This window comes from Anopheles stephensi, unplaced genomic scaffold (assembly GCF_013141755.1).
Source record: "Anopheles stephensi strain Indian unplaced genomic scaffold, UCI_ANSTEP_V1.0 ucontig428, whole genome shotgun sequence".
Taxonomy (NCBI): Eukaryota; Metazoa; Arthropoda; class Insecta; order Diptera; family Culicidae; genus Anopheles; species Anopheles stephensi.
In genome coordinates, this window is record NW_023405378.1 from 208,952 (window position 1) to 280,833 (window position 71,882).

Sequence of the window (71,882 nt, forward strand, 5' to 3'; positions counted from 1 at the left end):
GCGAATCCATCGACATTTACATGTTAAAAAAAATCGAAACAAATAGGAAAAAATACATGTGAAATAGAAAAAAGTACATGTGTGTGTGTGTGTGTGTGTGTGTGTGTGTGTGTGTGTGTGTGTGTGTGTGTGTGTGTGTGTGTGTGTGTGTGTGTGTGTGTGTGTGTGTGTGTGTGTGTGTGTGCCGTGCCGTGCCGTGCCGTGCCGTGCCGTTGTTTATTTATCCAAGCTTCTTCACCAGTCTCCGGCAGACCGGGCCCGGTTTATTGGTGTGGATGAAAAGGAAAACTGTTCTTGAAGTTCTTACCATACCAATGTGTACCGTCGTTTTTCCACGCTTCCCCGCACGCATCCGCAAAAATCGCATCGGCTTTTCTTCTCCGTTGCTACACTGTGAAAAGTTCGTCTTGAGCAGGGAACAGTCGGCGGTCGGCGATACGACTTGTTTGATTGGAGCTGACTTTGGATGGTTTTTGTTTGTGTATGCTAATGTTTGTCCGTTCCCACGGAATAATTCACGGAACCCGATCATCCTTCCTCGGCGAGACTACGGAACCGATCTCATTATTCGGGAGCAACATGCCTCTCGTGAGTTGAAGGAAGCTTTGGAAGAGGTTGATCACGACGTTCTGATGACCGAGCTCTGCGGACCGCGGATGAAGTGGACATTTAACCCGCCTGGGGCGCCTCACTTTGGCGGCTGCTGGGAGCGTTTGGTACGTTCCGTGAAGAAGGCACTGAATCAGTTCGTGTTCACCAAGCGCCCTACGGATGAAGTAATGCTGTCAACGTTCACGGAGATCGAACTCATCCTTAATTCGAGACCACTTACCTACGTGCCCCTGAACGACGAACTGGCTGACCCTATAACATCTAATCACTCTCCTCCTTGGGAGCTCTGATGGAAGCAAACCACCGGCAGTTTTCTGTGATAGCCCTGCTACAATCCGGTCGTCGTGGCGAATGGCGCAGCATTCAGCAGATTTATTCTGGAAGAAATGATTAGCAGAATACTTACCCACACTTACCCGACGAACCAAGTGGTTCGAACCAGTCAAGTTAGGCAAGCCACGGTACAAACGAGCAGTGGAACTTACGTTAGACCCGCGCACAAATTAGCAGTCTTAGATGTATCAGCTTAGTAGAAAACCGCATGGCAAGAGTCGAATACAGAATATAGAGAAAGTGAAAAACAGCAAACAAACAAACAAACAAACACACACCCACGAAGCAACTGACAGAAGATGGGAAGTGAAGCCACGGTTTGTACAATCGCGAAAGAGAGGTGTGTCATCACGAAGATCGGGTTTATAAAGTCGCTAAAGAGAGGTTGCGTCATCACGAAGAGCGAATTTTGCATTGAGGTGTTTATTATCGCCTAACAAACATATTTAACCGTGGCGCACTTGGGGGGACAATGTTGGAAAATTTATAGGGCTCCCAACGGTCTGTCAGTTGGGTCGGTCAAAAATTCAACCGCGTTTCAACACCGGTGTCTTCAGGAGAGCGTTCCAGCACTATATTGATTCCCGGACCACTTCCCGGACGAGTGGCGGGATCGGGAGCTGCAACAAACGGACAGTAGTTAAGAACGTGTGGCAGTATTTGGCTAAATTTGCGAAAGTGAACGGTATGTGCGCTCTTACCCGATGCCCAAATCCTTGTTTCGTACATCGTCAAACGACGGCTAGATGTTCCGTTCCTGTGCGTTCCTGCGACGGAGCAAAAAAAAAAAACATCACCGTGAGTATAATCAAGCACATCCGTTGGTGTCCGGAACACGTTGGTTGATGTTATTACCGTCATCGTTAGCGGAATGCGAAACTACTCACCCAACGTATGCACTGGACGTACCGCGCATTCAGCATCCAGAAGTATCGTCTAGCAGAAGAGCGTGTGAAACAACAAGTACAGCACACTGCCTCCCCGCCAGACCGGCAGACATCCACGCGCACGAAACACTCTCCACACTCTCGCGATGGCCACTTGCACGCATCTCAGGCAGTCCTGGATGCTGGAGAGACTCAGCACACGCGCGTTGGTAAGCCTGGCAGGATGTGCACAGCAAACACAAATCACTCGCGCGAGCTTTCTTTCGTGTATTCGGTAACTGGATCGAGCGGAGGTAACAGGCTGCCCCCGAATTCTGTCCGGGGGGCAGGCCGCCCGCCTGTGGTGTTTTCAACGCCGAAAGACGTCGAATTAACGTCGAGCATACACTTTCAAACACTGTGTGTAACGGGCGAATGCGAGGCCGGCACACGGAACACGAAACACTAAATTGAAAACATGAGAAACACGGCAAATCTCTGTTTGCCTACTAGACGACATTAGATAATGACAGTGTGAATTGAAAACACATCTCAGCACACATTGGAAACCATCCATAGGAATAATTAATAAGTAAAAGTCAGGCATGCGTTGAAACCATTATTTAGCAAGCTGAAGTGTGCAACAGACGCTTTTTCCACTGTGTCTCATCTCAGCACCATATTTCATCGAAAATGGCCAGCCGTAAGATCGGAAACCGTCGTAATGATACGTCGTTGCACCTGGAGCAACTGACGTGTGAACTGAAGAACAAACTGAACGAACTGCCACGAGTGAGCAACGTGACATCAGATGACAACGGACCGTGCACAGTGGCAGATTTAAGGGCTTGGGAATACAAGAATTTCGTTTTTATGCCGGACGACATGAAGCGTTTTTACCTGTCGACCGATGGGATGCACACGAGCTGGACTTACAATTATTCGAAGCGCGCAAAATTACGTGTAGGCCACCTCTACATACCTAAATTGACACACATCCAGAACCTCGAACTGAAAGGACCGGGAACTGTGTTCGAGCTCGACCGCATAGGTGACAGGGGTTTCGTTTTACTCGTGTACAAGACAAACGTTACAACCCGTCCGGAAATTTATTTGTTGGAAGTGGGATCGTGGAAGTGGACACTGTTGGCGGACTCCTTTACGACCTACTTACGCATGAGCATCGAGCATCTCGGGCTACCATGTTGGCAGTTAGCCTTTGCCAGCTGTCGCCTGCCAGGGTGGGCTGAACAGCTGTTTTTGGTGCTGGCTCCACATTTGCTGTTGGACTATGACGAAATGCTAGGAGCGAAGAGCGCGCCGGTATACCAACGAGCGCAGCACCCGCTCAATGTGCTAGATCCGGCTAGATTTTGGACCACGGTACGACGCATGCGCTCGGCACATAAATAGCCAACGACCAACGAGAACGAGAACGAGGTGGCCATTACGGAGGATTACTTTACCATTACGATAGACCATTACGCATTTAAAATAATCAATAAATAGCCACTGCACGGCCACTGTTTCAATTACATAGAAATGTAGTTTTATTTCTATCTAAAGCTAGCTTTGGTTTCCTTCCATTCGCATTCCCATTCCGCTTTCCAGGGACCAGCTTTGCCCGTGAACAACACAACACACATGGTTTGGTCTGATAATTGTACACAGTTTTGCGATTGTATCGAAGGATCGAATAAAATTGCTTCACAAACTTCACCAACCACCCCCAACCCAGAAGCGGGTTCCTTGACTGGGTTTTACTCGTAGTAGTATATGGGCACCTGGGCAATACGCAGTGCCGGACAGACAGCACTGCGCAACGAACACAACTTACACATCACGCACACACACACATACACACACATCATTTGTTTATTTACACCCACACAAATCATTACCTTGCACCGTTCGATATTCAGACATTGTGCGAGAAGCGACCGCGTTGCCGGGCCAGTATGAATGCGGTGCGTTTATAGTGCAGTGCTGGGTACGCGCGTGTTTGGCGCACTACTGTGAGGCGAAACTAACAACGACGCCGGTGATTCGCGATGCTGGGAAATGGTGCGCCAGTGGGAATGATGGCTTGTACAGCGCGCACAGCTGCCAGTACTGCTCGCCGCCTGAGAAGGGCCCGATCAACGCGGCCAGCTTTGTATGGGCGTGCGTCTATGCGGCAGTGCTGAAAATTCGTGATTTTTTCGCAACTACCCCCACGGGGGACTAAAACCGACGGCGGCGGTGGCAAAAGGAGTGGCAATGGGCGTGGTCTGGTTGTTTGTACAACGCGTACGTCGGTGCCATCACTGGTGCCGGTACAATAATATTACAATGTGCATGTTCATAGGCGACGACATAGTTTACCGTCGTCGTTGGTCTAAATAAACGCGTCCTCGAGGCGAAAAGGCGCGCACGCATTAAACGTCGGGTAAAAGGTTGGCCACACATTATGCTTAAGCGACTGGAAAACAGAAACTCCACATAAAAAAAAAAAAACAAAACGAAAGTTTCCAAAAGCTTTCCAAAATGTGCTCAGCTGGCTACATTCGGACCACAGACGATATAATCAGTTCGTGGCGTTTCGCGTAGGTGAGCTGCTTGAAAGCACTGATCCTAGTCAATGGCGCTGGATACCAACGAAGATGAACGTGGCTGACGATGGGACGAAATGGGCTAAGACGCCGGACCTATCGGCACAAGGGCGATGGTTTAGGGGACCGCCGTTTCTCTGGGAACCGGAAAATGCGTGGCCTGCACGCGTCGACCCCGAGAAAGATACGTCGGAAGAACTTCGAAAGATCGTCCATCACCACCAAATTACAGAACCGCTCATCGTTCTCGACCGGTGAATGAATGAATTATTGGCATGAACTTGCTACTCTTGCTCATGAGGTTCAATATATCAAGTGAATAAGGTGGATGAACATGATAATGTAGTTTATGAAGATGGAAAAACTAGTTCTAGAAATTTTCCTCTGGCTATTTGAAAAAAATAGTCGAACTCTTACGAGTAACAATATTTACTGCAGGAAGAAAACAGTGTTCCACGACATTTACTGTCTTTTGTGATACTCACATGATCAGGACTTTTTGAAATATTAATTGTTGTCTACAAAGAAAGCTTCCCAGTTTTTTTTTTCATCCACAAAACTTTACTCTCAATGGAACGTATTGTAACACCATCACCAGACAGTACAAAATGTATTTTTACCATATTTATTTAGTCCACAATCGCGCTGAAACTTTCACCAAATTTCACCTAACTGTCCCTTCCGAAACTAATAGCAGACCCTACCTTAGCAAATCCTTTCCCTTCCCTTCAACTTATCCCGAAGAATCTCATCAGGAAAAAAAAGAACGACGACGCCTGCTAAAAGACGCCAGGGCCTTACGGTTACGGGGCGCTGTAATAAATTCGCGTACACGGTAGGCAACAGGAACACACACGGCAAGGCACGGGCCAGACGGGTCAGGCAGTCGTCGTTGCGGGAGAACCTTCTTAGTGGTGGGCTAAAAATAAGCGGATCGCAATCGCAAACTTCTCTCCGGTTGTCCTCACTCCCTCCAAATGCGTCCCTTTCCTGTTCACCCGGCCCCAGATTGGATGGTGAAAAATACGAGGAAGGAAAGAAATTCGGTTTCCGTTCGAGTTTTTCAAGAATCAATTTCACCTTCCGCTGCCGTCACAGTCTAATGGATCTCCTCCTTCCCCGCGGGGCGGTTTCCGTTGGGGCCTTTGCAAATGGGAGGCTGTTTCGTGATTCGGTTCCCTTCAACGTTCGCCTTCACCTGCTGTATTGGTCTGCATCCGCATAAATCCGGTTCCGTGATACACTCCATCTCCCGAGCAGAAGAATAGCTCGGGCAGGCAGCATAGTAATAATCAAAATCTCGCTTAAAATTCTTTCGCTCTCTCTTTTCTCCTCTCGCTATTGCTGCTGCTGGCTTTTTTTCGCGCTCTCCATGTCCACAAAACATAAGCCAGTGGCGATGAGTGATTTGGGGAGTACTCCCCCAAGGGAGGAGTACGGAAGGCAAAGGAGACCAGTGAAAGGTGCTGGTCGATAATCTCTTACCTTACTGCCTGTTCGCTTTCCCATTGCTTTGACTCTGGCCGTAGAGTTTCGATCCACTAGCCAGACACAGCGATATTATTTATTTGAATTATGTTTCGGAAAACGTCTCTCAGCGTTGGTGTGGAAAATCGATCGAAATTTATCGATCGTTTCGGAAGGGGGGGGGGGGACTGTGGTGCTGGTTTTTTGGGGTTTCGATCGTTGAATCGATCACCCGTCTAGCGCTATCGAGGTCAGTTTACCACCATTTGTTTGAAAGGTTTTTCTTGGAGAGGGCCATAAAATTCTCATGCTTCGCCAAGACAGCAAAAGTTGAAGCGAGCTCGTATTGTTTGCCCTACCCCACACCAGGGAATGTGGCGAATCCATCGACATTTACATGTTAAAAAAAATCGAAACAAATAGGAAAAAATACATGTGAAATAGAAAAAAGTACATGTGTGTGTGTGTGTGTGTGTGTGTGTGTGTGTGTGTGTTTGTGTGTGTGTGTGTGTGTGTGTATGTGCCGTGCCGTGCCGTTGTTTATTTATCCAAGCTTCTTCGCCAGTCTCCGGCAGACCGGGCCCGGTTTATTGGTGTGGATGAAAAGGAAAACTGTTCTTGAAGTTCTTACCATACCAATGTGTACCGTCGTTTTTCCACGCTTCCCCGCACGCATCCGCAAAAATCGCATCGGCTTTTCTTCTCCGTTGCTACACTGTGAAAAGTTCGTCTTGAGCAGGGAACAGTCGGCGGTCGGCGATACGACTTGTTTGATTGGAGCTGACTTTGGATGGTTTTTGTTTGTGTATGCTAATGTTTGTCCGTTCCCACGGAATAATTCACGGAACCCGATCATCCTTCCTCGGCGAGACTACGGAACCGATCTCATTATTCGGGAGCAACATGCCTCTCGTGAGTTGAAGGAAGCTTTGGAAGAGGTTGATCACGACGTTCTGATGACCGAGCTTGGCGGCTGCTGGGAGCGTTTGGTACGTTCCGTGAAGAAGGCACTGAATCAGTTCGTGTTCACCAAGCGCCCTACGGATGAAGTAATGCTGTCAACGTTCACGGAGATCGAACTCATCCTTAATTCGAGACCACTTACCTACGTGCCCCTGAACGACGAACTGGCTGACCCTATAACATCTAATCACTCTCCTCCTTGGGAGCTCTGATGGAAGCAAACCACCGGCAGTTTTCTGTGATAGCCCTGCTACAATCCGGTCGTCGTGGCGAATGGCGCAGCATTCAGCAGATTTATTCTGGAAGAAATGGTTAGCAGAATACTTACCCACACTTACCCGACGAACCAAGTGGTTCGAACCAGTCAAGTTAGGCAAGCCACGGTACAAACGAGCAGTGGAACTTACGTTAGAACCGCGCACAAATTAGCAGTCTTAGATGTATCAGCTTAGTAGAAAACCGCATGGCAAGAGTCGAATACAGAATATAGAGAAAGTGAAAAACTGCAAACAAACAAACAAACAAACACACACCCACGAAGCAACTGACAGAAGATGGGAAGTGAAGCCACGGTTTGTACAATCGCGAAAGAGAGGTGTGTCATCACGAAGATCGGGTTTATAAAGTCGCTAAAGAGAGGTTGCGTCATCACGAAGAGCGAATTTTGCATTGAGGTGTTTATTATCGCCTAACAAACATATTTAACCGTGGCGCACTTGGGGGGACAATGTTGGAAACTTGATAGGGCTCCCAACGGTCTGTCAGTTGGGTCGGTCAAAAATTCAACCGCGTTTCAACACCGGTGTCTTCAGGAGAGCGTTCCAGCACTATATTGATTCCCGGACCACTTCCCGGACGAGTGGCGGGATCGGGAGCTGCAACAAACGGACAGTAGTTAAGAACGTGTGGCAGTATTTGGCTGAATTTGCGAAAGTGAACGGTATGTGCGCTCTTACCCGATGCCCAAATCCTTGTTTCGTACATCGTCAAACGACGGCTAGATGTTCCGTTCCTGTGCGTTCCTGCGACGGAGCAAAAAAAAAAACATCACCGTGAGTATAATCAAGCACATCCGTTGGTGTCCGGAACACTTTGGTTGATGTTATTACCGTCATCGTTAGCGGAATGCGAAACTACTCACCCAACGTATGCACTGGACGTACCGCGCATTCAGCATCCAGAAGTATCGTCTAGCAGAAGAGCGTGTGAAACAACAAGTACAGCACACTGCCTCCCCGCCAGACCGGCAGACATCCACGCGCACGAAACACTCTCCACACTCTCGCGATGGCCACTTGCACGCATCTCAGGCAGTCCTGGATGCTGGAGAGACTCAGCACACGCGCGTTGGTAAGCCTGGCAGGATGTGCACAGCAAACACAAATCACTCGCGCGAGCTTTCTTTCGTGTATTCGGTAACTGGATCGAGCGGAGGTAACAGGCTGCCCCCGAATTCTGTCCGGGGGGCAGGCCGCCCGCCTGTGGTGTTTTCAACGCCGAAAGACGTCGAATTAACGTCGAGCATACACTTTCAAACACTGTGTGTAACGGGCGAATGCGAGGCCGGCACACGGAACACGAAACACTAAATTGAAAACATGAGAAACACGGCAAATCTCTGTTTGCCTACTAGACGACATTAGATAATGACAGTGTGAATTGAAAACACATCTCAGCACACATTGGAAACCATCCATAGGAATAATTAATAAGTAAAAGTCAGGCATGCGTTGAAACCATTATTTAGCAAGCTGAAGTGTGCAACAGACGCTTTTTCCACTGTGTCTCATCTCAGCACCATATTTCATCGAAAATGGCCAGCCGTAAGATCGGAAACCGTCGTAATGATACGTCGTTGCACCTGGAGCAACTGACGTGTGAACTGAAGAACAAACTGAACGAACTGCCGCGAGTGAGCAACGTGACATCAGATGACAACGGACCATGCACAGTGGCAGATTTAAGGGCTTGGGAGTACAAGAATTTCGTTTTTATGCCGGACGACATGAAGCGTTTTTACCTGTCGACCGATGGGATGCACACGAGCTGGACTTACAATTATTCGAAGCGCGCAAAATTACGTGTAGGCCACCTCTACATACCTAAATTGACGCAAATCCAGAACCTCGAACTGAAAGGACCGGGAACTGTGTTCGAGCTCGACCGCATAGGTGACAGGGGTTTGTTTTACTGGTGTACAAGACAAATGTTACAACCCGTCCGGAAATTTATTTGTTGGAAGTGGGATCGTGGAAGTGGACACTGTTGGCGGACTCCTTTACGACCTACTTACGCATGAGCATCGAGCATCTCGGGCTACCATGTTGGCAGTTAGCCTTTGCCAGCTGTCGCCTGCCAGGGTGGGCTGAACAGCTGTTTTTGGTGCTGGCTCCACATTTGCTGTTGGACTATGACGAAATGCTAGGAGCGAAGAGCGCGCCGGTATACCAACGAGCGCAGCACCCGCTCAATGTGCTAGATCCGGCTAGATTTTGGACCACGGTACGACGCATGCGCTCGGCACATAAATAGCCAACGACCAACGAGAACGAGAACGAGGTGGCCATTACGGAGGATTACTTTACCATTACGATAGACCATTACGCATTTAAAATAATCAATAAATAGCCACTGCACGGCCACTGTTTCAATTACATAGAAATGTAGTTTTATTTCTATCTAAAGCTAGCTTTGGTTTCCTCCCATTCGCATTCCCATTCCGCATTCCAGGGACCAGCTTTGCCCGTGAACAACACAACACACATGGTTTGGTCTGATAATTGTACACAGTTTTGCGATTGTATCGAAGGATCGAATAAAATTGCTTCACACACTTCACCAACCACCATCCAGAAGCGGGTTCCTTGACTGTGTTAACCCGTAGCAGTATATGGGCACCTGGGCATGTGGGACAGCTATGGATGGAAGCGATTGAAGGAATGAATGCAATGCCCTCTGCGGACAGTAGTCCGGATTCGGAACCTTCGGCGAAAAGGGAAACTCGACTCCCGGGGGCCGCTAGGAAAACACACGAACCAAGTACATGTGTGTGTGTGTGTGTGTGTGTGTGTGTGTGTGTGTGTGTGTGTGTGTGTGTTTGTGTGTGTGTGTGTGTGTGTGTGTGTGTGTGTGTGTGTGTGTGTATGTGCCGTGCCGTGCCGTTGTTTATTTATCCAAGCTTCTTCGCCAGTCTCCGGCAGACCGGGCCCGGTTTATTGGTGTGGATGAAAAGGAAAACTGTTCTTGAAGTTCTTACCATACCAATGTGTACCGTCGTTTTTCCACGCTTCCCCGCACGCATCCGCAAAAATCGCATCGGCTTTCTTCTCCGTTGCTACACTGTGAAAAGTTCGTCTTGAGCAGGGAACAGTCGGCGGTCGGCGATACGACTTGTTTGATTGGAGCTGACTTTGGATGGTTTTTGTTTGTGTATGCTAATGTTTGTCCGTTCCCACGGAATAATTCACGGAACCCGATCATCCTTCCTCGGCGAGGACTACGGAACCGATCTCATTATTCGGGAGCAACATGCCTCTCGTGAGTTGAAGGAAGCTTTGGAAGAGGTTGATCACGACGTTCTGATGACCGAGCTTGGCGGCTGCTGGGAGCGTTTGGTACGTTCCGTGAAGAAGGCACTGAATCTGTTCGTGTTCACCAAGCGCCCTACGGATGAAGTAATGCTGTCAACGTTCACGGAGATCGAACTCATCCTTAATTCGAGACCACTTACCTACGTGCCCCTGAACGACGAACTGGCTGACCCTATAACATCTAATCACTCTCCTCCTTGGGAGCTCTGATGGAAGCAAACCACCGGCAGTTTTCTGTGATAGCCCTGCTACAATCCGGTCGTCGTGGCGAATGGCGCAGCATTCAGCAGATTTATTCTGGAAGAAATGGTTAGCAGAATACTTACCCACACTTACCCGACGAACCAAGTGGTTCGAAACCAGTCAAGTTAGGCAAGCCACGGTACAAACGAGCAGTGGAACTTACGTTAGAACCGCGCACAAATTAGCAGTCTTAGATGTATCAGCTTAGTAGAAAACCGCATGGCAAGAGTCGAATACAGAATATAGAGAAAGTGAAAAACTGCAAACAAACAAACAAACAAACACACACCCACGAAGCAACTGACAGAAGATGGGAAGTGAAGCCACGGTTTGTACAATCGCGAAAGAGAGGTGTGTCATCACGAAGATCGGGTTTATAAAGTCGCTAAAGAGAGGTTGCGTCATCACGAAGAGCGTATTTTGCATTGAGGTGTTTATTATAGCCTAACAAACATATTTAACCGTGGCGCACTTGGGGGGACAATGTTGGAAACTTGATAGGGTTCCCAACGGTCTGTCAGTTGGGTCGGTCAAAAATTCAACCGCGTTTCAACACCGGTGTCTTCAGGAGAGCGTTCCAGCACTATATTGATTCCCGGACCACTTCCCGGACGAGTGGCGGGATCGGGAGCTGCAACAAACGGACAGTAGTTAAGAACGTGTGGCAGTATTTGGCTGAATTTGCGAAAGTGAACGGTATGTGCGCTCTTACCCGATGCCCAAATCCTTGTTTCGTACATCGTCAAACGACGGCTAGATGTTCCGTTCCTGTGCGTTCCTGCGACGGAGCAAAAAAAAACATCACCGTGAGTATAATCAAGCACATCCGTTGGTGTCCGGAACACTTTGGTTGATGTTATTACCGTCATCGTTAGCGGAATGCGAAACTACTCACCCAACGTATGCACTGGACGTACCGCGCATTCAGCATCCAGAAGTATCGTCTAGCAGAAGAGCGTGTGAAACAACAAGTACAGCACACTGCCTCCCCGCCAGACCGGCAGACATCCACGCGCACGAAACACTCTCCATCACGCGATGGCCACTTGCACAGGCATCTCAGGCAGTCCTGGATGCTGGAGAGACTCAGCACACGCGCGTTGGTAAGCCTGGCAGGATGTGCACAGCAAACACAAATCACTCGCGCGAGCTTTCTTTCGTGTATTCGGTAACTGGATCGAGCGGAGGTAACAGGATGCCCCCGAATTCTGTCCGGGGGGCAGGCCGCCCGCCTGTGGTGTTTTCAACGCCGAAAGACGTCGAATTAACGTCGAGCATACACTTTCAAACACTGTGTGTAACGGGCGAATGCGAGGCCGGCACACGGAACACGAAACACTAAATTGAAAACATGAGAAACACGGCAAATCTCTGTTTGCCTACTAGACGACATTAGATAATGACAGTGTGAATTGAAAACACATCTCAGCACACATTGGAAACCATCCATAGGAATAATTAATAAGTAAAAGTCAGGCATGCGTTGAAACCATTATTTAGCAAGCTGAAGTGTGCAACAGACGCTTTTTCCACTGTGTCTCATCTCAGCACCATATTTCATCGAAAATGGCCAGCCGTAAGATCGGAAACCGTCGTAATGATACGTCGTTGCACCTGGAGCAACTGACGTGTGAACTGAAGAACAAACTGAACGAACTGCCGCGAGTGAGCAACGTGACATCAGATGACAACGGACCATGCACAGTGGCAGATTTAAGGGCTTGGGAGTACAAGAATTTCGTTTTTATGCCGGACGACATGAAGCGTTTTTACCTGTCGACCGATGGGATGCACACGAGCTGGACTTACAATTATTCGAAGCGCGCAAAATTACGTGTAGGCCACCTCTACATACCTAAATTGACGCAAATCCAGAACCTCGAACTGAAAGGACCGGGAACTGTGTTCGAGCTCGACCGCATAGGTGACAGGGGTTTTGTTTTACTGGTGTACAAGACAAATGTTACAACCCGTCCGGAAATTTATTTGTTGGAAGTGGGATCGTGGAAGTGGACACTGTTGGCGGACTCCTTTACGACCTACTTACGCATGAGCATCGAGCATCTTGGGCTACCATGTTGGCAGCTAGCCTTTGCCAGCTGTCGCCTGCCAGGGTGGGCTGAACAGCTGTTTTTGGTGCTGGCTCCACATTTGCTGTTGGACTATGACGAAATGCTAGGAGCGAAGAGCGCGCCGGTATACCAACGAGCGCAGCACCCGCTCAATGTGCTAGATCCGGCTAGATTTTGGACCACGGTACGACGCATGCGCTCGGCACATAAATAGCCAACGACCAACGAGAACGAGAACGAGGTGGCCATTACGGAGGATTACTTTACCATTACGATAGACCATTACGCATTTAAAATAATCAATAAATAGCCACTGCACGGCCACTGTTTCAATTACATAGAAATGTAGTTTTATTTCTATCTAAAGCTAGCTTTGGTTTCCTCCCATTCGCATTCCCATTCCGCATTCCAGGGACCAGCTTTGCCCGTGAACAACACAACACACATGGTTTGGTCTGATAATTGTACACAGTTTTGCGATTGTATCGAAGGATCGAATAAAATTGCTTCACAAACTTCACCAACCACCCCCAACCCAGAAGCGGGTTCCTTGACTGGGTTTTACCCGTAGCAGCAGTATATGGGCACCTGGGCAATACACAGTGCCGGACAGACAGCACTGCGCAACGAACACAACTTACACATCACGCACACACACACACACATCATTTGTTTATTTACACCCGTACAAATCATTACCTTGCACCGTTCGATATTCAGATATTGTGCGAGAAGCGACCGCGTTGCCGGGCCAGTATGAATGCGGTGCGTTTATAGTGCAGTGCTGGGTACGCGCGTGTTTGGCGCACTACTGTGAGGCGAAACTAACAACGACGCCGGTGATTCGCGATGCTGGGAAAAGGTGCGCCAGTGGGAATGATGGCTTGTACAGCGCGCACAGCTGCAAGTACTGCTCGCCGTCTGAGAAGGGCCCGATCAACGCGGCCAGCTTTGTATGGGCGTGCGTCTATGCGGCAGTGTTGAAAATTGGTGATTTTTTCACAACTACCCCCACGGGGGACTAAAAACGACGGCGGCGGTGGCAAAAGGAGTGCCAATGGGAGTGATCTGGTTGTTTGTACAACGCGTACGTCGGTGCCATCACTGGTGCCGGTACAATAATATTACAATGTGCATGTTCATAGGCGACGACATAGTTTAAAAAAAAAAATGATGACACTTAACGTCTGAAACCGTCGTCGTTGGTCTAAATAAACGCGTCCTCGAGGCGAAAAGGCGCGCACGCATTAAACGTCGGGTAAAAGGTCGGCCACACATTATGCTTAAGCGACTGGAAAACAGAAACTCCACATAAAAAAAAAAAAAAACAAAACGAAAGTTTCCAAAAGCTTTCCAAAATGTGCTCAGCTGGCTACATTCGGACCACAGACGATATAATCAGTTCGTGGCGTTTCGCGTAGGTGAGCTGCTTGAAAGCACTGATCCTAGTCAATGGCGCTGGATACCAACGAAGATGAACGTGGCTGACGATGGGACGAAATGAGCTAAGACGCCGGACCTATCGGCACAAGGGCGATGGTTTAGGGGACCGCCGTTTCTCTGTGAACCGGAAAATGCGTGGCCTGCACGCGTCGACCCCGAGAAAGATACGTCGGAAGAACTTCGAAAGATCGTCCATCACCACCAAATTACAGAACCGCTCATCGTTCTCGACCGGTGAATGAATGAATTATTGGCATGAACTTGCTACTCTTGCTCATGAGGTTCAATATATCAAGTGAATAAGGTGGATGAACATGATAATGTAGTTTATGAAGATGGAAAAACTAGTTCTAGAAATTTTCCTCTGGCTATTTGAAAAAAATAGTCGAACTCTTACGAGTAACAATATTTACTGCAGGAAGAAAACAGTGTTCCACGACATTTACTGTCTTTTGTGATACTCACATGATCAGGACTTTTTGAAATATTAATTGTTGTCTACAAAGAAAGCTTCCCAGTTTTTTTTTCATCCACAAAACTTTACTCTCAATGGAACGTATTGTAACACCATCACCAGACAGTACAAAATGTATTTTTACCATATTTATTTAGTCCACAATCGCGCTGAAACTTTCACCAAATTTCACCTAACTGTCCCTTCCGAAACTAATAGCAGACCCTACCTTAGCAAATCCTTTCCCTTCCCTTCAACTTATCCCGAAGAATCTCATCAGGAAAAAAAAGACCGACGACGCCTGCTAAAAGACGCCAGGGCCTTACGGTTACGGGGCGCTGTAATAAATTCGCGTACACGGTAGGCAACAGGAACACACACGGCAAGGCACGGGCCAGACGGGTCAGGCAGTCGTCGTTGCTAAAAATCGTCGTTGGGCTAAAAATAAGCGGATCGCAATCGCAAACTTCTCTCCGGTTGTCCTCACTCCCTCCAAATGCGTCCCTTTCCTGTTCACCCGGCCCCAGATTGGATGGTGAAAAATACGAGGAAGGAAAGAAATTCGGTTTCCGTTCGAGTTTTTCAAGAATCAATTTCACCTTCCGCTGCCGTCACAGTCTAATGGATCTCCTTCTTCCCCGCGGGGCGGTTTCCGTTGGGGCCTTTGCAAATGGGAGGCTGTTTCGTGATTCGGTTCCCTTCAACGTTCGCCTTCACCTGCTTTATTGGTCTGCATCCGCATAAATCCGGTTCCGTGATACACTCCATCTCCCGAGCAGAAGAATAGCTCGGGCAGGCAGCATAGTAATAATCAAAATCTCGCTTAAAATTCTTTCGCTCTTTCTTTTCTCCTCTCGCTATTGCTGCTGCTGGCTTTTTTCTCGCTCTCCATGTCCACAAAACATAAGCCAGTGGCGATGAGTGATTTGGGGAGTACTCCCCCAAGGGAGGAGTACGGAAGGCAAAGGAGACCAGTGAAAGGTGCTGGTCGATAATCTCTTACCTTACTGCCTGTTCGCTTTCCCATTGCTTTGACTCTGGCCGTAGAGTTTCGATCCACTAGCCAGACACAGCGATATTATTTATTTGAATTATGTTTCGGAAAACGTCTCTCGGCGTTGGTGTGGAAAATCGATCGAAATTTATCGATCGTTTCGGAAGGGGGAGGGGGGGGGGGACTGTGGTGCTGGTTTTTTGGGGTTTCGATCGTTGATTCGATCACCCGTCTAGCGCTATCGAGGTCAGTTTTCCACCATTTGTTTGAAAGGTTTTTCTTGGAGAGGGCCATTAAAATTCTCATGCTTCGCCAAGACAGCAAAAGTTGAAGCGAGCTCGTATTGTTTGCCCTACCCCACACCAGGGAATGTGGCGAATCCATCGACATTTACATGTTAAAAAAAATCGAAACAAATAGGAAAAAATACCCCCGCAAGCTAAACGGAAACAAATCCTTCGCAGAAACGGCGTGTGGGACAGCTATGGATGGAAGCGATTTGAAGGAATGAATGCAATGCCCTCTGCGGACAGTAGTCCGGATTCGGAACCTTCGGCGAAAAGGGAAACTCGACTCCCGGGGGCCGCTAGGAAAACACACGAACCAAGTACATGTGTGTGTGTGTGTGTGTGTGTGTGTGTGTGTGTGTGTGTGTGTGTGTGTGTGTGTGTGTGTGTGTGTGTGTGTGTGTGTGTGTGTGTGTGTGTGTGTGTGTGTGTGTGTGTGTGTGTGTGTGTGTGTGTGTGTGTGTGTGTGTATGTGCCGTGCCGTGCCGTTGTTTATTTATCCAAGCTTCTTCGCCAGTCTCCGGCAGACCGGGCCCGGTTTATTGGTGTGGATGAAAAGGAAAACTGTTCTTGAAGTTCTTACCATACCAATGTGTACCGTCGTTTTTCCACGCTTCCCCGCACGCATCCGCAAAAATCGCATCGGCTTTTCTTCTCCGTTGCTACACTGTGAAAAGTTCGTCTTGAGCAGGGAACAGTCGGCGGTCGGCGATACGACTTGTTTGATTGGAGCTGACTTTGGATGGTTTTTGTTTGTGTATGCTAATGTTTGTCCGTTCCCACGGAATAATTCACGGAACCCGATCATCCTTCCTCGGCGAGACTACGGAACCGATCTCATTATTCGGGAGCAACATGCCTCTCGTGAGTTGAAGGAAGCTTTGGAAGAGGTTGATCACGACGTTCTGATGACCGAGCTTGGCGGCTGCTGGGAGCGTTTGGTACGTTCCGTGAAGAAGGCACTGAATCTGTTCGTGTTCACCAAGCGCCCTACGGATGAAGTAATGCTGTCAACGTTCACGGAGATCGAACTCATCCTTAATTCGAGACCACTTACCTACGTGCCCCTGAACGACGAACTGGCTGACCCTATAACATCTAATCACTCTCCTCCTTGGGAGCTCTGATGGAAGCAAACCACCGGCAGTTTTCTGTGATAGCCCTGTGTTATGTCCTTGGGTGCGTTTCGGATAAACGGCTTGAACACTGATACGACACAACATGAAATACACTTTAAAACTTAAACGAACATTTATTACACGTTAAAACCCGCTTGCCCGACTTTGGCTGTTAACCCGTTGCTCGCTATCGACACACTGTCCCCGAGCGACGCAGGACACGTCAGCTGTTCGCTGTGACCCGCGTTGACCTCTCTTACGCACCTGACACGCACACCTCCGCATGTTGTCGCGCGACGCGAGCAACCCGGAGAGCCATGTCGTGCGACATCCATCTGCGTACGCAACATCTCCCCCTTCAAGATAGCTGATACCCGTTGAACCATCGCGGAACTCTTCTAATCCTCGAAGAGCGGCGAGGTGGAGGTACCGGCTCTGCTTCCTGATGATCACCGCTTCGTTGACATTCAGCAGGAGGCGGCGAGGATATCGTTTGCTGTTGTAATGGAATCTTCGACGCAGTTTGTAACGGCACTGTTTGTGATGACGATGAGTTAGCCGATATCCAAGTCGCAGATGATGATGGTGATGACGAAGACGAAGACGATGATGATGATGGCGATGACGAAGACGATGACGCAGACGATGATGGTGATGTCGAAGACGATGATGGTGATAACGAAGACGATGACAATGATGACGGTGATGACGAAGACGATGACAATGACGTAGACGATGATGACGATGACGAAGACGATGACACAGATGGTGATGACGATGACGAAGACGATGACACAGATGGTGATGACGATGACGATAAACTCCAGGAATCCAGCAGGACATCCAATGGTAAGCGATGATCGCTGTCCACCAACCCACGATCACGAGCGATAACCCTTCGACGCAACTGATTAACATGGCTTCTAAAAACTCGTTGGTTATCGCTTTTGACTAGATACATTACACTCCCACATCTTTTAACAACAACTGCCGGAACCCAGATCCACGTATTACGCCTATACACCTTTGCGTACACCATGTCGTTCGGTTCAAAACTTCTTGCGCGTTCAGCAGACTGTTGAGGCATCTTCGTCGGAGGGCGCAGCAGTTCGAAGCTTGTTCGCAGGACTCTTCCGAACATCTTTTCTGCCGGTGTTTTCCTGTCTTCTAGCTGCGCGTTTGGAGTCGTCCTGTATGTAAGGAGAAATATGTCTATGGCTTCCCGCAATGTGGTTCCTCCCTGCTTTATTTTCACCAGAGCTCTTTTAAATGTGTCGACAAATCGCTCAGCCTGCCCATTTGACTGAGGATGAAAAGCAGCTGTCCTTTTGTGATCCACCCCGTTCGCCTTGCAGAACTCTTGGAATGCTTCGCTGGTGAATTGAGTTCCGTTATCCGTGACCAAGGTGGTCGGCATTCCGAATCTAGCGAATAGACCACGCAGGATAGCAACCGTTGTCGACGTCGTGATACTTGTTGTTCTTATGATCTCCGGCCATTTAGTACAAGCGTCGACTACTATTAGGAAATAGTCCCCGTCGATAGGACCCGCATAGTCGATGTGTACTCTCTCCCACGGCAAAGTTGACTTGACCCATGGCACTGGGTTCTCATGTGGCGGCGACTTGGCTGCTGCTGCGCATGCTGAACAGGCACCAACGCATTCAGCTATCTCCTGATCCATGGACGGCCAATACACGTAACTGCGGGCAAGTGCCTTCATCCGTTGCACACCTGGATGCCCGCGATGGAACTGCTCCAAACATCTCTCCCGCAGCCTTCTCGGTATGACTAGTCTTTCTCCAAACAAAATACTTCCGTCTACCGTTGACAACGACTCTCTCCTGTGGTAGTAACGAGCCAACTCCTGTCCCAGAACTGAAAGCTGCGGCCACCCTCGTTGAATGTAGCGATAAACACTACGCAATACGCTGTCTGCTTGGGTGTGTGATACGACGTCCTGGAAGTTTAGCGGAAGCGAGCTTAATGAATTTACAGCGACCGATCGTACATCCTTTTCCAACTCAATGGTCGCTACGACGTATTCTTCTTCCGGCTGAGATCGCGTTCTGATGAGCCTAGACAGTAGATCAGCATTTCCAAAATTATCGGTGCGGATGTATTCGATATCAAAATCATAAAGTTGCAGAATAAGGGCAAAACGTTGTAATCTGTTTGCAGTATAAATGGGTATACCCTTTTTCGATCCAAAAATCTGCAAGAGTGGTCGGTGATCAGTCTGCAACTTAAAATGCCGGCCATACAACATTTTATGAAATTTTGTTACCGCGAAAATGATTGCAAGACCTTCGCGGTCTATCTGGCTGTAGTTCATCTCTGTCTCGGTGAGCGCTCTTGATGCGTGCTGAACCACTTTTACTGTACCGTCGCGGAATTTGTGGCTTATTGTGGCTCCTAAACCCACTGATGATGCATCAGCTGAGACGATGATGTCTGCTTTCGGGTCATAATGGGTGAGCAAAAGGTCTGATGAGAGTATCTCCTTGAATTTTTGAAAACTTTCTGCACATTGTTTCGTCCAACGAAACTGCTCGCCGTGCTTGAGGAGGCTATCCAATGGGTATCTGAGATCTCTCATTCTCGGCACAAACTTGCTGTAGTAGTTGATAGCTCCTACAAATGAACGTACTTCTGACGTGTTTACAGGTGGTGACATGTTAACAATTGCCTCGATCTTCTTTGGGTCTGGGCGTATGCCGTTTCCATCAATAATGTGCCCAAGATACCGGATCTGCTTCATGCCAAAAATGCATTTGTCTGCTCGTATCGTGAATCCGTACTCTCTAATGCGACTTAAAACCTCTCTAACATTTGCGTCGTGCTCTTCTTGTGTCAGACCACCGATGATTAAATCATCCATATAGCCACATACTTTGCTCATGCCCGCTAACATGGTATCAATCAGTTGCTGGAATACTGCAGGTGCTATTTTAATTCCAGGCGGGAGTCGATTGTACTGATAAAGGCCTCGATGAGTGTTTATGGTAAGCAATGGCCTAAACTTTTCTTCTACCTGCACCTGAGTAAAAGCATCCGTGAGGTCAATCGTTGTAAAAATCTTGCTATGTGCCAACTTGGTAAAAATATCTTCCGGGATGGGTAGTGGGTATTCATGCGGTTGCAAAGCCTGATTTAATCCAGTAGAATAATCTCCGCATATTCGAATCTTTCCATTTGCTTTTCTTACGATCACAACGGGCGCTGCCCAGTCAGCATAGTTAACCGGCGTAATTACTCCATTTGCTTCCAGCCTATCCAGTTCCTTTTCTACTATCTCTCTCATCGCATAGGCTACTGGTCTCTTCGGGCGGAATACGGGCCGAACTCCTTCCTTTAACCGTAACGGCACCTGTGCTTTCGTACACAACCCCGATTCGCCAAAACTTCCGGATACATTCTTTCAAAAACCGATGACGACGCTCTTGCTGCTGTTGTGACTACGTTGTTACAGAAAACGCTCATTGGAACAGACTCTAGCTCAAAAAGATCAATCACATCTGTCCCCAACAGCTGCACATCCACCATTGCCACACGAACAGTCGCCATTCGTTTCACGTTCCGGATCACGAGAGGTGCAGAAAATTCTCCTATCAGTTGGAACTGTGAGCCTGATGCTGTAAGCGCTTTCACTGTTGGATGCCTGAGCGGTGGCTTTCCTAGCTGCTGCCACGTATGCTGGCCTATGACGGTGATGTCTGATGCTGTATCCAACTGTAAACGCACTGGCTTTCCGTTCACTGAAACTGTGACGTATTTCCTTCTACTTGTCACAACGCATGCATTCACTCGAACCACTTTTACGGCTGATCTTCTGTAATTATTCTTTTGCTGGTACCCTCTGTTACGGCAAAAACCATCCTTATGTCCTATTCTGCCGCATTGCCTGCATTTGTGAGTTTTATATGCACACTCGCGTACCCAATGCTGCGTACCGCAAAGCCAGCATGGGTTTTTGGGCTTATCACCAGATGGACCTGAGCCATTTTGAAAGCGTGGTGCGCCATGCTCTTTCGGCGGCATATTTCGTTTTGACGGCCATTTTGTTAACGCTGCTACTCTTTTGTTCTCATCTGCTATCATTGTGCTGTCGGCGTGCACGTTAATAATCATCTGGCATTCCGACGCCAACTGTTCCAATGTGATTTCGCTGTTTTTCTCGATTCTGTTTAGCAGCCTGGTACGAAATTCAATGTCACGCTCACTTTTAAGACCACACACGAAAACTAATGCTTTTAGCTGGTTCTCCGACAACGCCTTCAGCTCAAAATCTTCACAAGCACGATTCACTCGACACGCGTAAGCCATTATATCTTCCGTACGAGCTTTTTCAATCCTTAAACATTTGTATCGCTTGCTCAGAACCGTCTCTTTTGGGCCAAAAAGCGTCTTTAGTTTACTCACTGTGTCTTTGAAAGAAAAATCGCGAGGATGCTGCGGGAGCACAAAATTCGAATACCGCTCATGCTCTGCTGTGCCCAACTTCCGCAAAAGCATTCTGACTTTCGCTGCGTCGTCAACGTGCGCTGCATCTTTAACAAAAAGCTCCTCGTATCTAGCATACCAAGCGGCGAACGTTTTGTGCTCATCTGGTTCGTACACATATTCTGTTACTGACCTTGCTATGAAGTTTTGAGTTGATTCCGCCGGTGCTTCGGCATTGTGGCTCGGTGGTGCATTTCGCCTCATGAGCTGCATCACTAGCTCCTGTTGCTGGGCCATCTGTTGCTGCATCAGCTGCATCATATGTAATAGCGCAGCGTTGTCGTTCGAGTCGGGGGCGGCATTAACTGGCTGAAAAATAGGAGCACCGTTGTAATTATTTGCTACACTTGGCGGTGCTTGCCTTGGATTAGAAAGACGCCTGGGATCTTCTTCTACGGTGAAATCCATATGGTTCGGTTCCATTTCGGTTTGGCGTTCTCAATGGCGGATTCTGCTTGGGACGCGGCGTCGCTTCGCTTCGATGAAATGCGATGGTGGCTCGAATTGATGCGTGTTGCTGGGTTTGGACGTTCCGTTTCCTCGTCGCCAGTTGTTATGTCCTTGGGTGCGTTTCGGATAAACGGCTTGAACACTGATACGACACAACATGAAATACACTTTAAAACTTAAACGAACATTTATTACACGTTAAAACCCGCTTGCCCGACTTTGGCTGTTAACCCGTTGCTCGCTATCGACACACTGTCCCCGAGCGACGCAGGACACGTCAGCTGTTCGCTGTGACCCGCGTTGACCTCTCTTACGCACCTGACACGCACACCCCGCATGACAGAGAGTAACTCATTTTGATGCCTCTCGCTACCCCTGACCCACACTTTCGAGCGATCGCGCAACTTACTCGCACTCCGCCATCCCACTTCATGCCTGAACGCTTCCACCAGTAGTGTGTTTGCCGAATTTTCTTCCTGAGCATAAGCTACCCTCACACTCCACCTCGATACTACCTTCCCTCTCTATTCCGGAACGCTCGTTCCGTTGAGGTGTTCGAAAAATTTCGCCTTGCGCTCGGCTCACACTCTCGCACTCTCACATAGTCCACCACTCTACGCTACTCCTGAATGCTCTCTCGTTCTATGTGTTGGAAATTCACACTTGTGATAGAATGTTTACCAACATTAGGAAAGAAACTATGGGCGGATAATTGGCGAAATTTGGTAAAATGAATAAAACTGTTGAAGTCAAGTTAAGAATATTAACGATCAAAATCAATGAATAAAATTTTATAGATTATTCCAAAATATGAAATAAACCGTTTGATTCGTTGTTGTCATCTACTTCTGACAGATATGAATTCAGAAAAAATCTGCACGAATTTTTATGACGGTTTATTCGAGCTATCCTATAGTGACATTTATGGTTGGCTCGCTTGCTTGAAGATCCATTTTGACAGATCGCAGGTAGATAAACAGTTTTCAACTTGGCTTGGCTTGGTGCGCATGAAAGTGGATTATAAAGCTTAAAATTTTATATTTTAAATACAAATATCATTCTTTTATAGTGTTTTTGGTGAAATAAACTTTAGCGTGTGGCTATTGAACGAGTTTAAGTGTATTCGCATGCGCGAAAGTGTTTGATCGTACTAGTGCAGTGAACCAAATAGTCGGTAGGTACCCAACCTAATGAAATTGTGTATAGTTTTTCACTAAAATGTTTCTATTTCTACTTGGTACAACCGTGAAGTGGAAAAAAGCAATGGCTTCGAAAAAAATGCGGACTGATGGAAGCTTGTTCAAAAAACGCCGTCAGTACATGGAACAGTTAGAACGTGAATGGCAAGCGGAGCAGCAAGCCAATCTTCCGGGGCCAAGCGTTGTATCCAGTGTACAAAGGCCGGAGCTGGATGCTAACACTACTGGTAAGCACGTGTAAATACTACATTAAATATGATAAAAATGACGTGTAATTTGTGTTTATTTTGCAGTTGAAACATTGCACGCTGCAACAGGTCAAAGCGTTTCGGGCAATCACACCGAGAAGATCACTATAAATTCTTCGGGAGGTGTAGCAGGTGATGAAAGAGGCGTTCAGTATAGTTCCGTGGATCAGGAAGCCGATATGGATTTCGACGTGCACGAGGACAACGATTGTCAGGACGATGTAGAAGATATATACATGGAGAGCGACACCACCTATAGTTTCTTCGATAACATAACGCTGGCAGAAGGGCTTCGTTATATTGCCGTCACGAAGAATTTATCGCGGTCAACCGTCAACATGATACTGGCCCTACTTCGAAGAAAACTAAATGTGTTGCTGCCAACGGATTCGCGCACCTTGCTGAAAACGCCTTCCCAAGTCGGTTTGGAAATTCAACCAATCTCGGGAGGGCAATATTGGTACAGGGGAATCGAAACAGCGTTAAGAAACTATTTTCAGTAAGTACACATAGGTTCACTTTGTCATAAGATTTAAGTTCTTTTTTATTAATATTTTCTTTTTTTCAGGGACAATATCCCACCTGTTAATCAATTATCCTTTCAGATTTCCATCGACGGATTACCGCTTCATAATAGTTCGGCAAGGCAACTATGGCCAATTCTTATGAAGGTTGAGGAACTGCCAGAAGCCCCGGTAATGTTAGTTGGGGCATATTGCGGATACACCAAGCCGGACAACATCGAGCAGTATTTGCGGCCACTCGTGACGGAAATAAATGAACTGCATGAGAGAGGTTTGATGTTCGGCGATAAAATGGTGCATACTAAACTACGCATGTTTGTCGCGGATTCACCTGCTCGCTGTTTTGTCAACGGTAAGTATTCAAATATGTGTTTAGCATGCGCACCTTATAATAATTTTGCAAGACAATATGGTAATATCGGCGATTATATTTCATTCTAGCTACCATTAGCTTCGTTGGAAAACATAGCTGCCTGAAATGTTCCTGCGTTGGAGTGCACGAAGCGAACAAGGTAATTTTTGTTGATGTGGATGCTGAGTTGCGTACAGATGAAGGGTTCAGGAACAGGGTAGATAGAGAGCACCATAAAAGTTGGCGATCACCGTTAGAAGATATTAGCTGTTTTGATTTGATCAAAGATTCAATTGTAGCAGAACGTTTACATTTATTAGATATCGGGGTAACAAAAAAGATAGCAAGAGGTTTAGTAGAGCACAATTTTTTTGATTTTGGAAGATGGACAGCCCAACAACACGAAAACGTGTCTGATTTTCTAATTTCAACACAGCTTCCGGTAGAAATCAATAGAAGATTACGGCACGTTAAGTTTATTAGGTATTGGAAGGCAACAGAATTCCGCACGTTTCTCCATTACGTTAGCATAATTGTGTTTAAAGATTTTATGTGGGAAGAGGCTTTTAATCATTTCCTGCTCTATTTCTCTGCAATAACCATTTTCTCCAGTACAAAACACCATCATCTTTGGGCGCTTGCTAAAAAGATGTTGTATAAATTTGTAAAAGATTTTGCCAATTTTTATGGTCGTAGTAACTTAACCAGTAATGTCCACAACCTTATACACATTTATGATGACGTTGATAGGTTTGGTCCCTTAGATAAAATTTCAGCTTATGTTTTTGAAAACCATTTGCAATTTATTAAACGTTGCATTAGATCAGGCAATAGATGTTTAGAGCAGGTTATAACGAGAGGTAGAGAGTTTGAAAATATTAAGAGGGCTTATCATATAATAACACCAACCTATCCTAAGTTGTTGGCTAACGGCTCCGGCTTGCAAGTAAGAGATGATTTTTGTCTTACGGCCAATTTTAAAAACCAATGGTTCCTTAGTCATGAAAACTGTATTGTACAGTTTTTAGAAGCTAAGGAATCAGCTTCATCATCATCATCGTCATCATCATCATCATCATCCTTTACAATAGTTGGTTTGCAATATGAATGCTGCGAAGAAATGTATAAAGTTTCGGTAGAGGGGGACACTACCTCTCCTGTCGAATTATCGTCCACTGCTTTATATATTTATAAAGTAAGAAATAACACTCCTCGCCGCAGAGTGGAGCTGCCCCATCAAACGATTAAATGCAAATTAGTTGCTATACGTTTACCATCCCAATCGCTTGCCCGCCGCCCTGTTCAACCAACAATTCCTTCGACTACTACGGTATTTTTCCCCCTCCTTCATACTTTTTAGTTTTTGTAGCAAGACTTTGATATTTTTAAACATGTAAATTAATGTTTTTACTTCTTTTTTAGAGCAAGGATATACAATATCTTGTGTACCGCATAGGTAAGCTGAATAAAGTAATAAGTATTTTAAATATATCTAATTCTTTCAATGTCTTTTTTCAGGTGGAACGTGGATAACAACGTTTAGAAAAATAGATTTTAATGTATAATATAGTTTGCTTGATTTAATAACTAACACGTAAATTAAGTAAGATTTAATTTACTAATCACATTAACCTCTCTTAGTTAATTGCAAACTTAAATCACATGATGATAACAGTGATTAGCTAAGAAAAAATAATAACGATAATGCACAGATTTCAGACAATAGCATGTTAATTGTGGGCTCTTCATGTTTTTCTAATCATTCCCACGTTACTTCATAGATTATGTATCCGTTCAATAGTCAAATCTGTGCATGGGAAAGAGGTGGGACATTTTTGTCATCATTTGATTTATCTTTTAGAATATTGATTTTAGAAATCTTTAAAACCTTTCACTGTTGTTCGTTTGAATTCGCATTACAATCGTACATGTAAAATGGTTAACCTCATCATTCATTTCAAATTAAAAACAAAATACATTCAACAATACTAAAAACATATTACACCCTAATATAAGAGCAATGGTGAAAGATTTTGGTTGGTATTAAATTTTATTACAAACACAAACAATATTTCATATCAACTCACGATTCAGTTTTAATTTAACTAAAATTCATAAAATTCAATTATAATTCATTAACAACTTAACATTAATTCATTTTAAAATTCATACTAGTACTTTGTAAATTCATTGTTGCTATTGTTACAACTAACATTAGATGTTTTCTTACTTAGTATTTTCTTTGTTGGCTTTTGAACGGTTACGTGCAATTGATTGTATTTTTTGTTTCATTGCAACGCGGCTTGCCGCATTTTTTAATTTCATTTTTATGAAATCAGAAACAATTTTAGCATCGATTACCTTTGGACTCGTAACAGAAGCAACTTCCTGAAACAGCCGTAAAATGTTGGTCTTATCATAAAACGGAATTTTTGGATTAGGCCGGCCATCCCCACTCCAACTGCATTTTGTCAAAAACATTTGACAAAACAATGCGTACAATAACTCGTGTAACCTCTGCTTGTAGAAGGTAACTAAAATTGCACTACACATTCGCGTTTTTACCTCGTCAAAAAACTCCGCACATGACAACTTTTCATTGAAACGCTTCATATCTTCTTCCGACGTTATTTTTTCCATTACAGATCCAGTATCGATGTTTGATGACGACGGCGCCGGTACTACCAAGTTATCAATAAGATGATCTAGTTGGCATTTCATAGTGACCACTGCACTCATTGTTTTGGATACGTTTTTCGTATTTTCATCCAACTTTAGCTGCATGTGGTTTAATGTCATCAAAATTCGGTCCAACTTTTCTTCGACAGACGCTGATCGATTAGCGGCTGGTTGTTCGCTACCCTGGTTTGCCATCGCTGCTGATTGTGCTACGGTTGAAATACTCGCTAATTATCATTTATTGTTCACACACGTTCGTTTTTCATAACTATTATACCTTTTCTAATAATTTCAGTAAAAATTTCACTGCTGGTTAAACGCTATCAATATTTTGTTTTGATCGACCAGCTGCTGTAAACATACTGAATAAAACATTTGATTGCATCGCAAATTGCTCCTTGCAACTAGGTTTCTAAGAATTGTTCTTTTATATCCATAACAGCTGTGCTTGGAGCGGGGAGCATCCAATACAGCGAAAGAAAAGAAAAAGAGAGCATTAGAATATGGTGAGAACGAGTGCTGAGTACGCTCGCCGCTCACGCCCGGTCACTCAAGAAGGCTGAAACTCGAATGACTTTCAGCCCGAGTTTCAGCTTGCATGTTGCGCGACATCCTGTCAAGCGGGACCTCCGCATGTTGTCGCGCGACGCGAGCAACCCGGAGAGCCATGTCGTGCGACATCCATCTGCGTACGCAACACCCTGCTACAATCCGGTCGTCGTGGCGAATGGCGCAGCATTCAGCAGATTTATTCTGGAAGAAATGGTTAGCAGAATACTTACCCACACTTACCCGACGAACCAAGTGGTTCGAACCAGTCAAGTTAGGCAAGCCACGGTACAAACGAGCAGTGGAACTTACGTTAGAACCGCGCACAAATTAGCAGTCTTAGATGTATCAGCTTAGTAGAAAACCGCATGGCAAGAGTCGAATACAGAATATAGAGAAAGTGAAAAACTGCAAACAAACAAACAAACAAACACACACCCACAAAGCAACTGACAGAAGATGGGAAGTGAAGCCACGGTTTGTACAATCGCGAAAGAGAGGTGTGTCATCACGAAGATCGGGTTTATAAAGTCGCTAAAGAGAGGTTGCGTCATCACGAAGAGCGTATTTTGCATTGAGGTGTTTATTATCGCCTAACAAACATATTTAACCGTGGCGCACTTGGGGGGACAATGTTGGAAACTTGATAGGGTTCCCAACGGTCTGTCAGTTGGGTCGGTCAAAAATTCAACCGCGTTTCAACACCGGTGTCTTCAGGAGAGCGTTCCAGCACTATATTGATTCCCGGACCACTTCCCGGACGAGTGGCGGGATCGGGAGCTGCAACAAACGGACAGTAGTTAAGAACGTGTGGCAGTATTTGGCTGAATTTGCGAAAGTGAACGGTATGTGCGCTCTTACCCGATGCCCAAATCCTTGTTTCGTACATCGTCAAACGACGGCTAGATGTTCCGTTCCTGTGCGTTCCTGCGACGGAGCAAAAAAAAACATCACCGTGAGTATAATCAAGCACATCCGTTGGTGTCCGGAACACTTTGGTTGATGTTATTACCGTCATCGTTAGCGGAATGCGAAACTACTCACCCAACGTATGCACTGGACGTACCGCGCATTCAGCATCCAGAAGTATCGTCTAGCAGAAGAGCGTGTGAAACAACAAGTACAGCACACTGCCTCCCCGCCAGACCGGCAGACATCCACGCGCACGAAACACTCTCCATCACGCGATGGCCACTTGCACAGGCATCTCAGGCAGTCCTGGATGCTGGAGAGACTCAGCACACGCGCGTTGGTAAGCCTGGCAGGATGTGCACAGCAAACACAAATCACTCGCGCGAGCTTTCTTTCGTGTATTCGGTAACTGGATCGAGCGGAGGTAACAGGATGCCCCCGAATTCTGTCCGGGGGGCAGGCCGCCCGCCTGTGGTGTTTTCAACGCCGAAAGACGTCGAATTAACGTCGAGCATACACTTTCAAACACTGTGTGTAACGGGCGAATGCGAGGCCGGCACACGGAACACGAAACACTAAATTGAAAACATGAGAAACACGGCAAATCTCTGTTTGCCTACTAGACGACATTAGATAATGACAGTGTGAATTGAAAACACATCTCAGCACACATTGGAAACCATCCATAGGAATAATTAATAAGTAAAAGTCAGGCATGCGTTGAAACCATTATTTAGCAAGCTGAAGTGTGCAACAGACGCTTTTTCCACTGTGTCTCATCTCAGCACCATATTTCATCGAAAATGGCCAGCCGTAAGATCGGAAACCGTCGTAATGATACGTCGTTGCACCTGGAGCAACTGACGTGTGAACTGAAGAACAAACTGAACGAACTGCCGCGAGTGAGCAACGTGACATCAGATGACAACGGACCATGCACAGTGGCAGATTTAAGGGCTTGGGAGTACAAGAATTTCGTTTTTATGCCGGACGACATGAAGCGTTTTTACCTGTCGACCGATGGGATGCACACGAGCTGGACTTACAATTATTCGAAGCGCGCAAAATTACGTGTAGGCCACCTCTACATACCTAAATTGACGCAAATCCAGAACCTCGAACTGAAAGGACCGGGAACTGTGTTCGAGCTCGACCGCATAGGTGACAGGGGTTTTGTTTTACTGGTGTACAAGACAAATGTTACAACCCGTCCGGAAATTTATTTGTTGGAAGTGGGATCGTGGAAGTGGACACTGTTGGCGGACTCCTTTACGACCTACTTACGCATGAGCATCGAGCATCTTGGGCTACCATGTTGGCAGCTAGCCTTTGCCAGCTGTCGCCTGCCAGGGTGGGCTGAACAGCTGTTTTTGGTGCTGGCTCCACATTTGCTGTTGGACTATGACGAAATGCTAGGAGCGAAGAGCGCGCCGGTATACCAACGAGCGCAGCACCCGCTCAATGTGCTAGATCCGGCTAGATTTTGGACCACGGTACGACGCATGCGCTCGGCACATAAATAGCCAACGACCAACGAGAACGAGAACGAGGTGGCCATTACGGAGGATTACTTTACCATTACGATAGACCATTACGCATTTAAAATAATCAATAAATAGCCACTGCACGGCCACTGTTTCAATTACATAGAAATGTAGTTTTATTTCTATCTAAAGCTAGCTTTGGTTTCCTCCCATTCGCATTCCCATTCCGCATTCCAGGGACCAGCTTTGCCCGTGAACAACACAACACACATGGTTTGGTCTGATAATTGTACACAGTTTTGCGATTGTATCGAAGGATCGAATAAAATTGCTTCACAAACTTCACCAACCACCCCCAACCCAGAAGCGGGTTCCTTGACTGGGTTTTACCCGTAGCAGCAGTATATGGGCACCTGGGCAATACACAGTGCCGGACAGACAGCACTGCGCAACGAACACAACTTACACATCACGCACACACACACACACATCATTTGTTTATTTACACCCGTACAAATCATTACCTTGCACCGTTCGATATTCAGATATTGTGCGAGAAGCGACCGCGTTGCCGGGCCAGTATGAATGCGGTGCGTTTATAGTGCAGTGCTGGGTACGCGCGTGTTTGGCGCACTACTGTGAGGCGAAACTAACAACGACGCCGGTGATTCGCGATGCTGGGAAAAGGTGCGCCAGTGGGAATGATGGCTTGTACAGCGCGCACAGCTGCCAGTACTGCTCGCCGCCTGAGAAGGGCCCGATCAACGCGGCCAGCTTTGTATGGGCGTGCGTCTATGCGGCAGTGCTGAAAATTGGTGATTTTTTCACAACTACCCCCACGGGGGACTAAAAACGACGGCGGCGGTGGCAAAAGGAGTGCCAATGGGAGTGATCTGGTTGTTTGTACAACGCGTACGTCGGTGCCATCACTGGTGCCGGTACAATAATATTACAATGTGCATGTTCATAGGCGACGACATAGTTTAAAAAAAAAAATGATGACACTTAACGTCTGAAACCGTCGTCGTTGGTCTAAATAAACGCGTCCTCGAGGCGAAAAGGCGCGCACGCATTAAACGTCGGGTAAAAGGTCGGCCACACATTATGCTTAAGCGACTGGAAAACAGAAACTCCACATAAAAAAAAAAAAAACAAAACGAAAGTTTCCAAAAGCTTTCCAAAATGTGCTCAGCTGGCTACATTCGGACCACAGACGATATAATCAGTTCGTGGCGTTTCGCGTAGGTGAGCTGCTTGAAAGCACTGATCCTAGTCAATGGCGCTGGATACCAACGAAGATGAACGTGGCTGACGATGGGACGAAATGAGCTAAGACGCCGGACCTATCGGCACAAGGGCGATGGTTTAGGGGACCGCCGTTTCTCTGTGAACCGGAAAATGCGTGGCCTGCACGCGTCGACCCCGAGAAAGATACGTCGGAAGAACTTCGAAAGATCGTCCATCACCACCAAATTACAGAACCGCTCATCGTTCTCGACCGGTGAATGAATGAATTATTGGCATGAACTTGCTACTCTTGCTCATGAGGTTCAATATATCAAGTGAATAAGGTGGATGAACATGATAATGTAGTTTATGAAGATGGAAAAACTAGTTCTAGAAATTTTCCTCTGGCTATTTGAAAAAAATAGTCGAACTCTTACGAGTAACAATATTTACTGCAGGAAGAAAACAGTGTTCCACGACATTTACTGTCTTTTGTGATACTCACATGATCAGGACTTTTTGAAATATTAATTGTTGTCTACAAAGAAAGCTTCCCAGTTTTTTTTTCATCCACAAAACTTTACTCTCAATGGAACGTATTGTAACACCATCACCAGACAGTACAAAATGTATTTTTACCATATTTATTTAGTCCACAATCGCGCTGAAACTTTCACCAAATTTCACCTAACTGTCCCTTCCGAAACTAATAGCAGACCCTACCTTAGCAAATCCTTTCCCTTCCCTTCAACTTATCCCGAAGAATCTCATCAGGAAAAAAAAGACCGACGACGCCTGCTAAAAGACGCCAGGGCCTTACGGTTACGGGGCGCTGTAATAAATTCGCGTACACGGTAGGCAACAGGAACACACACGGCAAGGCACGGGCCAGACGGGTCAGGCAGTCGTCGTTGCTAAAAATCGTCGTTGGGCTAAAAATAAGCGGATCGCAATCGCAAACTTCTCTCCGGTTGTCCTCACTCCCTCCAAATGCGTCCCTTTCCTGTTCACCCGGCCCCAGATTGGATGGTGAAAAATACGAGGAAGGAAAGAAATTCGGTTTCCGTTCGAGTTTTTCAAGAATCAATTTCACCTTCCGCTGCCGTCACAGTCTAATGGATCTCCTTCTTCCCCGCGGGGCGGTTTCCGTTGGGGCCTTTGCAAATGGGAGGCTGTTTCGTGATTCGGTTCCCTTCAACGTTCGCCTTCACCTGCTTTATTGGTCTGCATCCGCATAAATCCGGTTCCGTGATACACTCCATCTCCCGAGCAGAAGAATAGCTCGGGCAGGCAGCATAGTAATAATCAAAATCTCGCTTAAAATTCTTTCGCTCTTTCTTTTCTCCTCTCGCTATTGCTGCTGCTGGCTTTTTTCTCGCTCTCCATGTCCACAAAACATAAGCCAGTGGCGATGAGTGATTTGGGGAGTACTCCCCCAAGGGAGGAGTACGGAAGGCAAAGGAGACCAGTGAAAGGTGCTGGTCGATAATCTCTTACCTTACTGCCTGTTCGCTTTCCCATTGCTTTGACTCTGGCCGTAGAGTTTCGATCCACTAGCCAGACACAGCGATATTATTTATTTGAATTATGTTTCGGAAAACGTCTCTCGGCGTTGGTGTGGAAAATCGATCGAAATTTATCGATCGTTTCGGAAGGGGGGGGGGGGGGGGGACTGTGGTGCTGGTTTTTTGGGGTTTCGATCGTTGATTCGATCACCCGTCTAGCGCTATCGAGGTCAGTTTTCCACCATTTGTTTGAAAGGTTTTTCTTGGAGAGGGCCATTAAAATTCTCATGCTTCGCCAAGACAGCAAAAGTTGAAGCGAGCTCGTATTGTTTGCCCTACCCCACACCAGGGAATGTGGCGAATCCATCGACATTTACATGTTAAAAAAAATCGAAACAAATAGGAAAAAATACCCCCGCAAGCTAAACGGAAACAAATCCTTCGCAGAAACGGCGTGTGGGACAGCTATGGATGGAAGCGATTTGAAGGAATGAATGCAATGCCCTCTGCGGACAGTAGTCCGGATTCGGAACCTTCGGCGAAAAGGGAAACTCGACTCCCGGGGGCCGCTAGGAAAACACACGAACCAAGTACATGTGTGTGTGTGTGTGTGTGTGTGTGTGTGTGTGTGTGTGTGTGTGTGTGTTTGTGTGTGTGTGTGTGTGTGTGTGTGTGTGTGTGTATGTGCCGTGCCGTGCCGTTGTTTATTTATCCAAGCTTCTTCGCCAGTCTCCGGCAGACCGGGCCCGGTTTATTGGTGTGGATGAAAAGGAAAACTGTTCTTGAAGTTCTTACCATACCAATGTGTACCGTCGTTTTTCCACGCTTCCCCGCACGCATCCGCAAAAATCGCATCGGCTTTTCTTCTCCGTTGCTACACTGTGAAAAGTTCGTCTTGAGCAGGGAACAGTCGGCGGTCGGCGATACGACTTGTTTGATTGGAGCTGACTTTGGATGGTTTTTGTTTGTGTATGCTAATGTTTGTCCGTTCCCACGGAATAATTCACGGAACCCGATCATCCTTCCTCGGCGAGACTACGGAACCGATCTCATTATTCGGGAGCAACATGCCTCTCGTGAGTTGAAGGAAGCTTTGGAAGAGGTTGATCACGACGTTCTGATGACCGAGCTTGGCGGCTGCTGGGAGCGTTTGGTACGTTCCGTGAAGAAGGCACTGAATCTGTTCGTGTTCACCAAGCGCCCTACGGATGAAGTAATGCTGTCAACGTTCACGGAGATCGAACTCATCCTTAATTCGAGACCACTTACCTACGTGCCCCTGAACGACGAACTGGCTGACCCTATAACATCTAATCACTCTCCTCCTTGGGAGCTCTGATGGAAGCAAACCACCGGCAGTTTTCTGTGATAGCCCTGTGTTATGTCCTTGGGTGCGTTTCGGATAAACGGCTTGAACACTGATACGACACAACATGAAATACACTTTAAAACTTAAACGAACATTTATTACACGTTAAAACCCGCTTGCCCGACTTTAGCTGTTAACCCGTTGCTCGCTATCGACACACTGTCCCCGAGCGACGCAGGACACGTCAGCTGTTCGCTGTGACCCGCGTTGACCTCTCTTACGCACCTGACACGCACACCTCCGCATGTTGTCGCGCGACGCGAGCAACCCGGAGAGCCATGTCGTGCGACATCCATCTGCGTACGCAACATCTCCCCCTTCAAGATAGCTGATACCCGTTGAACCATCGCGGAACTCTTCTAATCCTCGAAGAGCGGCGAGGTGGAGGTACCGGCTCTGCTTCCTGATGATCACCGCTTCGTTGACATTCAGCAGGAGGCGGCGAGGATATCGTTTGCTGTTGTAATGGAATCTTCGACGCAGTTTGTAACGGCACTGTTTGTGATGACGATGAGTTAGCCGATATCCAAGTCGCAGATGATGATGGTGATGACGAAGACGAAGACGATGATGATGATGGCGATGACGAAGACGATGACGCAGACGATGATGGTGATGTCGAAGACGATGATGGTGATAACGAAGACGATGACAATGATGACGGTGATGACGAAGACGATGACAATGACGTAGACGATGATGACGATGACGAAGACGATGACACAGATGGTGATGACGATGACGAAGACGATGACACAGATGGTGATGACGATGACGATAAACTCCAGGAATCCAGCAGGACATCCAATGGTAAGCGATGATCGCTGTCCACCAACCCACGATCACGAGCGATAACCCTTCGACGCAACTGATTAACATGGCTTCTAAAAACTCGTTGGTTATCGCTTTTGACTAGATACATTACACTCCCACATCTTTTAACAACAACTGCCGGAACCCAGATCCACGTATTACGCCTATACACCTTTGCGTACACCATGTCGTTCGGTTCAAAACTTCTTGCGCGTTCAGCAGACTGTTGAGGCATCTTCGTCGGAGGGCGCAGCAGTTCGAAGCTTGTTCGCAGGACTCTTCCGAACATCTTTTCTGCCGGTGTTTTCCTGTCTTCTAGCTGCGCGTTTGGAGTCGTCCTGTATGTAAGGAGAAATATGTCTATGGCTTCCCGCAATGTGGTTCCTCCCTGCTTTATTTTCACCAGAGCTCTTTTAAATGTGTCGACAAATCGCTCAGCCTGCCCATTTGACTGAGGATGAAAAGCAGCTGTCCTTTTGTGATCCACCCCGTTCGCCTTGCAGAACTCTTGGAATGCTTCGCTGGTGAATTGAGTTCCGTTATCCGTGACCAAGGTGGTCGGCATTCCGAATCTAGCGAATAGACCACGCAGGATAGCAACCGTTGTCGACGTCGTGATACTTGTTGTTCTTATGATCTCCGGCCATTTAGTACAAGCGTCGACTACTATTAGGAAATAGTCCCCGTCGATAGGACCCGCATAGTCGATGTGTACTCTCTCCCACGGCAAAGTTGACTTGACCCATGGCACTGGGTTCTCATGTGGCGGCGACTTGGCTGCTGCTGCGCATGCTGAACAGGCACCAACGCATTCAGCTATCTCCTGATCCATGGACGGCCAATACACGTAACTGCGGGCAAGTGCCTTCATCCGTTGCACACCTGGATGCCCGCGATGGAACTGCTCCAAACATCTCTCCCGCAGCCTTCTCGGTATGACTAGTCTTTCTCCAAACAAAATACTTCCGTCTACCGTTGACAACGACTCTCTCCTGTGGTAGTAACGAGCCAACTCCTGTCCCAGAACTGAAAGCTGCGGCCACCCTCGTTGAATGTAGCGATAAACACTACGCAATACGCTGTCTGCTTGGGTGTGTGATACGACGTCCTGGAAGTTTAGCGGAAGCGAGCTTAATGAATTTACAGCGACCGATCGTACATCCTTTTCCAACTCAATGGTCGCTACGACGTATTCTTCTTCCGGCTGAGATCGCGTTCTGATGAGCCTAGACAGTAGATCAGCATTTCCAAAATTATCGGTGCGGATGTATTCGATATCAAAATCATAAAGTTGCAGAATAAGGGCAAAACGTTGTAATCTGTTTGCAGTATAAATGGGTATACCCTTTTTCGATCCAAAAATCTGCAAGAGTGGTCGGTGATCAGTCTGCAACTTAAAATGCCGGCCATACAACATTTTATGAAATTTTGTTACCGCGAAAATGATTGCAAGACCTTCGCGGTCTATCTGGCTGTAGTTCATCTCTGTCTCGGTGAGCGCTCTTGATGCGTGCTGAACCACTTTTACTGTACCGTCGCGGAATTTGTGGCTTATTGTGGCTCCTAAACCCACTGATGATGCATCAGCTGAGACGATGATGTCTGCTTTCGGGTCATAATGGGTGAGCAAAAGGTCTGATGAGAGTATCTCCTTGAATTTTTGAAAACTTTCTGCACATTGTTTCGTCCAACGAAACTGCTCGCCGTGCTTGAGGAGGCTATCCAATGGGTATCTGAGATCTCTCATTCTCGGCACAAACTTGCTGTAGTAGTTGATAGCTCCTACAAATGAACGTACTTCTGACGTGTTTACAGGTGGTGACATGTTAACAATTGCCTCGATCTTCTTTGGGTCTGGGCGTATGCCGTTTCCATCAATAATGTGCCCAAGATACCGGATCTGCTTCATGCCAAAAATGCATTTGTCTGCTCGTATCGTGAATCCGTACTCTCTAATGCGACTTAAAACCTCTCTAACATTTGCGTCGTGCTCTTCTTGTGTCAGACCACCGATGATTAAATCATCCATATAGCCACATACTTTGCTCATGCCCGCTAACATGGTATCAATCAGTTGCTGGAATACTGCAGGTGCTATTTTAATTCCAGGCGGGAGTCGATTGTACTGATAAAGGCCTCGATGAGTGTTTATGGTAAGCAATGGCCTAAACTTTTCTTCTACCTGCACCTGAGTAAAAGCATCCGTGAGGTCAATCGTTGTAAAAATCTTGCTATGTGCCAACTTGGTAAAAATATCTTCCGGGATGGGTAGTGGGTATTCATGCGGTTGCAAAGCCTGATTTAATCCAGTAGAATAATCTCCGCATATTCGAATCTTTCCATTTGCTTTTCTTACGATCACAACGGGCGCTGCCCAGTCAGCATAGTTAACCGGCGTAATTACTCCATTTGCTTCCAGCCTATCCAGTTCCTTTTCTACTATCTCTCTCATCGCATAGGCTACTGGTCTCTTCGGGCGGAATACGGGCCGAACTCCTTCCTTTAACCGTAACGGCACCTGTGCTTTCGTACACAACCCCGATTCGCCAAAACTTCCGGATACATTCTTTCAAAAACCGATGACGACGCTCTTGCTGCTGTTGTGACTACGTTGTTACAGAAAACGCTCATTGGAACAGACTCTAGCTCAAAAAGATCAATCACATCTGTCCCCAACAGCTGCACATCCACCATTGCCACACGAACAGTCGCCATTCGTTTCACGTTCCGGATCACGAGAGGTGCAGAAAATTCTCCTATCAGTTGGAACTGTGAGCCTGATGCTGTAAGCGCTTTCACTGTTGGATGCCTGAGCGGTGGCTTTCCTAGCTGCTGCCACGTATGCTGGCCTATGACGGTGATGTCTGATGCTGTATCCAACTGTAAACGCACTGGCTTTCCGTTCACTGAAACTGTGACGTATTTCCTTCTACTTGTCACAACGCATGCATTCACTCGAACCACTTTTACGGCTGATCTTCTGTAATTATTCTTTTGCTGGTACCCTCTGTTACGGCAAAAACCATCCTTATGTCCTATTCTGCCGCATTGCCTGCATTTGTGAGTTTTATATGCACACTCGCGTACCCAATGCTGCGTACCGCAAAGCCAGCATGGGTTTTTGGGCTTATCACCAGATGGACCTGAGCCATTTTGAAAGCGTGGTGCGCCATGCTCTTTCGGCGGCATATTTCGTTTTGACGGCCATTTTGTTAACGCTGCTACTCTTTTGTTCTCATCTGCTATCATTGTGCTGTCGGCGTGCACGTTAATAATCATCTGGCATTCCGACGCCAACTGTTCCAATGTGATTTCGCTGTTTTTCTCGATTCTGTTTAGCAGCCTGGTACGAAATTCAATGTCACGCTCACTTTTAAGACCACACACGAAAACTAATGCTTTTAGCTGGTTCTCCGACAACGCCTTCAGCTCAAAATCTTCACAAGCACGATTCACTCGACACGCGTAAGCCATTATATCTTCCGTACGAGCTTTTTCAATCCTTAAACATTTGTATCGCTTGCTCAGAACCGTCTCTTTTGGGCCAAAAAGCGTCTTTAGTTTACTCACTGTGTCTTTGAAAGAAAAATCGCGAGGATGCTGCGGGAGCACAAAATTCGAATACCGCTCATGCTCTGCTGTGCCCAACTTCCGCAAAAGCATTCTGACTTTCGCTGCGTCGTCAACGTGCGCTGCATCTTTAACAAAAAGCTCCTCGTATCTAGCATACCAAGCGGCGAACGTTTTGTGCTCATCTGGTTCGTACACATATTCTGTTACTGACCTTGCTATGAAGTTTTGAGTTGATTCCGCCGGTGCTTCGGCATTGTGGCTCGGTGGTGCATTTCGCCTCATGAGCTGCATCACTAGCTCCTGTTGCTGGGCCATCTGTTGCTGCATCAGCTGCATCATATGTAATAGCGCAGCGTTGTCGTTCGAGTCGGGGGCGGCATTAACTGGCTGAAAAATAGGAGCACCGTTGTAATTATTTGCTACACTTGGCGGTGCTTGCCTTGGATTAGAAAGACGCCTGGGATCTTCTTCTACGGTGAAATCCATATGGTTCGGTTCCATTTCGGTTTGGCGTTCTCAATGGCGGATTCTGCTTGGGACGCGGCGTCGCTTCGCTTCGATGAAATGCGATGGTGGCTCGAATTGATGCGTGTTGCTGGGTTTGGACGTTCCGTTTCCTCGTCGCCAGTTGTTATGTCCTTGGGTGCGTTTCGGATAAACGGCTTGAACACTGATACGACACAACATGAAATACACTTTAAAACTTAAACGAACATTTATTACACGTTAAAACCCGCTTGCCCGACTTTGGCTGTTAACCCGTTGCTCGCTATCGACACACTGTCCCCGAGCGACGCAGGACACGTCAGCTGTTCGCTGTGACCCGCGTTGACCTCTCTTACGCACCTGACACGCACACCTCCGCATGTTGTCGCGCGACGCGAGCAACCCGGAGAGCCATGTCGTGCGACATCCATCTGCGTACGCAACACCCTGCTACAATCCGGTCGTCGTGGCGAATGGCGCAGCATTCAGCAGATTTATTCTGGAAGAAATGGTTAGCAGAATACTTACCCACACTTACCCGACGAACCAAGTGGTTCGAACCAGTCAAGTTAGGCAAGCCACGGTACAAACGAGCAGTGGAACTTACGTTAGAACCGCGCACAAATTAGCAGTCTTAGATGTATCAGCTTAGTAGAAAACCGCATGGCAAGAGTCGAATACAGAATATAGAGAAAGTGAAAAACTGCAAACAAACAAACAAACAAACACACACCCACAAAGCAACTGACAGAAGATGGGAAGTGAAGCCACGGTTTGTACAATCGCGAAAGAGAGGTGTGTCATCACGAAGATCGGGTTTATAAAGTCGCTAAAGAGAGGTTGCGTCATCACGAAGAGCGTATTTTGCATTGAGGTGTTTATTATCGCCTAACAAACATATTTAACCGTGGCGCACTTGGGGGGACAATGTTGGAAACTTGATAGGGTTCCCAACGGTCTGTCAGTTGGGTCGGTCAAAAATTCAACCGCGTTTCAACACCGGTGTCTTCAGGAGAGCGTTCCAGCACTATATTGATTCCCGGACCACTTCCCGGACGAGTGGCGGGATCGGGAGCTGCAACAAACGGACAGTAGTTAAGAACGTGTGGCAGTATTTGGCTGAATTTGCGAAAGTGAACGGTATGTGCGCTCTTACCCGATGCCCAAATCCTTGTTTCGTACATCGTCAAACGACGGCTAGATGTTCCGTTCCTGTGCGTTCCTGCGACGGAGCAAAAAAAAACATCACCGTGAGTATAATCAAGCACATCCGTTGGTGTCCGGAACACTTTGGTTGATGTTATTACCGTCATCGTTAGCGGAATGCGAAACTACTCACCCAACGTATGCACTGGACGTACCGCGCATTCAGCATCCAGAAGTATCGTCTAGCAGAAGAGCGTGTGAAACAACAAGTACAGCACACTGCCTCCCCGCCAGACCGGCAGACATCCACGCGCACGAAACACTCTCCATCACGCGATGGCCACTTGCACAGGCATCTCAGGCAGTCCTGGATGCTGGAGAGACTCAGCACACGCGCGTTGGTAAGCCTGGCAGGATGTGCACAGCAAACACAAATCACTCGCGCGAGCTTTCTTTCGTGTATTCGGTAACTGGATCGAGCGGAGGTAACAGGATGCCCCCGAATTCTGTCCGGGGGGCAGGCCGCCCGCCTGTGGTGTTTTCAACGCCGAAAGACGTCGAATTAACGTCGAGCATACACTTTCAAACACTGTGTGTAACGGGCGAATGCGAGGCCGGCACACGGAACACGAAACACTAAATTGAAAACATGAGAAACACGGCAAATCTCTGTTTGCCTACTAGACGACATTAGATAATGACAGTGTGAATTGAAAACACATCTCAGCACACATTGGAAACCATCCATAGGAATAATTAATAAGTAAAAGTCAGGCATGCGTTGAAACCATTATTTAGCAAGCTGAAGTGTGCAACAGACGCTTTTTCCACTGTGTCTCATCTCAGCACCATATTTCATCGAAAATGGCCAGCCGTAAGATCGGAAACCGTCGTAATGATACGTCGTTGCACCTGGAGCAACTGACGTGTGAACTGAAGAACAAACTGAACGAACTGCCGCGAGTGAGCAACGTGACATCAGATGACAACGGACCATGCACAGTGGCAGATTTAAGGGCTTGGGAGTACAAGAATTTCGTTTTTATGCCGGACGACATGAAGCGTTTTTACCTGTCGACCGATGGGATGCACACGAGCTGGACTTACAATTATTCGAAGCGCGCAAAATTACGTGTAGGCCACCTCTACATACCTAAATTGACGCAAATCCAGAACCTCGAACTGAAAGGACCGGGAACTGTGTTCGAGCTCGACCGCATAGGTGACAGGGGTTTTGTTTTACTGGTGTACAAGACAAATGTTACAACCCGTCCGGAAATTTATTTGTTGGAAGTGGGATCGTGGAAGTGGACACTGTTGGCGGACTCCTTTACGACCTACTTACGCATGAGCATCGAGCATCTTGGGCTACCATGTTGGCAGCTAGCCTTTGCCAGCTGTCGCCTGCCAGGGTGGGCTGAACAGCTGTTTTTGGTGCTGGCTCCACATTTGCTGTTGGACTATGACGAAATGCTAGGAGCGAAGAGCGCGCCGGTATACCAACGAGCGCAGCACCCGCTCAATGTGCTAGATCCGGCTAGATTTTGGACCACGGTACGACGCATGCGCTCGGCACATAAATAGCCAACGACCAACGAGAACGAGAACGAGGTGGCCATTACGGAGGATTACTTTACCATTACGATAGACCATTACGCATTTAAAATAATCAATAAATAGCCACTGCACGGCCACTGTTTCAATTACATAGAAATGTAGTTTTATTTCTATCTAAAGCTAGCTTTGGTTTCCTCCCATTCGCATTCCCATTCCGCATTCCAGGGACCAGCTTTGCCCGTGAACAACACAACACACATGGTTTGGTCTGATAATTGTACACAGTTTTGCGATTGTATCGAAGGATCGAATAAAATAAACCAACCACCCCCAACCCAGAAGCGGGTTCCTTGACTGGGTTTTACCCGTAGCAGCAGTATATGGGCACCTGGGCAATACACAGTGCCGGACAGACAGCACTGCGCAACGAACACAACTTACACATCACGCACACACACACACACATCATTTGTTTATTTACACCCGTACAAATCATTACCTTGCACCGTTCGATATTCAGATATTGTGCGAGAAGCGACCGCGTTGCCGGGCCAGTATGAATGCGGTGCGTTTATAGTGCAGTGCTGGGTACGCGCGTGTTTGGCGCACTACTGTGAGGCGAAACTAACAACGACGCCGGTGATTCGCGATGCTGGGAAAAGGTGCGCCAGTGGGAATGATGGCTTGTACAGCGCGCACAGCTGCCAGTACTGCTCGCCGCCTGAGAAGGGCCCGATCAACGCGGCCAGCTTTGTATGGGCGTGCGTCTATGCGGCAGTGCTGAAAATTGGTGATTTTTTCACAACTACCCCCACGGGGGACTAAAAACGACGGCGGCGGTGGCAAAAGGAGTGCCAATGGGAGTGATCTGGTTGTTTGTACAACGCGTACGTCGGTGCCATCACTGGTGCCGGTACAATAATATTACAATGTGCATGTTCATAGGCGACGACATAGTTTAAAAAAAAAAATGATGACACTTAACGTCTGAAACCGTCGTCGTTGGTCTAAATAAACGCGTCCTCGAGGCGAAAAGGCGCGCACGCATTAAACGTCGGGTAAAAGGTCGGCCACACATTATGCTTAAGCGACTGGAAAACAGAAACTCCACATAAAAAAAAAAAAAACAAAACGAAAGTTTCCAAAAGCTTTCCAAAATGTGCTCAGCTGGCTACATTCGGACCACAGACGATATAATCAGTTCGTGGCGTTTCGCGTAGGTGAGCTGCTTGAAAGCACTGATCCTAGTCAATGGCGCTGGATACCAACGAAGATGAACGTGGCTGACGATGGGACGAAATGAGCTAAGACGCCGGACCTATCGGCACAAGGGCGATGGTTTAGGGGACCGCCGTTTCTCTGTGAACCGGAAAATGCGTGGCCTGCACGCGTCGACCCCGAGAAAGATACGTCGGAAGAACTTCGAAAGATCGTCCATCACCACCAAATTACAGAACCGCTCATCGTTCTCGACCGGTGAATGAATGAATTATTGGCATGAACTTGCTACTCTTGCTCATGAGGTTCAATATATCAAGTGAATAAGGTGGATGAACATGATAATGTAGTTTATGAAGATGGAAAAACTAGTTCTAGAAATTTTCCTCTGGCTATTTGAAAAAAATAGTCGAACTCTTACGAGTAACAATATTTACTGCAGGAAGAAAACAGTGTTCCACGACATTTACTGTCTTTTGTGATACTCACATGATCAGGACTTTTTGAAATATTAATTGTTGTCTACAAAGAAAGCTTCCCAGTTTTTTTTTCATCCACAAAACTTTACTCTCAATGGAACGTATTGTAACACCATCACCAGACAGTACAAAATGTATTTTTACCATATTTATTTAGTCCACAATCGCGCTGAAACTTTCACCAAATTTCACCTAACTGTCCCTTCCGAAACTAATAGCAGACCCTACCTTAGCAAATCCTTTCCCTTCCCTTCAACTTATCCCGAAGAATCTCATCAGGAAAAAAAAGACCGACGACGCCTGCTAAAAGACGCCAGGGCCTTACGGTTACGGGGCGCTGTAATAAATTCGCGTACACGGTAGGCAACAGGAACACACACGGCAAGGCACGGGCCAGACGGGTCAGGCAGTCGTCGTTGCTAAAAATCGTCGTTGGGCTAAAAATAAGCGGATCGCAATCGCAAACTTCTCTCCGGTTGTCCTCACTCCCTCCAAATGCGTCCCTTTCCTGTTCACCCGGCCCCAGATTGGATGGTGAAAAATACGAGGAAGGAAAGAAATTCGGTTTCCGTTCGAGTTTTTCAAAAATCAATTTCACCTTCCGCTGCCGTCACAGTCTAATGGATCTCCTTCTTCCCCGCGGGGCGGTTTCCGTTGGGGCCTTTGCAAATGGGAGGCTGTTTCGTGATTCGGTTCCCTTCAACGTTCGCCTTCACCTGCTTTATTGGTCTGCATCCGCATAAATCCGGTTCCGTGATACACTCCATCTCCCGAGCAGAAGAATAGCTCGGGCAGGCAGCATAGTAATAATCAAAATCTCGCTTAAAATTCTTTCGCTCTTTCTTTTCTCCTCTCGCTATTGCTGCTGCTGGCTTTTTTCTCGCTCTCCATGTCCACAAAACATAAGCCAGTGGCGATGAGTGATTTGGGGAGTACTCCCCCAAGGGAGGAGTACGGAAGGCACAGGAGACCAGTGAAAGGTGCTGGTCGATAATCTCTTACCTTACTGCCTGTTCGCTTTCCCATTGCTTTGACTCTGGCCGTAGAGTTTCGATCCACTAGCCAGACACAGCGATATTATTTATTTGAATTATGTTTCGGAAAACGTCTCTCGGCGTTGGTGTGGAAAATCGATCGAAATTTATCGATCGTTTCGGAAGGGGGGGGGGGGGGGGGGGGACTGTGGTGCTGGTTTTTTGGGGTTTCGATCGTTGATTCGATCACCCGTCTAGCGCTATCGAGGTCAGTTTTCCACCATTTGTTTGAAAGGTTTTTCTTGGAGAGGGCCATTAAAATTCTCATGCTTCGCCAAGACAGCAAAAGTTGAAGCGAGCTCGTATTGTTTGCCCTACCCCACACCAGGGAATGTGGCGAATCCATCGACATTTACATGTTAAAAAAAATCGAAACAAATAGGAAAAAATACCCCCGCAAGCTAAACGGAAACAAATCCTTCGCAGAAACGGCGTGTGGGACAGCTATGGATGGAAGCGATTTGAAGGAATGAATGCAATGCCCTCTGCGGACAGTAGTCCGGATTCGGAACCTTCGGCGAAAAGGGAAACTCGACTCCCGGGGGCCGCTAGGAAAACACACGAACCAAGTACATGTGTGTGTGTGTGTGTGTGTGTGTGTGTGTGTGTGTTTGTGTGTGTGTGTGTGTGTGTGTGTGTGTGTGTGTGTATGTGCCGTGCCGTGCCGTTGTTTATTTATCCAAGCTTCTTCGCCAGTCTCCGGCAGACCGGGCCCGGTTTATTGGTGTGGATGAAAAGGAAAACTGTTCTTGAAGTTCTTACCATACCAATGTGTACCGTCGTTTTTCCACGCTTCCCCGCACGCATCCGCAAAAATCGCATCGGCTTTTCTTCTCCGTTGCTACACTGTGAAAAGTTCGTCTTGAGCAGGGAACAGTCGGCGGTCGGCGATACGACTTGTTTGATTGGAGCTGACTTTGGATGGTTTTTGTTTGTGTATGCTAATGTTTGTCCGTTCCCACGGAATAATTCACGGAACCCGATCATCCTTCCTCGGCGAGACTACGGAACCGATCTCATTATTCGGGAGCAACATGCCTCTCGTGAGTTGAAGGAAGCTTTGGAAGAGGTTGATCACGACGTTCTGATGACCGAGCTTGGCGGCTGCTGGGAGCGTTTGGTACGTTCCGTGAAGAAGGCACTGAATCTGTTCGTGTTCACCAAGCGCCCTACGGATGAAGTAATGCTGTCAACGTTCACGGAGATCGAACTCATCCTTAATTCGAGACCACTTACCTACGTGCCCCTGAACGACGAACTGGCTGACCCTATAACATCTAATCACTCTCCTCCTTGGGAGCTCTGATGGAAGCAAACCACCGGCAGTTTTCTGTGATAGCCCTGCTACAATCCGGTCGTCGTGGCGAATGGCGCAGCATTCAGCAGATTTATTCTGGAAGAAATGATTAGCAGAATACTTACCCACACTTACCCGACGAACCAAGTGGTTCGAACCAGTCAAGTTAGGCAAGCCACGGTACAAACGAGCAGTGGAACTTACGTTAGAACCGCGCACAAATTAGCAGTCTTAGATGTATCAGCTTAGTAGAAAACCGCATGGCAAGAGTCGAATACAGAATATAGAGAAAGTGAAAAACTGCAAACAAACAAACAAACAAACACACACCCACGAAGCAACTGACAGAAGATGGGAAGTGAAGCCACGGTTTGTACAATCGCGAAAGAGAGGTGTGTCATCACGAAGATCGGGTTTATAAAGTCGCTAAAGAGAGGTTGCGTCATCACGAAGAGCGTATTTTGCATTGAGGTGTTTATTATAGCCTAACAAACATATTTAACCGTGGCGCACTTGGGGGGACAATGTTGGAAACTTGATAGGGTTCCCAACGGTCTGTCAGTTGGGTCGGTCAAAAATTCAACCGCGTTTCAACACCGGTGTCTTCAGGAGAGCGTTCCAGCACTATATTGATTCCCGGACCACTTCCCGGACGAGTGGCGGGATCGGGAGCTGCAACAAACGGACAGTAGTTAAGAACGTGTGGCAGTATTTGGCTGAATTTGCGAAAGTGAACGGTATGTGCGCTCTTACCCGATGCCCAAATCCTTGTTTCGTACATCGTCAAACGACGGCTAGATGTTCCGTTCCTGTGCGTTCCTGCGACGGAGCAAAAAAAAACATCACCGTGAGTATAATCAAGCACATCCGTTGGTGTCCGGAACACTTTGGTTGATGTTATTACCGTCATCGTTAGCGGAATGCGAAACTACTCACCCAACGTATGCACTGGACGTACCGCGCATTCAGCATCCAGAAGTATCGTCTAGCAGAAGAGCGTGTGAAACAACAAGTACAGCACACTGCCTCCCCGCCAGACCGGCAGACATCCACGCGCACGAAACACTCTCCATCACGCGATGGCCACTTGCACAGGCATCTCAGGCAGTCCTGGATGCTGGAGAGACTCAGCACACGCGCGTTGGTAAGCCTGGCAGGATGTGCACAGCAAACACAAATCACTCGCGCGAGCTTTCTTTCGTGTATTCGGTAACTGGATCGAGCGGAGGTAACAGGATGCCCCCGAATTCTGTCCGGGGGGCAGGCCGCCCGCCTGTGGTGTTTTCAACGCCGAAAGACGTCGAATTAACGTCGAGCATACACTTTCAAACACTGTGTGTAACGGGCGAATGCGAGGCCGGCACACGGAACACGAAACACTAAATTGAAAACATGAGAAACACGGCAAATCTCTGTTTGCCTACTAGACGACATTAGATAATGACAGTGTGAATTGAAAACACATCTCAGCACACATTGGAAACCATCCATAGGAATAATTAATAAGTAAAAGTCAGGCATGCGTTGAAACCATTATTTAGCAAGCTGAAGTGTGCAACAGACGCTTTTTCCACTGTGTCTCATCTCAGCACCATATTTCATCGAAAATGGCCAGCCGTAAGATCGGAAACCGTCGTAATGATACGTCGTTGCACCTGGAGCAACTGACGTGTGAACTGAAGAACAAACTGAACGAACTGCCGCGAGTGAGCAACGTGACATCAGATGACAACGGACCATGCACAGTGGCAGATTTAAGGGCTTGGGAGTACAAGAATTTCGTTTTTATGCCGGACGACATGAAGCGTTTTTACCTGTCGACCGATGGGATGCACACGAGCTGGACTTACAATTATTCGAAGCGCGCAAAATTACGTGTAGGCCACCTCTACATACCTAAATTGACGCAAATCCAGAACCTCGAACTGAAAGGACCGGGAACTGTGTTCGAGCTCGACCGCATAGGTGACAGGGGTTTTGTTTTACTCGTGTACAAGACAAACGTTACAACCCGTCCGGAAATTTATTTGTTGGAAGTGGGATCGTGGAAGTGGACACTGTTGGCGGACTCCTTTACGACCTACTTACGCATGAGCATCGAGCATCTTGGGCTACCATGTTGGCAGCTAGCCTTTGCCAGCTGTCGCCTGCCAGGGTGGGCTGAACAGCTGTTTTTGGTGCTGGCTCCACATTTGCTGTTGGACTATGACGAAATGCTAGGAGCGAAGAGCGCGCCGGTATACCAACGAGCGCAGCACCCGCTCAATGTGCTAGATCCGGCTAGATTTTGGACCACGGTACGACGCATGCGCTCGGCACATAAATAGCCAACGACCAACGAGAACGAGAACGAGGTGGCCATTACGGAGGATTACTTTACCATTACGATAGACCATTACGCATTTAAAATAATCAATAAATAGCCACTGCACGGCCACTGTTTCAATTACATAGAAATGTAGTTTTATTTCTATCTAAAGCTAGCTTTGGTTTCCTCCCATTCGCATTCCCATTCCGCATTCCAGGGACCAGCTTTGCCCGTGAACAACACAACACACATGGTTTGGTCTGATAATTGTACACAGTTTTGCGATTGTATCGAAGGATCGAATAAAATTGCTTCACAAACTTCACCAACCACCCCCAACCCAGAAGCGGGTTCCTTGACTGGGTTTTACCCGTAGCAGCAGTATATGGGCACCTGGGCAATACACAGTGCCGGACAGACAGCACTGCGCAACGAACACAACTTACACATCACGCACACACACACACACATCATTTGTTTATTTACACCCGTACAAATCATTACCTTGCACCGTTCGATATTCAGATATTGTGCGAGAAGCGACCGCGTTGCCGGGCCAGTATGAATGCGGTGCGTTTATAGTGCAGTGCTGGGTACGCGCGTGTTTGGCGCACTACTGTGAGGCGAAACTAACAACGACGCCGGTGATTCGCGATGCTGGGAAAAGGTGCGCCAGTGGGAATGATGGCTTGTACAGCGCGCACAGCTGCAAGTACTGCTCGCCGTCTGAGAAGGGCCCGATCAACGCGGCCAGCTTTGTATGGGCGTGCGTCTATGCGGCAGTGTTGAAAATTGGTGATTTTTTCACAACTACCCCCACGGGGGACTAAAAACGACGGCGGCGGTGGCAAAAGGAGTGCCAATGGGAGTGATCTGGTTGTTTGTACAACGCGTACGTCGGTGCCATCACTGGTGCCGGTACAATAATATTACAATGTGCATGTTCATAGGCGACGACATAGTTTAAAAAAAAAAATGATGACACTTAACGTCTGAAACCGTCGTCGTTGGTCTAAATAAACGCGTCCTCGAGGCGAAAAGGCGCGCACGCATTAAACGTCGGGTAAAAGGTCGGCCACACATTATGCTTAAGCGACTGGAAAACAGAAACTCCACATAAAAAAAAAAAAAACAAAACGAAAGTTTCCAAAAGCTTTCCAAAATGTGCTCAGCTGGCTACATTCGGACCACAGACGATATAATCAGTTCGTGGCGTTTCGCGTAGGTGAGCTGCTTGAAAGCACTGATCCTAGTCAATGGCGCTGGATACCAACGAAGATGAACGTGGCTGACGATGGGACGAAATGAGCTAAGACGCCGGACCTATCGGCACAAGGGCGATGGTTTAGGGGACCGCCGTTTCTCTGTGAACCGGAAAATGCGTGGCCTGCACGCGTCGACCCCGAGAAAGATACGTCGGAAGAACTTCGAAAGATCGTCCATCACCACCAAATTACAGAACCGCTCATCGTTCTCGACCGGTGAATGAATGAATTATTGGCATGAACTTGCTACTCTTGCTCATGAGGTTCAATATATCAAGTGAATAAGGTGGATGAACATGATAATGTAGTTTATGAAGATGGAAAAACTAGTTCTAGAAATTTTCCTCTGGCTATTTGAAAAAAATAGTCGAACTCTTACGAGTAACAATATTTACTGCAGGAAGAAAACAGTGTTCCACGACATTTACTGTCTTTTGTGATACTCACATGATCAGGACTTTTTGAAATATTAATTGTTGTCTACAAAGAAAGCTTCCCAGTTTTTTTTTCATCCACAAAACTTTACTCTCAATGGAACGTATTGTAACACCATCACCAGACAGTACAAAATGTATTTTTACCATATTTATTTAGTCCACAATCGCGCTGAAACTTTCACCAAATTTCACCTAACTGTCCCTTCCGAAACTAATAGCAGACCCTACCTTAGCAAATCCTTTCCCTTCCCTTCAACTTATCCCGAAGAATCTCATCAGGAAAAAAAAGACCGACGACGCCTGCTAAAAGACGCCAGGGCCTTACGGTTACGGGGCGCTGTAATAAATTCGCGTACACGGTAGGCAACAGGAACACACACGGCAAGGCACGGGCCAGACGGGTCAGGCAGTCGTCGTTGCTAAAAATCGTCGTTGGGCTAAAAATAAGCGGATCGCAATCGCAAACTTCTCTCCGGTTGTCCTCACTCCCTCCAAATGCGTCCCTTTCCTGTTCACCCGGCCCCAGATTGGATGGTGAAAAATACGAGGAAGGAAAGAAATTCGGTTTCCGTTCGAGTTTTTCAAGAATCAATTTCACCTTCCGCTGCCGTCACAGTCTAATGGATCTCCTTCTTCCCCGCGGGGCGGTTTCCGTTGGGGCCTTTGCAAATGGGAGGCTGTTTCGTGATTCGGTTCCTTTCAACGTTCGCCTTCACCTGCTTTATTGGTCTGCATCCGCATAAATCCGGTTCCGTGATACACTCCATCTCCCGAGCAGAAGAATAGCTCGGGCAGGCAGCATAGTAATAATCAAAATCTCGCTTAAAATTCTTTCGCTCTTTCTTTTCTCCTCTCGCTATTGCTGCTGCTGGCTTTTTTCTCGCTCTCCATGTCCACAAAACATAAGCCAGTGGCGATGAGTGATTTGGGGAGTACTCCCCCAAGGGAGGAGTACGGAAGGCAAAGGAGACCAGTGAAAGGTGCTGGTCGATAATCTCTTACCTTACTGCCTGTTCGCTTTCCCATTGCTTTGACTCTGGCCGTAGAGTTTCGATCCACTAGCCAGACACAGCGATATTATTTATTTGAATTATGTTTCGGAAAACGTCTCTCGGCGTTGGTGTGGAAAATCGATCGAAATTTATCGATCGTTTCGGAAGGGGGGGGGGGGGGGGGGGGGGACTGTGGTGCTGGTTTTTTGGGGTTTCGATCGTTGATTCGATCACCCGTCTAGCGCTATCGAGGTCAGTTTTCCACCATTTGTTTGAAAGGTTTTTCTTGGAGAGGGCCATTAAAATTCTCATGCTTCGCCAAGACAGCAAAAGTTGAAGCGAGCTCGTATTGTTTGCCCTACCCCACACCAGGGAATGTGGCGAATCCATCGACATTTACATGTAAAAAAAAATCGAAACAAATAGGAAAAAATACCCCCGCAAGCTAAACGGAAACAAATCCTTCGCAGAAACGGCGTGTGGGACAGCTATGGATGGAAGCGATTTGAAGGAATGAATGCAATGCCCTCTGCGGACAGTAGTCCGGATTCGGAACCTTCGGCGAAAAGGGAAACTCGACTCCCGGGGGCCGCTAGGAAAACACACGAACCAAGTACATGTGTGTGTGTGTGTGTGTGTGTGTGTGTGTGTGTGTGTGTGTGTGTGTGTGTGTGTGTGTGTGTGTGTGTGTGTGTGTGTGTGTGTGTGTGTGTGTGTGTGTGTGTGTGTGTGTGTGTGTGTGTGTGTGTGTGTGTATGTGTATGTGCCGTGCCGTGCCGTTGTTTATTTATCCAAGCTTCTTCGCCAGTCTCCGGCAGACCGGGCCCGGTTTATTGGTGTGGATGAAAAGGAAAACTGTTCTTGAAGTTCTTACCATACCAATGTGTACCGTCGTTTTTCCACGCTTCCCCGCACGCATCCGCAAAAATCGCATCGGCTTTTCTTCTCCGTTGCTACACTGTGAAAAGTTCGTCTTGAGCAGGGAACAGTCGGCGGTCGGCGATACGACTTGTTTGATTGGAGCTGACTTTGGATGGTTTTTGTTTGTGTATGCTAATGTTTGTCCGTTCCCACGGAATAATTCACGGAACCCGATCATCCTTCCTCGGCGAGACTACGGAACCGATCTCATTATTCGGGAGCAACATGCCTCTCGTGAGTTGAAGGAAGCTTTGGAAGAGGTTGATCACGACGTTCTGATGACCGAGCTTGGCGGCTGCTGGGAGCGTTTGGTACGTTCCGTGAAGAAGGCACTGAATCAGTTCGTGTTCACCAAGCGCCCTACGGATGAAGTAATGCTGTCAACGTTCACGGAGATCGAACTCATCCTTAATTCGAGACCACTTACCTACGTGCCCCTGAACGACGAACTGGCTGACCCTATAACATCTAATCACTCTCCTCCTTGGGAGCTCTGATGGAAGCAAACCACCGGCAGTTTTCTGTGATAGCCCTGCTACAATCCGGTCGTCGTGGCGAATGGCGCAGCATTCAGCAGATTTATTCTGGAAGAAATGGTTAGCAGAATACTTACCCACACTTACCCGACGAACCAAGTGGTTCGAACCAGTCAAGTTAGGCAAGCCACGGTACAAACGAGCAGTGGAACTTACGTTAGACCCGCGCACAAATTAGCAGTCTTAGATGTATCAGCTTAGTAGAAAACCGCATGGCAAGAGTCGAATACAGAATATAGAGAAAGTGAAAAACTGCAAACAAACAAACAAACAAACACACACCCACGAAGCAACTGACAGAAGATGGGAAGTGAAGCCACGGTTTGTACAATCGCGAAAGAGAGGTGTGTCATCACGAAGATCGGGTTTATAAAGTCGCTAAAGAGAGGTTGCGTCATCACGAAGAGCGTATTTTGCATTGAGGTGTTTATTATAGCCTAACAAACATATTTAACCGTGGCGCACTTGGGGGGACAATGTTGGAAACTTGATAGGGTTCCCAACGGTCTGTCAGTTGGGTCGGTCAAAAATTCAACCGCGTTTCAACACCGGTGTCTTCAGGAGAGCGTTCCAGCACTATATTGATTCCCGGACCACTTCCCGGACGAGTGGCGGGATCGGGAGCTGCAACAAACGGACAGTAGTTAAGAACGTGTGGCAGTATTTGGCTGAATTTGCGAAAGTGAACGGTATGTGCGCTCTTACCCGATGCCCAAATCCTTGTTTCGTACATCGTCAAACGACGGCTAGATGTTCCGTTCCTGTGCGTTCCTGCGACGGAGCAAAAAAAAACATCACCGTGAGTATAATCAAGCACATCCGTTGGTGTCCGGAACACTTTGGTTGATGTTATTACCGTCATCGTTAGCGGAATGCGAAACTACTCACCCAACGTATGCACTGGACGTACCGCGCATTCAGCATCCAGAAGTATCGTCTAGCAGAAGAGCGTGTGAAACAACAAGTACAGCACACTGCCTCCCCGCCAGACCGGCAGACATCCACGCGCACGAAACACTCTCCATCACGCGATGGCCACTTGCACAGGCATCTCAGGCAGTCCTGGATGCTGGAGAGACTCAGCACACGCGCGTTGGTAAGCCTGGCAGGATGTGCACAGCAAACACAAATCACTCGCGCGAGCTTTCTTTCGTGTATTCGGTAACTGGATCGAGCGGAGGTAACAGGATGCCCCCGAATTCTGTCCGGGGGGCAGGCCGCCCGCCTGTGGTGTTTTCAACGCCGAAAGACGTCGAATTAACGTCGAGCATACACTTTCAAACACTGTGTGTAACGGGCGAATGCGAGGCCGGCACACGGAACACGAAACACTAAATTGAAAACATGAGAAACACGGAAAATCTCTGTTTGCCTACTAGACGACATTAGATAATGACAGTGTGAATTGAAAACACATCTCAGCACACATTGGAAACCATCCATAGGAATAATTAATAAGTAAAAGTCAGGCATGCGTTGAAACCATTATTTAGCAAGCTGAAGTGTGCAACAGACGCTTTTTCCACTGTGTCTCATCTCAGCACCATATTTCATCGAAAATGGCCAGCCGTAAGATCGGAAACCGTCGTAATGATACGTCGTTGCACCTGGAGCAACTGACGTGTGAACTGAAGAACAAACTGAACGAACTGCCGCGAGTGAGCAACGTGACATCAGATGACAACGGACCATGCACAGTGGCAGATTTAAGGGCTTGGGAGTACAAGAATTTCGTTTTTATGCCGGACGACATGAAGCGTTTTTACCTGTCGACCGATGGGATGCACACGAGCTGGACTTACAATTATTCGAAGCGCGCAAAATTACGTGTAGGCCACCTCTACATACCTAAATTGACGCAAATCCAGAACCTCGAACTGAAAGGACCGGGAACTGTGTTCGAGCTCGACCGCATAGGTGACAGGGGTTTTGTTTTACTCGTGTACAAGACAAACGTTACAACCCGTCCGGAAATTTATTTGTTGGAAGTGGGATCGTGGAAGTGGACACTGTTGGCGGACTCCTTTACGACCTACTTACGCATGAGCATCGAGCATCTTGGGCTACCATGTTGGCAGCTAGCCTTTGCCAGCTGTCGCCTGCCAGGGTGGGCTGAACAGCTGTTTTTGGTGCTGGCTCCACATTTGCTGTTGGACTATGACGAAATGCTAGGAGCGAAGAGCGCGCCGGTATACCAACGAGCGCAGCACCCGCTCAATGTGCTAGATCCGGCTAGATTTTGGACCACGGTACGACGCATGCGCTCGGCACATAAATAGCCAACGACCAACGAGAACGAGAACGAGGTGGCCATTACGGAGGATTACTTTACCATTACGATAGACCATTACGCATTTAAAATAATCAATAAATAGCCACTGCACGGCCACTGTTTCAATTACATAGAAATGTAGTTTTATTTCTATCTAAAGCTAGCTTTGGTTTCCTCCCATTCGCATTCCCATTCCGCATTCCAGGGACCAGCTTTGCCCGTGAACAACACAACACACATGGTTTGGTCTGATAATTGTACACAGTTTTGCGATTGTATCGAAGGATCGAATAAAATTGCTTCACAAACTTCACCAACCACCCCCAACCCAGAAGCGGGTTCCTTGACTGGGTTTTACCCGTAGCAGCAGTATATGGGCACCTGGGCAATACACAGTGCCGGACAGACAGCACTGCGCAACGAACACAACTTACACATCACGCACACACACACACACATCATTTGTTTATTTACACCCGTACAAATCATTACCTTGCACCGTTCGATATTCAGATATTGTGCGAGAAGCGACCGCGTTGCCGGGCCAGTATGAATGCGGTGCGTTTATAGTGCAGTGCTGGGTACGCGCGTGTTTGGCGCACTACTGTGAGGCGAAACTAACAACGACGCCGGTGATTCGCGATGCTGGGAAAAGGTGCGCCAGTGGGAATGATGGCTTGTACAGCGCGCACAGCTGCAAGTACTGCTCGCCGTCTGAGAAGGGCCCGATCAACGCGGCCAGCTTTGTATGGGCGTGCGTCTATGCGGCAGTGTTGAAAATTGGTGATTTTTTCACAACTACCCCCACGGGGGACTAAAAACGACGGCGGCGGTGGCAAAAGGAGTGCCAATGGGAGTGATCTGGTTGTTTGTACAACGCGTACGTCGGTGCCATCACTGGTGCCGGTACAATAATATTACAATGTGCATGTTCATAGGCGACGACATAGTTTAAAAAAAAAATGATGACACTTAACGTCTGAAACCGTCGTCGTTGGTCTAAATAAACGCGTCCTCGAGGCGAAAAGGCGCGCACGCATTAAACGTCGGGTAAAAGGTCGGCCACACATTATGCTTAAGCGACTGGAAAACAGAAACTCCACATAAAAAAAAAAAACAAAACGAAAGTTTCCAAAAGCTTTCCAAAATGTGCTCAGCTGGCTACATTCGGACCACAGACGATATAATCAGTTCGTGGCGTTTCGCGTAGGTGAGCTGCTTGAAAGCACTGATCCTAGTCAATGGCGCTGGATACCAACGAAGATGAACGTGGCTGACGATGGGACGAAATGAGCTAAGACGCCGGACCTATCGGCACAAGGGCGATGGTTTAGGGGACCGCCGTTTCTCTGTGAACCGGAAAATGCGTGGCCTGCACGCGTCGACCCCGAGAAAGATACGTCGGAAGAACTTCGAAAGATCGTCCATCACCACCAAATTACAGAACCGCTCATCGTTCTCGACCGGTGAATGAATGAATTATTGGCATGAACTTGCTACTCTTGCTCATGAGGTTCAATATATCAAGTGAATAAGGTGGATGAACATGATAATGTAGTTTATGAAGATGGAAAAACTAGTTCTAGAAATTTTCCTCTGGCTATTTGAAAAAAATAGTCGAACTCTTACGAGTAACAATATTTACTGCAGGAAGAAAACAGTGTTCCACGACATTTACTGTCTTTTGTGATACTCACATGATCAGGACTTTTTGAAATATTAATTGTTGTCTACAAAGAAAGCTTCCCAGTTTTTTTTTCATCCACAAAACTTTACTCTCAATGGAACGTATTGTAACACCATCACCAGACAGTACAAAATGTATTTTTACCATATTTATTTAGTCCACAATCGCGCTGAAACTTTCACCAAATTTCACCTAACTGTCCCTTCCGAAACTAATAGCAGACCCTACCTTAGCAAATCCTTTCCCTTCCCTTCAACTTATCCCGAAGAATCTCATCAGGAAAAAAAAGACCGACGACGCCTGCTAAAAGACGCCAGGGCCTTACGGTTACGGGGCGCTGTAATAAATTCGCGTACACGGTAGGCAACAGGAACACACACGGCAAGGCACGGGCCAGACGGGTCAGGCAGTCGTCGTTGCTAAAAATCGTCGTTGGGCTAAAAATAAGCGGATCGCAATCGCAAACTTCTCTCCGGTTGTCCTCACTCCCTCCAAATGCGTCCCTTTCCTGTTCACCCGGCCCCAGATTGGATGGTGAAAAATACGAGGAAGGAAAGAAATTCGGTTTCCGTTCGAGTTTTTCAAGAATCAATTTCACCTTCCGCTGCCGTCACAGTCTAATGGATCTTCTCCTTCCCCGCGGGGCGGTTTCCGTTGGGGCCTTTGCAAATGGGAGGCTGTTTCGTGATTCGGTTCCCTTCAACGTTCGCCTTCACCTGCTTTATTGGTCTGCATCCGCATAAATCCGGTTCCGTGATACACTCCATCTCCCGAGCAGAAGAATAGCTCGGGCAGGCAGCATAGTAATAATCAAAATCTCGCTTAAAATTCTTTCGCTCTTTCTTTTCTCCTCTCGCTATTGCTGCTGCTGGCTTTTTTCTCGCTCTCCATGTCCACAAAACATAAGCCAGTGGCGATGAGTGATTTGGGGAGTACTCCCCCAAGGGAGGAGTACGGAAGGCAAAGGAGACCAGTGAAAGGTGCTGGTCGATAATCTCTTACCTTACTGCCTGTTCGCTTTCCCATTGCTTTGACTCTGGCCGTAGAGTTTCGATCCACTAGCCAGACACAGCGATATTATTTATTTGAATTATGTTTCGGAAAACGTCTCTCGGCGTTGGTGTGGAAAATCGATCGAAATTTATCGATCGTTTCGGAAGGGGGGGGGGGGGGGGGGGGACTGTGGTGCTGGTTTTTTGGGGTTTCGATCGTTGATTCGATCACCCGTCTAGCGCTATCGAGGTCAGTTTTCCACCATTTGTTTGAAAGGTTTTTCTTGGAGAGGGCCATTAAAATTCTCATGCTTCGCCAAGACAGCAAAAGTTGAAACGAGCTCGTATTGTTTGCCCTACCCCACACCAGGGAATGTGGCGAATCCATCGACATTTACATGTTAAAAAAAATCGAAACAAATAGGAAAAAATACATGTGAAATAGAAAAAAGTACATGTGTGTGTGTGTGTGTGTGTGTGTGTGTGTGTGTGTGTGTGTGTGTGTGTGTGTGTGTGTGTGTGTGTGTGTGTGTGTGTGTGTGTGTATGTGCCGTGCCGTGCCGTTGTTTATTTATCCAAGCTTCTTCGCCAGTCTCCGGCAGACCGGGCCCGGTTTATTGGTGTGGATGAAAAGGAAAACTGTTCTTGAAGTTCTTACCATACCAATGTGTACCGTCGTTTTTCCACGCTTCCCCGCACGCATCCGCAAAAATCGCATCGGCTTTTCTTCTCCGTTGCTACACTGTGAAAAGTTCGTCTTGAGCAGGGAACAGTCGGCGGTCGGCGATACGACTTGTTTGATTGGAGCTGACTTTGGATGGTTTTTGTTTGTGTATGCTAATGTTTGTCCGTTCCCACGGAATAATTCACGGAACCCGATCATCCTTCCTCGGCGAGACTACGGAACCGATCTCATTATTCGGGAGCAACATGCCTCTCGTGAGTTGAAGGAAGCTTTGGAAGAGGTTGATCACGACGTTCTGATGACCGAGCTTGGCGGCTGCTGGGAGCGTTTGGTACGTTCCGTGAAGAAGGCACTGAATCTGTTCGTGTTCACCAAGCGCCCTACGGATGAAGTAATGCTGTCAACGTTCACGGAGATCGAACTCATCCTTAATTCGAGACCACTTACCTACGTGCCCCTGAACGACGAACTGGCTGACCCTATAACATCTAATCACTCTCCTCCTTGGGAGCTCTGATGGAAGCAAACCACCGGCAGTTTTCTGTGATAGCCCTGCTACAATCCGGTCGTCGTGGCGAATGGCGCAGCATTCAGCAGATTTATTCTGGAAGAAATGGTTAGCAGAATACTTACCCACACTTACCCGACGAACCAAGTGGTTCGAACCAGTCAAGTTAGGCAAGCCACGGTACAAACGAGCAGTGGAACTTACGTTAGACCCGCGCACAAATTAGCAGTCTTAGATGTATCAGCTTAGTAGAAAACCGCATGGCAAGAGTCGAATACAGAATATAGCGAAAGTGAAAAACAGCAAACAAACAAACAAACAAACACACACCCACGAAGCAACTGACAGAAGATGGGAAGTGAAGCCACGGTTTGTACAATCGCGAAAGAGAGGTGTGTCATCACGAAGATCGGGTTTATAAAGTCGCTAAAGAGAGGTTGCGTCATCACGAAGAGCGAATTTTGCATTGAGGTGTTTATTATCGCCTAACAAACATATTTAACCGTGGCGCACTTGGGGGGACAATGTTGGAAAACTTGATAGGGCTCCCAACGGTCTGTCAGTTGGGTCGGTCAAAAATTCAACCGCGTTTCAACACCGGTGTCTTCAGGAGAGCGTTCCAGCACTATATTGATTCCCGGACCACTTCCCGGACGAGTGGCGGGATCGGGAGCTGCAACAAACGGACAGTAGTTAAGAACGTGTGGCAGTATTTGGCTAAATTTGCGAAAGTGAACGGTATGTGCGCTCTTACCCGATGCCCAAATCCTTGTTTCGTACATCGTCAAACGACGGCTAGATGTTCCGTTCCTGTGCGTTCCTGCGACGGAGCAAAAAAAAAACATCACCGTGAGTATAATCAAGCACATCCGTTGGTGTCCGGAACACTTTGGTTGATGTTATTACCGTCATCGTTAGCGGAATGCGAAACTACTCACCCAACGTATGCACTGGACGTACCGCGCATTCAGCATCCAGAAGTATCGTCTAGCAGAAGAGCGTGTGAAACAACAAGTACAGCACACTGCCTCCCCGCCAGACCGGCAGACATCCACGCGCACGAAACACTCTCCATCACGCGATGGCCACTTGCACAGGCATCTCAGGCAGTCCTGGATGCTGGAGAGACTCAGCACACGCGCGTTGGTAAGCCTGGCAGGATGTGCACAGCAAACACAAATCACTCGCGCGAGCTTTCTTTCGTGTATTCGGTAACTGGATCGAGCGGAGGTAACAGGATGCCCCCGAATTCTGTCCGGGGGGCAGGCCGCCCGCCTGTGGTGTTTTCAACGCCGAAAGACGTCGAATTAACGTCGAGCATACACTTTCAAACACTGTGTGTAACGGGCGAATGCGAGGCCGGCACACGGAACACGAAACACTAAATTGAAAACATGAGAAACACGGCAAATCTCTGTTTGCCTACTAGACGACATTAGATAATGACAGTGTGAATTGAAAACACATCTCAGCACACATTGGAAACCATCCATAGGAATAATTAATAAGTAAAAGTCAGGCATGCGTTGAAACCATTATTTAGCAAGCTGAAGTGTGCAACAGACGCTTTTTCCACTGTGTCTCATCTCAGCACCATATTTCATCGAAAATGGCCAGCCGTAAGATCGGAAACCGTCGTAATGATACGTCGTTGCACCTGGAGCAACTGACGTGTGAACTGAAGAACAAACTGAACGAACTGCCGCGAGTGAGCAACGTGACATCAGATGACAACGGACCATGCACAGTGGCAGATTTAAGGGCTTGGGAGTACAAGAATTTCGTTTTTATGCCGGACGACATGAAGCGTTTTTACCTGTCGACCGATGGGATGCACACGAGCTGGACTTACAATTATTCGAAGCGCGCAAAATTACGTGTAGGCCACCTCTACATACCTAAATTGACGCAAATCCAGAACCTCGAACTGAAAGGACCGGGAACTGTGTTCGAGCTCGACCGCATAGGTGACAGGGGTTTTGTTTTACTCGTGTACAAGACAAACGTTACAACCCGTCCGGAAATTTATTTGTTGGAAGTGGGATCGTGGAAGTGGACACTGTTGGCGGACTCCTTTACGACCTACTTACGCATGAGCATCGAGCATCTCGGGCTACCATGTTGGCAGTTAGCCTTTGCCAGCTGTCGCCTGCCAGGGTGGGCTGAACAGCTGTTTTTGGTGCTGGCTCCACATTTGCTGTTGGACTATGACGAAATGCTAGGAGCGAAGAGCGCGCCGGTATACCAACGAGCGCAGCACCCGCTCAATGTGCTAGATCCGGCTAGATTTTGGACCACGGTACGACGCATGCGCTCGGCACATAAATAGCCAACGACCAACGAGAACGAGAACGAGGTGGCCATTACGGAGGATTACTTTACCATTACGATAGACCATTACGCATTTAAAATAATCAATAAATAGCCACTGCACGGCCACTGTTTCAATTACATAGAAATGTAGTTTTATTTCTATCTAAAGCTAGCTTTGGTTTCCTCCCATTCGCATTCCCATTCCGCATTCCAGGGACCAGCTTTGCCCGTGAACAACACAACACACATGGTTTGGTCTGATAATTGTACACAGTTTTGCGATTGTATCGAAGGATCGAATAAAATTGCTTCACAAACTTTACCAACCACCCCCAACCCAGAAGCGGGTTCCTTGACTGGGTTTTACCCGTAGCAGCAGTATATGGGCACCTGGGCAATACACAGTGCCGGACAGACAGCACTGCGCAACGAACACAACTTACACATCACGCACACACACACACACATCATTTGTTTATTTACACCCGTACAAATCATTACCTTGCACCGTTCGATATTCAGACATTGTGCGAGAAGCGACCGCGTTGCCGGGCCAGTATGAATGCGGTGCGTTTATAGTGCAGTGCTGGGTACGCGCGTGTTTGGCGCACTACTGTGAGGCGAAACTAACAACGACGCCGGTGATTCGCGATGCTGGGAAAAGGTGCGCCAGTGGGAATGATGGCTTGTACAGCGCGCACAGCTGCCAGTACTGCTCGCCGCCTGAGAAGGGCCCGATCAACGCGGCCAGCTTTGTATGGGCGTGCGTCTATGCGGCAGTGCTGAAAATTGGTGATTTTTTCGCAACTACCCCCACGGGGGACTAAAAACGACGGCGGCGGTGGCAAAAGGAGTGGCCAATGGGCGTGGTCTGGTTGTTTGTACAACGCGTACGTCGGTGCCATCACTGGTGCCGGTACAATAATATTACAATGTGCATGTTCATAGGCGACGACATAGTTTAAAAAAAAAATGATGACACTTAACGTCTGAAACCGTCGTCGTTGGTCTAAATAAACGCGTCCTCGAGGCGAAAAGGCGCGCACGCATTAAACGTCGGGTAAAAGGTCGGCCACACATTATGCTTAAGCGACTGGAAAACAGAAACTCCACATAAAAAAAAAAAAACAAAACGAAAGTTTCCAAAAGCTTTCCAAAATGTGCTCAGCTGGCTACATTCGGACCACAGACGATATAATCAGTTCGTGGCGTTTCGCGTAGGTGAGCTGCTTGAAAGCACTGATCCTAGTCAATGGCGCTGGATACCAACGAAGATGAACGTGGCTGACGATGGGACGAAATGGGCTAAGACGCCGGACCTATCGGCACAAGGGCGATGGTTTAGGGGACCGCCGTTTCTCTGGGAACCGGAAAATGCGTGGCCTGCACGCGTCGACCCCGAGAAAGATACGTCGGAAGAACTTCGAAAGATCGTCCATCACCACCAAATTACAGAACCGCTCATCGTTCTCGACCGGTGAATGAATGAATTATTGGCATGAACTTGCTACTCTTGCTCATGAGGTTCAATATATCAAGTGAATAAGGTGGATGAACATGATAATGTAGTTTATGAAGATGGAAAAACTAGTTCTAGAAATTTTCCTCTGGCTATTTGAAAAAAATAGTCGAACTCTTACGAGTAACAATATTTACTGCAGGAAGAAAACAGTGTTCCACGACATTTACTGTCTTTTGTGATACTCACATGATCAGGACTTTTTGAAATATTAATTGTTGTCTACAAAGAAAGCTTCCCAGTTTTTTTTTTCATCCACAAAACTTTACTCTCAATGGAACGTATTGTAACACCATCACCAGACAGTACAAAATGTATTTTTACCATATTTATTTAGTCCACAATCGCGCTGAAACTTTCACCAAATTTCACCTAACTGTCCCTTCCGAAACTAATAGCAGACCCTACCTTAGCAAATCCTTTCCCTTCCCTTCAACTTATCCCGAAGAATCTCATCAGGAAAAAAAAAAGAACGACGACGCCTGCTAAAAGACGCCAGGGCCTTACGGTTACGGGGCGCTGTAATAAATTCGCGTACACGGTAGGCAACAGGAACACACACGGCAAGGCACGGGCCAGACGGGTCAGGCAGTCGTCGTTGCGGGAGAACCTTCTTAGTGGTGGGCTAAAAATAAGCGGATCGCAATCGCAAACTTCTCTCCGGTTGTCCTCACTCCCTCCAAATGCGTCCCTTTCCTGTTCACCCGGCCCCAGATTGGATGGTGAAAAATACGAGGAAGGAAAGAAATTCGGTTTCCGTTCGAGTTTTTCAAGAATCAATTTCACCTTCCGCTGCCGTCACAGTCTAATGGATCTCCTCCTTCCCCGCGGGGCGGTTTCCGTTGGGGCCTTTGCAAATGGGAGGCTGTTTCGTGATTCGGTTCCCTTCAACGTTCGCCTTCACCTGCTTTATTGGTCTGCATCCGCATAAATCCGGTTCCGTGATACACTCCATCTCCCGAGCAGAAGAATAGCTCGGGCAGGCAGCATAGTAACAATCAAAATCTCGCTTAAAATTCTTTCGCTCTTTCTTTTCTCCTCTCGCTATTGCTGCTGCTGGCTTTTTTCTCGCTCACCATGTCCACAAAACATAAGCCAGTGGCGATGAGTGATTTGGGGAGTACTCCCCCAAGGGAGGAGTACGGAAGGCAAAGGAGACCAGTGAAAGGTGCTGGTCGATAATCTCTTACCTTACTGCCTGTTCGCTTTCCCATTGCTTTGACTCTGGCCGTAGAGTTTCGATCCACTAGCCAGACACAGCGATATTATTTATTTGAATTATGTTTCGGAAAACGTCTCTCAGCGTTGGTGTGGAAAATCGATGGAAATTTATCGATCGTTTCGGAAGGGGGGGGGGGGACTGTGGTGCTGGTTTTTTGGGGTTTCGATCGTTGAATCGATCACCCGTCTAGCGCTATCGAGGTCAGTTTACCACCATTTGTTTGAAAGGTTTTTCTTGGAGAGGGCCATAAAAATTCTCATGCTTCGCCAAGACAGCAAAAGTTGAAGCGAGCTCGTATTGTTTGCCCTACCCCACACCAGGGAATGTGGCGAATCCATCGACATTTACATGTTAAAAAAAATCGAAACAAATAGGAAAAAATACATGTGAAATAGAAAAAAGTACATGTGTGTGTGTGTGTGTGTGTGTGTGTGTGTGTGTGTGTGTGTGTGTGTGTGTGTGTATGTGCCGTGCCGTGCCGTTGTTTATTTATCCAAGCTTCTTCGCCAGTCTCCGGCAGACCGGGCCCGGTTTATTGGTGTGGATGAAAAGGAAAACTGTTCTTGAAGTTCTTACCATACCAATGTGTACCGTCGTTTTTCCACGCTTCCCCGCACGCATCCGCAAAAATCGCATCGGCTTTTCTTCTCCGTTGCTACACTGTGAAAAGTTCGTCTTGAGCAGGGAACAGTCGGCGGTCGGCGATACGACTTGTTTGATTGGAGCTGACTTTGGATGGTTTTTGTTTGTGTATGCTAATGTTTGTCCGTTCCCACGGAATAATTCACGGAACCCGATCATCCTTCCTCGGCGAGACTACGGAACCGATCTCATTATTCGGGAGCAACATGCCTCTCGTGAGTTGAAGGAAGCTTTGGAAGAGGTTGATCACGACGTTCTGATGACCGAGCTTGGCGGCTGCTGGGAGCGTTTGGTACGTTCCGTGAAGAAGGCACTGAATCAGTTCGTGTTCACCAAGCGCCCTACGGATGAAGTAATGCTGTCAACGTTCACGGAGATCGAACTCATCCTTAATTCGAGACCACTTACCTACGTGCCCCTGAACGACGAACTGGCTGACCCTATAACATCTAATCACTCTCCTCCTTGGGAGCTCTGATGGAAGCAAACCACCGGCAGTTTTCTGTGATAGCCCTGCTACAATCCGGTCGTCGTGGCGAATGGCGCAGCATTCAGCAGATTTATTCTGGAAGAAATGGTTAGCAGAATACTTACCCACACTTACCCGACGAACCAAGTGGTTCGAACCAGTCAAGTTAGGCAAGCCACGGTACAAACGAGCAGTGGAACTTACGTTAGAACCGCGCACAAATTAGCAGTCTTAGATGTATCAGCTTAGTAGAAAACCGCATGGCAAGAGTCGAATACAGAATATAGAGAAAGTGAAAAACTGCAAACAAACAAACAAACAAACACACACCCACGAAGCAACTGACAGAAGATGGGAAGTGAAGCCACGGTTTGTACAATCGCGAAAGAGAGGTGTGTCATCACGAAGATCGGGTTTATAAAGTCGCTAAAGAGAGGTTGCGTCATCACGAAGAGCGAATTTTGCATTGAGGTGTTTATTATCGCCTAACAAACATATTTAACCGTGGCGCACTTGGGGGGACAATGTTGGAAACTTTATAGGGCTCCCAACGGTCTGTCAGTTGGGTCGGTCAAAAATTCAACCGCGTTTCAACACCGGTGTCTTCAGGAGAGCGTTCCAGCACTATATTGATTCCCGGACCACTTCCCGGACGAGTGGCGGGATCGGGAGCTGCAACAAACGGACAGTAGTTAAGAACGTGTGGCAGTATTTGGCTGAATTTGCGAAAGTGAACGGTATGTGCGCTCTTACCCGATGCCCAAATCCTTGTTTCGTACATCGTCAAACGACGGCTAGATGTTCCGTTCCTGTGCGTTCCTGCGACGGAGCAAAAAAAAAACATCACCGTGAGTATAATCAAGCACATCCGTTGGTGTCCGGAACACGTTGGTTGATGTTATTACCGTCATCGTTAGCGGAATGCGAAACTACTCACCCAACGTATGCACTGGACGTACCGCGCATTCAGCATCCAGAAGTATCGTCTAGCAGAAGAGCGTGTGAAATAACAAGTAAAGGCACACTGCCTCCCCGCCAGACCGGCAGACATCCACGCGCACGAAACACTCTCCACACTCTCGCGATGGCCACTTGCACGCATCTCAGGCAGTCCTGGATGCTGGAGAGACTCAGCACACGCGCGTTGGTAAGCCTGGCAGGATGTGCACAGCAAACACAAATCACTCGCGCGAGCTTTCTTTCGTGTATTCGGTAACTGGATCGAGCGGAGGTAACAGGCTGCCCCCGAATTCTGTCCGGGGGGCAGGCCGCCCGCCTGTGGTGTTTTCAACGCCGAAAGACGTCGAATTAACGTCGAGCATACACTTTCAAACACTGTGTGTAACGGGCGAATGCGAGGCCGGCACACGGAACACGAAACACTAAATTGAAAACATGAGAAACACGGCAAATCTCTGTTTGCCTACTAGACGACATTAGATAATGACAGTGTGAATTGAAAACACCTCTCAGCACACATTGGAAACCATCCATAGGAATAATTAATAAGTAAAAGTCAGGCATGCGTTGAAACCATTATTTAGCAAGCTGAAGTGTGCAACAGACGCGTTTTTCCACTGTGTCTCATCTCAGCACCATATTTCATCGAAAATGGCCAGCCGTAAGATCGGAAACCGTCGTAATGATACGTCGTTGCACCTGGAACAACTGACGTGTGAACTGAAGAACAAACTGAACGAATTGCCGCGAGTGAGCAACGTGACATCAGATGACAACGGACCATGCACAGTGGCAGATTTAAGGGCTTGGGAGTACAAGAATTTCGTTTTTATGCCGGACGACATGAAGCGTTTTTACCTGTCGACCGATGGGATGCACACGAGCTGGACTTACAATTATTCGAAGCGCGCAAAATTACGTGTAGGCCACCTCTACATACCTAAATTGACGCAAATCCAGAACCTCGAACTGAAAGGACCGGGAACTGTGTTCGAGCTCGACCGCATAGGTGACAGGGGTTTCGTTTTACTCGTGTACAAGACAAACGTTACAACCCGTCCGGAAATTTATTTGTTGGAAGTGGGATCGTGGAAGTGGACACTGTTGGCGGACTCCTTTACGACCTACTTACGCATGAGCATCGAGCATCTCGGGCTACCATGTTGGCAGTTAGCCTTTGCCAGCTGTCGCCTGCCAGGGTGGGCTGAACAGCTGTTTTTGGTGCTGGCTCCACATTTGCTGTTGGACTATGACGAAATGCTAGGAGCGAAGAGCGCGCCGGTATACCAACGAGCGCAGCACCCGCTCAATGTGCTAGATCCGGCTAGATTTTGGACCACGGTACGACGCATGCGCTCGGCACATAAATAGCCAACGACCAACGAGAACGAGAACGAGGTGGCCATTACGGAGGATTACTTTACCATTACGATAGACCATTACGCATTTAAAATAATCAATAAATAGCCACTGCACGGCCACTGTTTCAATTACATAGAAATGTAGTTTTATTTCTATCTAAAGCTAGCTTTGGTTTCCTTCCATTCGCATTCCCATTCCGCTTTCCAGGGACCAGCTTTGCCCGTGAACAACACAACACACATGGTTTGGTCTGATAATTGTACACAGTTTTGCGATTGTATCGAAGGATCGAATAAAATTGCTTCACAAACTTTACCAACCACCCCCAACCCAGAAGCGGGTTCCTTGACTGGGTTTTACTCGTAGTAGTATATGGGCACCTGGGCAATACGCAGTGCCGGACAGACAGCACTGCGCAACGAACACAACTTACACATCACCCACACACACACATACACACACATCATTTGTTTATTTACACCCACACAAATCATTACCTTGCACCGTTCGATATTCAGACATTGTGCGAGAAGCGACCGCGTTGCCGGGCCAGTATGAATGCGGTGCGTTTATAGTGCAGTGCTGGGTACGCGCGTGTTTGGCGCACTACTGTGAGGCGAAACTAACAACGACGCCGGTGATTCGCGATGCTGGGAAAAGGTGCGCCAGTGGGAATGATGGCTTGTACAGCGCGCACAGCTGCCAGTACTGCTCGCCGCCTGAGAAGGGCCCGATCAACGCGGCCAGCTTTGTATGGGCGTGCGTCTATGCGGCAGTGCTGAAAATTGGTGATTTTTTCGCAACTACCCCCACGGGGGACTAAAAACGACGGCGGCGGTGGCAAAAGGAGTGGCAATGGGCGTGGTCTGGTTGTTTGTACAACGCGTACGTCGGTGCCATCACTGGTGCCGGTACAATAATATTACAATGTGCATGTTCATAGGCGACGACATAGTTTAACCGTCGTCGTTGGTCTAAATAAACGCGTCCTCGAGGCGAAAAGGCGCGCACGCATTAAACGTCGGGTAAAAGGTTGGCCACACATTATGCTTAAGCGACTGGAAAACAGAAACTCCACATAAAAAAAAAAAACAAAACGAAAGTTTCCAAAAGCTTTCCAAAATGTGCTCAGCTGGCTACATTCGGACCACAGACGATATAATCAGTTCGTGGCGTTTCGCGTAGGTGAGCTGCTTGAAAGCACTGATCCTAGTCAATGGCGCTGGATACCAACGAAGATGAACGTGGCTGACGATGGGACGAAATGGGCTAAGACGCCGGACCTATCGGCACAAGGGCGATGGTTTAGGGGACCGCCGTTTCTCTGGGAACCGGAAAATGCGTGGCCTGCACGCGTCGACCCCGAGAAAGATACGTCGGAAGAACTTCGAAAGATCGTCCATCACCACCAAATTACAGAACCGCTCATCGTTCTCGACCGGTGAATGAATGAATTATTGGCATGAACTTGCTACTCTTGCTCATGAGGTTCAATATATCAAGTGAATAAGGTGGATGAACATGATAATGTAGTTTATGAAGATGGAAAAACTAGTTCTAGAAATTTTCCTCTGGCTATTTGAAAAAAATAGTCGAACTCTTACGAGTAACAATATTTACTGCAGGAAGAAAACAGTGTTCCACGACATTTACTGTCTTTTGTGATACTCACATGATCAGGACTTTTTGAAATATTAATTGTTGTCTACAAAGAAAGCTTCCCAGTTTTTTTTTTCATCCACAAAACTTTACTCTCAATGGAACGTATTGTAACACCATCACCAGACAGTACAAAATGTATTTTTACCATATTTATTTAGTCCACAATCGCGCTGAAACTTTCACCAAATTTCACCTAACTGTCCCTTCCGAAACTAATAGCAGACCCTACCTTAGCAAATCCTTTCCCTTCCCTTCAACTTATCCCGAAGAATCTCATCAGGAAAAAAAAAGAACGACGACGCCTGCTAAAAGACGCCAGGGCCTTACGGTTACGGGGCGCTGTAATAAATTCGCGTACACGGTAGGCAACAGGAACACACACGGCAAGGCACGGGCCAGACGGGTCAGGCAGTCGTCGTTGCGGGAGAACCTTCTTAGTGGTGGGCTAAAAATAAGCGGATCGCAATCGCAAACTTCTCTCCGGTTGTCCTCACTCCCTCCAAATGCGTCCCTTTCCTGTTCACCCGGCCCCAGATTGGATGGTGAAAAATACGAGGAAGGAAAGAAATTCGGTTTCCGTTCGAGTTTTTCAAGAATCAATTTCACCTTCCGCTGCCGTCACAGTCTAATGGATCTCCTCCTTCCCCGCGGGGCGGTTTCCGTTGGGGCCTTTGCAAATGGGAGGCTGTTTCGTGATTCGGTTCCCTTCAACGTTCGCCTTCACCTGCTTTATTGGTCTGCATCCGCATAAATCCGGTTCCGTGATACACTCCATCTCCCGAGCAGAAGAATAGCTCGGGCAGGCAGCATAGTAATAATCAAAATCTCGCTTAAAATTCTTTCGCTCTTTCTTTTCTCCTCTCGCTATTGCTGCTGCTGGCTTTTTTCTCGCTCTCCATGTCCACAAAACATAAGCCAGTGGCGATGAGTGATTTGGGGAGTACTCCCCCAAGGGAGGAGTACGGAAGGCAAAGGAGACCAGTGAAAGGTGCTGGTCGATAATCTCTTACCTTACTGCCTGTTCGCTTTCCCATTGCTTTGACTCTGGCCGTAGAGTTTCGATCCACTAGCCAGACACAGCGATATTATTTATTTGAATTATGTTTCGGAAAACGTCTCTCAGCGTTGGTGTGGAAAATCGATGGAAATTTATCGATCGTTTCGGAAGGGGGGGGGGGGGACTGTGGTGCTGGTTTTTTGGGGTTTCGATCGTTGAATCGATCACCCGTCTAGCGCTATCGAGGTCAGTTTACCACCATTTGTTTGAAAGGTTTTTCTTGGAGAGGGCCATAAAAATTCTCATGCTTCGCCAAGACAGCAAAAGTTGAAGCGAGCTCGTATTGTTTGCCCTACCCCACACCAGGGAATGTGGCGAATCCATCGACATTTACATGTTAAAAAAAATCGAAACAAATAGGAAAAAATACATGTGAAATAGAAAAAAGTACATGTGTGTGTGTGTGTGTGTGTGTGTGTGTGTGTGTGTGTGTGTGTGTGTGTGTGTATGTGCCGTGCCGTGCCGTGCCGTTGTTTATTTATCCAAGCTTCTTCGCCAGTCTCCGGCAGACCGGGCCCGGTTTATTGGTGTGGATGAAAAGGAAAACTGTTCTTGAAGTTCTTACCATACCAATGTGTACCGTCGTTTTTCCACGCTTCCCCGCACGCATCCGCAAAAATCGCATCGGCTTTTCTTCTCCGTTGCTACACTGTGAAAAGTTCGTCTTGAGCAGGGAACAGTCGGCGGTCGGCGATACGACTTGTTTGATTGGAGCTGACTTTGGATGGTTTTTGTTTGTGTATGCTAATGTTTGTCCGTTCCCACGGAATAATTCACGGAACCCGATCATCCTTCCTCGGCGAGACTACGGAACCGATCTCATTATTCGGGAGCAACATGCCTCTCGTGAGTTGAAGGAAGCTTTGGAAGAGGTTGATCACGACGTTCTGATGACCGAGCTTGGCGGCTGCTGGGAGCGTTTGGTACGTTCCGTGAAGAAGGCACTGAATCAGTTCGTGTTCACCAAGCGCCCTACGGATGAAGTAATGCTGTCAACGTTCACGGAGATCGAACTCATCCTTAATTCGAGACCACTTACCTACGTGCCCCTGAACGACGAACTGGCTGACCCTATAACATCTAATCACTCTCCTCCTTGGGAGCTCTGATGGAAGCAAACCACCGGCAGTTTTCTGTGATAGCCCTGCTACAATCCGGTCGTCGTGGCGAATGGCGCAGCATTCAGCAGATTTATTCTGGAAGAAATGGTTAGCAGAATACTTACCCACACTTACCCGACGAACCAAGTGGTTCGAACCAGTCAAGTTAGGCAAGCCACGGTACAAACGAGCAGTGGAACTTACGTTAGAACCGCGCACAAATTAGCAGTCTTAGATGTATCAGCTTAGTAGAAAACCGCATGGCAAGAGTCGAATACAGAATATAGAGAAAGTGAAAAACTGCAAACAAACAAACAAACAAACACACACCCACGAAGCAACTGACAGAAGATGGGAAGTGAAGCCACGGTTTGTACAATCGCGAAAGAGAGGTGTGTCATCACGAAGATCGGGTTTATAAAGTCGCTAAAGAGAGGTTGCGTCATCACGAAGAGCGAATTTTGCATTGAGGTGTTTATTATCGCCTAACAAACATATTTAACCGTGGCGCACTTGGGGGGACAATGTTGGAAACTTTATAGGGCTCCCAACGGTCTGTCAGTTGGGTCGGTCAAAAATTCAACCGCGTTTCAACACCGGTGTCTTCAGGAGAGCGTTCCAGCACTATATTGATTCCCGGACCACTTCCCGGACGAGTGGCGGGATCGGGAGCTGCAACAAACGGACAGTAGTTAAGAACGTGTGGCAGTATTTGGCTGAATTTGCGAAAGTGAACGGTATGTGCGCTCTTACCCGATGCCCAAATCCTTGTTTCGTACATCGTCAAACGACGGCTAGATGTTCCGTTCCTGTGCGTTCCTGCGACGGAGCAAAAAAAAAACATCACCGTGAGTATAATCAAGCACATCCGTTGGTGTCCGGAACACGTTGGTTGATGTTATTACCGTCATCGTTAGCGGAATGCGAAACTACTCACCCAACGTATGCACTGGACGTACCGCGCATTCAGCATCCAGAAGTATCGTCTAGCAGAAGAGCGTGTGAAACAACAAGTACAGCACACTGCCTCCCCGCCAGACCGGCAGACATCCACGCGCACGAAACACTCTCCACACTCTCGCGATGGCCACTTGCACGCATCTCAGGCAGTCCTGGATGCTGGAGAGACTCAGCACACGCGCGTTGGTAAGCCTGGCAGGATGTGCACAGCAAACACAAATCACTCGCGCGTGCTTTCTTTCGTGTATTCGGTAACTGGATCGAGCGGAGGTAACAGGATGCCCCCGAATTCTGTCCGGGGGGCAGGCCGCCCGCCTGTGGTGTTTTCAACGCCGAAAGACGTCGAATTAACGTCGAGCATACACTTTCAAACACT

The 71,882-nt window shown here is 47.5% G+C and overlaps 3 protein-coding genes across 11 annotated transcripts; 1 reads left to right on the forward strand and 2 right to left on the reverse strand.

Moving 5' to 3' along the window:
- Positions 1–17,142: 17,142 nt before the first annotated feature.
- On the reverse strand, positions 17,143–19,257 carry LOC118516999 (probable glycosidase CRH2). The gene is made up of 2 exons (XM_036062833.1): positions 18,289–19,257; positions 17,143–18,223 (listed from the first exon to the last, which is right to left on the reverse strand). The coding sequence occupies exons 1-2, from the start codon at positions 18,330–18,332 to the stop codon at positions 17,392–17,394; spliced, it is 876 nt and encodes a 291-aa protein (XP_035918726.1). The 5' UTR covers positions 18,333–19,257; the 3' UTR covers positions 17,143–17,391.
- Positions 17,143–36,219, reverse strand: LOC118516998 (probable glycosidase CRH2). 3 transcript variants are annotated; one of them, XR_004908225.1, is made up of 3 exons: positions 34,331–36,219; positions 27,616–27,673; positions 17,143–17,310 (listed from the first exon to the last, which is right to left on the reverse strand). XR_004908225.1 is itself a non-coding variant. In XM_036062832.1 (2 exons), the coding sequence occupies exons 1-2, from the start codon at positions 35,292–35,294 to the stop codon at positions 34,354–34,356; spliced, it is 876 nt and encodes a 291-aa protein (XP_035918725.1). In that variant the 5' UTR covers positions 35,295–36,219; the 3' UTR covers positions 34,172–34,353. The 3 variants fall into 3 exon arrangements, 1 of the variants encoding a protein (XP_035918725.1); XR_004908224.1 differs by lacking the exon at positions 17,143–17,310 and adding an exon at positions 22,150–22,317; XM_036062832.1 differs by lacking the exons at positions 17,143–17,310; positions 27,616–27,673 and having other exon boundaries at positions 34,172–35,185; positions 35,251–36,219.
- On the forward strand, positions 23,238–27,387 carry LOC118516997. Of its 7 annotated transcripts, none has more exons than XM_036062825.1 (7): positions 23,238–23,412; positions 23,479–23,932; positions 24,002–24,309; positions 24,399–25,639; positions 25,732–25,765; positions 25,828–26,839; positions 26,955–27,387. In XM_036062825.1, exons 1-6 carry the CDS (start codon positions 23,250–23,252, stop codon positions 25,872–25,874), a joined length of 2,247 nt encoding a protein of 748 aa, XP_035918718.1. In that variant the 5' UTR covers positions 23,238–23,249; the 3' UTR covers positions 25,875–26,839; positions 26,955–27,387. The 7 variants fall into 7 exon arrangements, with proteins under 7 accessions (XP_035918718.1, XP_035918717.1, XP_035918723.1 ...); XM_036062824.1 differs by having other exon boundaries at positions 26,649–26,839; XM_036062830.1 differs by having other exon boundaries at positions 24,399–24,469.
- Positions 36,220–71,882: the final 35,663 nt, after the last annotated feature.

Excerpts from the sequence above, each read along its gene's own strand:
- LOC118516999 (XM_036062833.1), bottom strand. The coding sequence starts at position 18,332 with ATGGGCAGGCTGAGCGATTTGTCGACACATTTAAAAGAGCTCTG. Across the intron at positions 18,224-18,288 it reads ACACATTTAAAAGAGCTCTG|GACGACTCCAAACGCGCAGC; the intron begins GTGAAAATAAAG and ends CCTTACATACAG.
- LOC118516997 (XM_036062824.1), top strand. The coding sequence starts at position 23,250 with ATGGCTTCGAAAAAAATGCGGACTGATGGAAGCTTGTTCAAAAAACGC. Across the intron at positions 23,933-24,001 it reads GCGTTAAGAAACTATTTTCA|GGACAATATCCCACCTGTTA; the intron begins GTAAGTACACAT and ends TCTTTTTTTCAG. Across the intron at positions 25,766-26,648 it reads ATATCTTGTGTACCGCATAG|AAACAATTTTAGCATCGATT; the intron begins GTAAGCTGAATA and ends TTATGAAATCAG.
- LOC118516998 (XM_036062832.1), bottom strand. The coding sequence starts at position 35,294 with ATGGGCAGGCTGAGCGATTTGTCGACACATTTAAAAGAGCTCTG. Across the intron at positions 35,186-35,250 it reads ACACATTTAAAAGAGCTCTG|GACGACTCCAAACGCGCAGC; the intron begins GTGAAAATAAAG and ends CCTTACATACAG.